General features: G+C 29.0%; 1 protein-coding gene and 1 non-coding gene across 2 annotated transcripts; both read left to right on the forward strand.

Annotated features, from left to right (window-relative positions):
* The first annotated feature begins 284 nt into the window (after positions 1-284).
* Positions 285-19,498, forward strand: LOC135957200 (uncharacterized). Its single transcript, XM_065507897.1, has 6 exons — positions 285-382; positions 5,463-5,727; positions 11,351-11,425; positions 11,492-11,900; positions 16,356-16,492; positions 18,885-19,498. The coding sequence occupies exons 2-6, from the start codon at positions 5,490-5,492 to the stop codon at positions 19,205-19,207; spliced, it is 1,182 nt and encodes a 393-aa protein (XP_065363969.1). The 5' UTR covers positions 285-382; positions 5,463-5,489; the 3' UTR covers positions 19,208-19,498.
* A 35,980-nt stretch (positions 19,499-55,478) lies between these two features.
* TRNAL-CAA (transfer RNA leucine (anticodon CAA)) lies at positions 55,479-55,601 on the forward strand. Its single transcript has 2 exons — positions 55,479-55,516; positions 55,557-55,601. It is a non-coding gene; the product is annotated as a tRNA-Leu (tRNA).
* The last annotated feature ends 16,488 nt before the right edge of the window (positions 55,602-72,089 follow it).

Below are 72,089 nucleotides of genomic sequence, written 5' to 3' on the forward strand. Positions count from 1 at the left end.
CACAAATTTAAATTGTTCAAACAACATAATTAGAAAGAAATTTTCAAATAATAAACATTTTTCTCCTATTTTGGCTTTTTTTGTTATTTTTTTATTTTAAAATTTTCACATGTTGCTCACAATATTAAACTGATTGTTTGAATTAGTGAAAAAACTTCACGGGAATTTCTAAAAAAAACCGCTTAAGAATACTAGTTTTGGTACAATTAATGTCGAAAAAGTACAATTTTTAATTCTGAATGGTACAATTTTTAAATTCCATTTGCCAACCCTGATTCGAATAACAAACTCATGTCGGCTGCACAAAATACAAACAATTTAAAAGAGCTGAAAACAGTATTTGCTGGACAAGCTTGCTAAGCAGTCGTAAATCTTTCGAGAGGTTAGTCCGATATTAATAAAATAACAAAAACAAAACAAAGTGTAGAAAGAAACAAAAAAAAATAAGAAAAACTATCATATTTGATTATTAATTAAATAATGAGCATTATGTACGATAAGAAGTGGATGTGAATAAAAATTATGGAATTTTTTGATTGATTAATTAAGAAGTACTTGAGCATAACAATGAAACATAACTAATGTAAATAATATAAATTATTCAAAGAGATTAAAGTAAAAAGTGTAAATTTATAAACTTACATAATAAACATATTGGATAAGCTGACAAAGCAAACAATTAGATGTTTAGTTATAAGAAAATTTGTGGGTCGAACTTGATACATCGTTTATTGCGATTTCTTAGAATGTTATGTTTGACAAAGTAGGATTTTAAACACCAAGGCTGGCTAACTTATCAAAATTTTAAATATAGTTAAGGCATATTTTTTCATACAAAAAAATTATATTTAAACATTGATTAATTTTAATTATGTTTAAGATTTTGATAAGTTACCCGGCCTAAATCATTATACCCTACACCACCATAGTGGGGAGGGTATAATGCGTTTCTGCAGATGTTTGTAACGCCCAAAAATATTAGTCTAACACCCACCTTAAAGTATACCGATCGACTTAGTATCACGTTCTGAGTCGATTAAACGATGTCCGTCCGTCTGTTCGGTTGGCTGACTGGCTGTCCATGTAAAAATTCATGTCACCAAATTTTGTTACGATCGGTCTATAATTAGTCATAGCTCCCATATAGACCCGCTTCCGAAAATCCCTTTAACGTGCATAAATCGCTTAAAAATGTTAGTATACACACAAAATTCAACATAATTAACTGTAATATAGACATAAATCACACGACCTAATTTCATGGTGATCGGTCCATAATTGGTCATAGCCCCCATATAAGGCCCACTTCCGAAATTCACTCAAAAATATAAATTATTGAAATTTTAAAAGAAAAATGATTTTGCTCTTTTACTTAGTGTAGGGTATTATATGGTCGGGCTTGACCGATTATACTTTCTTACTTGTTTTACTTTGAGTTGAATAAATAAAAAGGAAAAATGTCAATTTTATAACATAATATTTGAAAAACAACTTTAGATATGCAAGTTTCATGTGTCATGTCAAACCAATAATTCTTGCTTCTTCAAGTGTAAGGTAATCGATTAAAAACAGCTTTGAGTTTTATTATTTTATAGTATCTATGTAAAATTCTAGTTTTCTAAGTAGACAGTTTGTTTTCTAGTTTGTTTTTCTGTTTTCTAAGGGGTTTATTTATAAAGTGGACGGTCGGTCAACTATTCTACAATGTTTAGTAGAATAAATAGTTTGTATACCGGTTATATAATTTCCAGTTATAATGGTCGCCTCGATTAGATTGTTTATTGATTTCTTTACTGTAAATCGAGTGCCATTACAAAGTCGTGGTGTCTTAAAGTAATTCTTAGCGGTTTAGCCTACTATTAAGTACAAATACGCAACACAATCATACAAACAAACTCACATTCACTTTTATATACATACATAATATGTATATAGAAGTTTTTCAAATGTTTAAACATTTTAACACTTACTTAATATTGTTGGTAGTCCGCGCACTGCTGTCCTAAATATCAATATTAATAGCTGCTATAGCTTCCTATATATGTATATAATTTTTCATATCTATGGGAAGTATCACGCCCTCTATTGCTAGTTTGCCCATTTTTGGCCTTAATAAGTAATTCATACAAGTTTCAAGACATATTACAATTATACAGATAGATATGAATTTTAGTATATAGTTTGTATGGGAGGTACCACGCCCACTATCGATAGTCCACCCATTCTTGTCCTAAATATAATTATTTATGGTACAAAATGGACATTATCTCATTATTCTATATATTCGATTTTTTAATAAAGGTGCCACGCCCTCTGTGGCTACTACTCCCATCTTTGCCTCAAATATTTATACAAACGATGGAATTGCTCATGTAAAGTTTATAGTTATTGTTTTCCTAAATATTTGATTTTTTAAAGTAACTTTGTGTGGGAGGTACCACGCCCACTTGAAATCGTTATATTTGAATTCAAGTACAATTTCGTAACAATAGGTTAATGGCTGATTTTCGAAGAGTCGAAAATAGAGAAACTGAATTAAGTTAATGAACAAAGTGTATGTATCTGTTTAATTATGACGTTTTATTTCTTATCATTGTGCGAATTTGACCCAAAATCAACTTGCAACTATGGCCACTAGCCAAGCTGATGATATTTTTAATAAAACCTACAGAAAGACTTTGACAAATACGTATCAAAGCAAAATAATCTTGTATCTTATTACAACCAATTTATTTAATTCACAGAATTCGATCAAATAAAACACTTGCAAGCACGTGGATACACTTGAACAGTGATAACTATAAGTTGTAGTTTTCTTTCGAATAGAATTTGTTTGTGAACACAGAGAAAACAGATTCGTAGTAGCAACCGAATTTGTTGCCAATGCTTCTGAGTAAAGAAAGAAATTCATTATGCCATCTATATGACATTGAGGTATCAAAGACTAATAGTATTTTTTCATTCTTCGAATGGTATTTTTTTTTGAAATTTCTGTAATAATGGACAATTAAACACATATGATCCTGACCGAGAATCTAAAAATAGGACTCACAGGTACTTTTTTCCAACTAATAATACATTTTCACTATTTTATAACAATAAATCTAAAAATTAAAAAGTAGGCACGGCACTTATGGTTCTGAATGAGTTAGAATTTATAAAAGGTTTTGAGTGGTACATTTCTTTAGCATTTTATATAATAATTATGATGGACCCAGAATCACTATGCTGAAATACAAAATGTGAGTCTTTATGGGACTTTTTTTTTCTAATAATACCCCAGCATCAATTTTGTGAATTTTGGTAATGGCAACTAGTTACCACATACATTATTTTGTAATGAGTGGTGGTTACCCAACACATTATTTTATTTAGTAGAATAGGTACTTATTTTTATACAGGTTGGTAGGTAATGAGCTTTTGCATTTAGTAGAGCTATTTAGTGTGTTTGACTGGAAAACGGGACGGTAGACGTTCAACACCAGTCAAAGCCATTAATTTTTTTGTTTATATTATACTAATTTATATGTTTATGTTAAAACCATCGTTAACTTACGATAAAATAACACGTACGTGGAGCAGAAAGTTAGCAGCTAGACTATCAAACAGAAGCAAATAATTTGTCGGTTCGATTCCCACAAAGGCAGTATTTTTTCTGTTTTTTTAGCTACATATTCCTGTTGTAAATGTAACTACTTATAACGAATGTAACTACTTATTTTTTGAAATCTCGAACAAAAATAACTAGTTATTCAGTCAAATAATAAGTAGTTTTTAGTTTGCTCCAATATTACTTGCTGGATAACTGCGTAAGTAAAGTTTTTGTTGAACTGAATCCACAATACAATGAATTAAAATTTTGCATTATTTTTATACACTTCACCTTCGTGAGAAGGATATATATAAGTTTGTCATTCCGTTTGTAATTTCTACATTTTTCATTTCCGACCCTATAAAGTATATATATTCTGGATCCTTATAGATAGCGGAGTCGATTAAGCCATGTCCGTCCGTCTGTCTGTCCGTCTGTCTGTTGAAATCAATTTTCTGAAGACCCCTTCGAGAAGTTTGCTATTTAAAATCAGCAAAATCGGTCCATAAATAACGGAGATATGAGCAAAAAACCGGGACAACCTCGATTTTTTACCTATTTTTGATCTATATCTGGATTACTAAGTCATTAATACAATATGGATATCTAATGATAGATATTTCAAAGTCCATTGCAACGATGTACATAAGGCTATAGGAAGTTGGACCTACAATGGGTCAAAATCGGGAAAAATATTTTTTAACCCGAATTTTTTTTTTCATCAAAAAATTTTTTTTGTCATACATTTTTTTTTCCAAAAAAAAAAAAAATTTAAAAAACAATTTCAAAAAAAAAATTTTAAAAACAATTAAAAAAAAATTAAATTTTGTTTACCTAAAAATATTTAAAAAAATTAGTTTTAAAGTATAATTTGGTGAAGGGTATATAAGATTCGGCACAGCCGAATATAGCTCTCTTACTTGTTTTCTTTAAATTAAATAAATAAACAGTCATTTGAATGAAGTTAAATTTTCAGAAAATACTCGTATGATCAATATTTTTCAGTGAGTTTGTGTCATTCTTTATTAACAGGTTGCCTTGCCTAGCCTGCGAATGGTAAGAAATCTTCAGATATTTTTACCAATCTGTTTTTATAGAAATTGGATGAATCATTGCATGAAAAAGTTTGTTTTTAATTTCTAAATTTTGAATTTTACTACTGAAGAATAATTGTCGGTTTTGGTTAAAACCGAACACGAAACTCTAATACTTATAAACATATTTTTGATGTTTATTGGTGAAAACAATTATTTTTAAAAAAAGGATTTTGGTTAAAAGAAAATCGGTATAAAGTAAACACGAAAATTAAAATGATTTTAGTGGGGAAATTTATTTGGAAACACCCTAATATATAATAATTACTTAAAGCTTAAGTAATAATAATGTGTCTTATATACAGTTACTAAGTCATTGATATATTTATAAATAAGTATATTATAAGCTTTGGCTTGTAAATAACACAATCTCTAATAAACCTTAGAGATAAAGAAGTCATCTAATAAATAAATAATTTTAAACTAATTAGTATTTCCTAGTTACCTCCGTAATTGACTGACTTGTGTGTCATTACCTTACATGTGTATGTCAATAATGCTCATGCTCATTTCAAACAAGTCTGTCTCCAAGTATTTATTCAATAAAATATTCATAAATTACTCATGCACAATGAAACGCGTGTTATTTCTCAAAAGGGACAATAGAGACTAGAATCGATATTTTTTGAATTGCTATAAAATGGTGTTTTATTAAAACTTTATTATTATTTCTATTATTTATAATCACTATGGTTTCATTGTTAATTAAACTACTGCATACGTTGAATATTTTTATTCATTTATTTTTCCTTTTTTGTTTATTCTTTATATTTTAGTAAACACTTCTATTTGTTATTGCAAACATGTCACCGACACCATCATCAACACCAACGTCAGCTTATTACACCGTTGACATACGTTCGGATACGGTGAGTTTACCCACTGCTGAAATGCGTCAAGCCATGTTTGAGGCGAAAGTCGGTGACGATGTTTATGGCGAAGACCCTACAATTTTGGAGTTGGAAAAAAAGTCTGCTTTGCTGTTTGCGAAAGAGGCAGCACTTTTTGTGCCGAGTGGAACAATGGCAAATTTATTGGCGAGTAAGTAATAAAGCGATTTTAATTTTATTATTTGTTGTTTAAGGTTAAAAACTTACACAGAGAAAACGGATTCGTAATCACAACCGAATTTGGCGGCAATCGAGTACAACACCTAAGTTAATATGTGAGACACAATTCAGATGCATGAGAAATACATATGGGCAATTCCATGTCATCGTAAGTAACATTTGTACGCCTATAGAGTGGAATAGATTTTGCAAAAATAAGAGTATCTGAAAAATAATGTTGGTCTTTATGTTCCAATCAGAGGTTAAAAATAATAAGTTCTTTCGAAACATTGTTGTCCAAAATATCGAGCGAAATTAGTGATATACAACTAGAGATGCCAAACGGGGAATCCCGTTCCCGAAAATCCCGAAGCCCGGGATTTTTTAATTTTTTTTTTCATAAATAAATAGGGGAAATTGTCATTTTTGTGTGCCTTTTTTATGCATTTTGACATTCTACATGCCCGAATATCGCAAAGTTGTTAAGCTCAACTCCTGCTACAACTTAGTTAATAAAGGAAAGCGGTATTTTTGCTTATCCTAGAGTGGGGCTCTGGAAAATCAATACTTCACATTTTTTTTGTAAGTTATCTAACAAAACTCAATTTAAATCCTCTTCAAACGAAATTGATTTTATCTCAGATGAGGAGCTCGAACAAAATGAAAATATTTCGATTGCTCAAAGGCTAAAAGATATTATTAATAAATGTAAAAAACCCAAATAACAATAACGAACCAAGTTATAATGTAGATTTGCAACTTGCACTTTAATTCTGAAGGAACAAGAGGAAAATACTTGCAGATTTGTTATAAGTATTTGCAAACGGTTTTGCCAATATGAAAGATGTTTTTCGGCAGCAGCATATGTCGGAAACAAAATTCGTTCCAGAATGGCAGACGAAACCATAGATGCAATAGTATGCTTTTTAGTATCTAATAAAAATGAATTGCTAAATAAAAAAATTACTTTCAATTGTAAAGACATAATTATGTAAAAAAAAAATCAGAGTGAAATTCATTTCATGCAACATGCTAATTGGGAGCTTAGTGTTCGCCACAATTTTAGTCTAAAACACACCAATTATATTATTTTATCCTATAAAATGTTGTCATAAGCTCTAAATACTTTCACATAGTAACATTTTAGTGTTATCTCCTACTCAAATCATATTGAAAAAATTTCAAGGGTTTGTCATTCTCGTGGAATTGCACATATTCAACATAACAGCAACATTAATAAGTAGATTTTTGTTTATATATTTCAATTATTTTGAATGTAAATTAAAGTAACTAATAAATGTACCATAAATTCACTGACAAAATTCGATTGGCGCCAAATTCGATGGTGATTACTACTCAGTATTCTCTATGTATTTAAAATATTTACTACTTATATAGGTTTAATATTATAGTATATAAATATGTATATCACGTTTTGTCTACAATTTCCTTTTTTATTCACTTTTATATTTATTTCAAGAGTATCCTTTAAGATTTACATTTTGCACGTTAATATAAAAAGGGAAATCCGTTTCTAGACTTATTGCACTGCACTTCCAAACACCAAACAAACTATCTTTGTAATAAATGCTAAAAATTGTGTGCACATTAAGGTGGCCCTTATTTTGCGATATTCGATGCATCCAAGGTTTCTAAAATTGTTCTCCCTCATTTAAAAAGCAAAGGCTAAACAGTTTAGCAAAATTGGATTACGTTTAGAGGATACACATTTCAATAAAATTACTTTCAAACAAACTTCAAAAATGATATGATGCAAAAATACAATTAAAAATAGTTTTTTTTATTTTATTTATCCATAGATGTTTAGATAAAAATTATAAACAATTTTTGACATCAATAAACCATCACAAAAATCCTAAAATTTCATGCATATGTAGTATTATATCAAATCACAAATTTTACACATTCAAAGTTGGTTTAAACGAATTTCAAACAAGAAAGTATGATCGGTCAAGCCCGACCATATAATACCCTACACTAAGTAAATGAACAAAATCATTTTTCTTTTAAAATTTCAATACTTTATTTTCCTGAATGATTTTCGGAATTATATGGGAGCTATGACTAATTATGGACCGATCATCATAAAATTAGGTCATGTTATTTATGTCTATATAAAAGTTATTCGTGTTGAATTGTTGTGTATACCAATATTTTTAGGATTTTTTCCTTATATGGGAGCTATGACTAATTATTGACCGATCATCATAAAATTAGGTCTTATTGTTTATGTCTACATTAAATTTATTTGTGTTGAATTTTATGTGTATACCAACATTTTTAAGAGATTTATGCTCCTTTAAGTGATTTTCGGAATCGGGCCTTATATGGGAGCTATGACTAATTATGCACCGATCATCATAAAATCTGGTGACATTATTTCCGTATATGTATATAAAACTTATTTGGAGCGAAATTTGTGTAGATACCTATATAAATTAAACATTTATCACGAATAAAGTCCATGGACAGCCAGCCAGTGATTCAAAATCGACGGTATACTTTTGCATTACAAACATTTGCATAAACGTATAATACCCTCCCCACTATATTGGTCTAGGGTATAAAAAGTGCCGCTGAAGCCAACCGATTGCTCACCAAAGCTTAGGGTGAATGTGTTCCATCGGTTTCAATGTGCGAGAGATGGTTAGTGTGGTTCAGAAGAGACCAAGAATTAGAGACATTACCCCATTAAGATTATTGTCAAACTCAAGAGCTTGCAAGATCATTGGAAGCTCTCAATCAGCAAATTCAAAACGTCGACAAACAGCAGGATTTAATCAAAAGCATGGAAATAGGATACCATACGAATTGTAGCTGAGAGACCATGAAAGGCAATTTTGTATGTCCGAAATGTTGCTTGTACACGGAATATAAATATAACTATTACATTTTTCTATTGTTATATATTTCATCTTATGTTTTTATTAGTCCTCATATTAGGGTCTCCCTAATGGTTATCTTATGTAGTTGTTTACAAAACAGGGATTTCTCTTTTCAAAAGAATTTCCTTGGAAATCCAAAATTAAATTATTTTCAGATGATTTATTTGTTAAGCATAAATTATGAGAGTTTTTTTTTTTTGAAATTTCTTATTTTTCTTTCTTTAATAAGTGCTTTCAAAGCAATGGAAATTGTTTTCATTAGATACTTTTTGAAACATTTTTTTAAACCGTATTTAAAATTGTTAAATATATACAATAACAAGTTAGAGTACTAGTTCGGTTGTGCCGAATCTTAAATACCCCCAACTACATATAATGAGAATTACAGTAACTACGTTGATTATACACAGAACAAATTATATTTCAATTCAAACATTTATCCCATATTGAACTGGTTTCAATTATTTCATAATTAAATCAAGTATTCATTTGCTCAAAAATAAAATTTCTTGATATTTGCTATTGAATTTTGAGTTTTGAATTTGATTATTTTGACAATTGAATATACAATTTTCGTTATTGGTTGAATTTCAAATACAAAAATTATTGAATAGATAATTTTCGTAATTGAAAACACATTTTTGTTATTTTTTGTGTTTCAATTACGAAAATTATCTATTCAATAATTTTTGTATTTGAAATTCAACCAATAACGAAAATTGTATATTCAATTGTCAAAATAAACAAACTCAAAATTCAATAGAAAATATCAAGAAATTTTGTTTTTGAGCAAATGAATACTTGATTTAATTATGAAATAATTGAAACCAGTTCAATATGTGACAACTATTTGAATTGAAACGGTTTAAGAAATAGTTTTTTCTGTGTACATGTAAAATTGTTCTTCGATGTTTTTCGGAAATGCTCCTTATAGTATTTCGTCACCTAAAATGCAAAATAACGTAACATCACTTTTCATAAGTTTATAGGAGAAGCAAAACACGATATAAAATGGAAACTACTTGAGATATTGAAACAAAATTTTAAAATTTGAATAACAATGACTCTAGAAATATATTTTATGAAAAAAAAATATTTTTTTCGTTTTTTCTGAAACAAAAAAACGTATCATCAATATAAATTTTTATGAAAAAATAAAAACTTAAATAAAAATATTTTTTTTATTTTAAATAAAAGCAGTTTATATAACTTTTTTTAATTTTATTATGTTTTTTTATTTTAATTACTAACGACTACTTTTTTAAACTAAAAAAGTTTCTTCATTAAATTTTCATTAAGACTGCAAAAAATATTCAATTGCACAAATTTATTAAAAAAAATTAGGATACTACCTAAAATGAGGTAAAAACGATTTATTAATTAATTACTCAAAGCGTATACGTTATTTTGTTCAAGAAAATCATATATTTGATGCTACTTTAGTTTCAATTTTGGTTATAACTTGGTTATTTTTGATAGCAAAAGCTTAAAATTTAATAAAATCAATTTCGAATTTTTTGATGATACGTTGTTTTGCATTTTAGGTGACGATATGGAAACTATGATCAATTATGGACCGATCATCATAAAATTTAGTACATTTGTTTGTATATATTAGGATTGTTTGTGTCAAATTTAACCTGTCCAAATTAAAAAAATGCTTGTGTTCGATTTGTGAGAATGTATTGTTGAATGATAATTTTTATTCACATACATAGGTTTGGGTTATGTTTGATTTACAATTGATTTTAAAACATGTACAATCAATCTTATGGTCATAGAATAAAATATACATCGTTACCGAGAGACAAAGAACCTAAGTATGTTGTCGAAAAACTAAAAATGATCACAGATCGAGCTCCTTTTATTGATTAAACGCTTATTGGCCAAGCTATTAGCGAATCTATTTATTGTGAGTTTTTATATAAAAAATCGATTTTTGGTCAGAAATATGAGTGATTACAGATCGAGCTCCTTTTTTTGATCAAACGCTTATTGGCCAAGTTATTAGCGAATTAATTTACTGTGAGTTTTTATATAAAAAAATCGATTTTTGGCCAGTATTATGAGTGATCACAGATCGAGCTCTTTTTCTTGATTAAATGTTATTAGTTTTTGAGTTTTTATATAAAAATCGATTTTTATTATCGAATTTAGATAAGCTAAATCGGCGTAGCTGTATTCCGATTTTAGATAAATCAAAAAAGTGGGCATGATCAATTTTTCATTCCATAAAAACCTATGTTTGACAATGAAAGAAAAAAAATTTTCTAAATCTAAATTTTCTAATTTATTTTAATATTTTATTTTAATACTAAACTTATTTTTGCTGAATTTTGTATATATAACGCTATTACATAAGCATTTCAAAGATTCATCTTCCGCAGAGAAATATGTGGGCTATGAAAAATCATGGAGCGATTCATACCATTTTCAACAGAGTTTGTCCTTTAACTATAACAATAATGTGAGCTTAATTTTAAACAAAATAATAACAAATTTATTGTCTCTTATTTTGCTTCATAACATAAGCTTTAATTTACAATAAAGTTTAAGTTACCCTCATTAAAACCACATTTGCCAAAAAAAATGTCTGCATCTGCACTTTAATACCTTAAAAGCTCAATACCATATTAAATTGTCTTAACACATTTTTCTCCCCTTAAACGTTGCAACAACATTTACATATTTCTCTGTGTATTTTTGCAGTAATGGTTCATTGTCATCGTCGCGGTACCGAGGCCATCGTTGGCGATCTATCCCATACATTCCTGTACGAGCAGGGTAAGTAAGGAGTGAGTAGCAATTCATTGTCAGCCATTTAATCTTGGAACAACTTTATATTTACAGCTGGTGCAGCACAAATTGCCGGTGTACAATTAGCAACAATTAAAAATAAAACAGACGGTACATTCTGTCTCCGCGAAATGCAACATAAAATGAGACTTTACGATGACTGCCATGAACCCGTTACGACGCTGGTAATTGTCGAAAATACACACAACATGTGCGGTGGCAAAGTGTTACCCCTCGAATGGTTGAATGAACTGGCTGGCATTTGTAAAAATACCGCAAAGACAAATGGCAAAAAGATTGCACTCCACATGGATGGTGCCAGGGTATTTAATGCTGCGGCACATTTAAAAGTGCCTGTGTCACAAATTACAAAGGATTTCGATTCGGTGTGCTTTTGTTTGAGCAAAGGTCTATCGGCACCAGTCGGTTCAGTATTGGTGGGCACGAAAGCGTTTATTAGTGAGTAAGTACTACATACATGCAACATGAAGATACATTCAGTTAAACATCACATATAAACCATATTTCATTGTTAAAAATAATATTGTAAAGAAGACATATACATAAATTAATGGCGCAAAATTAATTGGTTTAACAGAAAATGGTTACTAAATATCGCGTTATTTATTTTAACATTATACTATGCTTGAAATTATAGTTTTGTTATTATATTTATTATTATTTAAGAGCATTTACATTTTTCAAAGCAAATTTATTTGCTATGGTGTCAGCAATTGTTCTTTATTTATAACTATTCAAAAACATCGATTACACAACAAGACAAAAGTAAGTGAATAAATATGCAGCGGTTCTTATGTAGCAATTCTGTTTTGTTGGAGTACGGAAATACTTACACTTAAAGTTCGGTTTCGATGGAAACTGGGACTTTTTGCGACAAAAAACTTTTTTATTTATTTATTAATTTAGATTAATATATAAAATAGTAGCACTGGCTGCTACTATTTTATATACACCACCACCATAGTGGGAAGGGTATAATGCGTTTGTACAAATGTTTGTAACGCCCAAAAATATTAGTCTACCACCCACCTTAAAGTATACTGATCGACTTAGAATCACTTTCTGAGTCGATTAAGCGATGTCCGTCCGTCCGTCTGGTTATCTGGCTGTCCATGTAAACCTTGTGCGCAGAGTACAGGTCGCAATTTTGAAGATATTTCGATCAAATTTGGTGCATATTATTTTTTCTGCACAAGGACCAAGCCTATTGAAACTGGCTGAAATCGTTCCATTATTTCACCTAGCCCCCATACAAATGTCCTCCCGAAATTGGACTTTATCGGTCATAAATGTTTAATTTATATCGATATCTACACAAATTCCGCTCCAAATAAGTTTTATATATACAAAATTCATGTCACCAAATTTTTTTACGATCGGTCCATAATTAGTCATAGCTCCCATATAGACCCGCTTCCGGAAATCACTTTAACGTGCATAAATCCCTTAAAAATGTTGGTATACTCACAAAATTCAACACAGTAAACTTTTATAGAGACATAAATCACACGACCTAATTTCATGGTGATCGGTCGATAATTGGTCATAGCCCCCATATAAGGCCCACTTCCGAAAATCACTCAAAAATATAAATTAATGAAATTTTAAAAGAAAAATGTTTTGCTCTTTTACTTAGTGTAGAGTATTATATAGTCGGGCTTGACCGACCATACTTTCTTACTTGTTATTTCTGAATTTTTTGAAAAGATACCGCTATTTCTATGTTACCCCAGAAAATCGCCTTTTTGACCCTTAAAACAAACAAAAAATTGTCTTGACAATGTTCCGCAACTTTATCCAGGAGTCTTAGGTCTAAATTTTTTCTGAATGTATCAACATTGAAAAATATCTAAATAAGAAGTATTTTCTTAAATTTATAAGAAAAATTTTATTACCACCACCTAGTGCACATTTTTTGCAACAATTGATGAAACAGAAAAATAGATAATTTATTAAATTTTATATATGGGGGATTTCATGTCAAGTGAACCAACTTTTGAAATCAATGTCTTCCGATAGGGTTGAAATTAGCCAAGATTAGTTCTATTAAATAGTAATTCAGACACAATATTTCAACAAGATCGGTCGAAAACTCTCTGAGTTAGAGGGGGTAAATATTTGACATTTCGGACAAGCAGGTGTTTTTTCTCATCCAAGCAACTTATTACAAAATGTGTCTCAAATATTTTAGATAGCTATTTCTTCAATATTTCGAAAAAATTAAATAAAAAAATAAAAAAAATTTAATATTTTTTTTCCGAAATCAAAAACTTTTTTGAATTTTTTTTTCAAAATGTGTCCTTTTTTTCTCAAAGGAAAGCTTAGATATTTTCCTTGAAGACCTATTTGCTCGCTTAGTGGGATGCGAGTTGGATATCTATCAAAATAAATGTTTTGTAACTCAAAACATACAATTTTTACTTTTTAGCAAAATCAAAATCTTTGTTGACATTTTTTTCAAAATGAACCCCTTTTTTAATTTTTTTTGTTCAAAAGAAAGCTTAGGTCCATTCCTTTAAGATAGATTCAGTCGCTTAGTGGGATATACATATGGGGGATTTCACGTCAAGTGAACCAACTTTTAAAATCGATGTCTTCCAATCGGGATGAAATTTACACCAAGGTTAGACCTAAACAAATTTTGAGTTACAAAATTTTGTAACTCAAAACATGCAATTTTTTTTTTTTCAAAATGGAATTTTTTTTCCAAAATGGGCCCTTTTCTTTTGAGCAAAAAAAAAAATTTTCAAAAGTGCCCATTTTGGAAAAAACGTTCGATTTTGAAAATAAAAGTGAAAAATTGCATGTTTTGAGATACAAAACATTTATTTTGAAAGATATCCCACTAAGCGGCCAAATAGGTCTGAAAGGAAAATATCCAAGCTTTCTTTTGAGCAAAAAAATGGATCCTATTTTGAAAAAAATTCAACAAAGTTTTTGATTTTGCAAAAAAAGTCAAAAATTGTATGTTTTGAGTTACAAAACATTTTTTTTGACAGATATCAAACTCGCATCCCACTAAGCGACCAAATAGGTCTTCAAGGAAAATATCTAAGCTTTATTTTAAGAAAAAAAGGGCCCATTTTAAAAAAAATATTAAAAATTTTTTTTAAATATTTTTTTCGAAAGATTGAAGAAATAGCTATCTAAACTATTTGGAACACATTTTGCTAAGAACAATAGGTAATAAGTTACATGGATGAGAAAAATCACATGTTTGGTCAAAATGTCAAATTTTGACCCCCTCTAACTCAGAGAGTTCTGGACCGATCTTGTTGAAAAATTGTGCCTGAATTCCTATTCAATAGGTCTAACCTTTGTCTTCCGATCGGAAGACATCGATTTTAAAAGTTGGTTCCCCCATACGTGAAATCCCCCATATATGTAAGTTAAAAAAGTTTTTGATTTCGGAAAAAAATATTACAATTTTTTTATTTTTTTTTTTTAAAGATTGAAGAAAGAGCTAACAAAACTATTTGGGACATATTTTGTTAAGAACAATAGGTAATAAGTTACACGGATGAGAAAAATCACATGTTTGACCAAAATGTCAAACTTTTACACCGTTTAACTCAGAGAGTTCTTGACCGATCTTGTTGAATTACTATCCAATAGGTCTAACCTTGGTGCAAATTTCATCCTGATCGGATGACATCGATTTTTAAAAGATGACATGAAATCCCCCGTATTAAAAATATTAACAACAAAATATATTGATTTACATATATTTTGTTGTTGCAAGAATTAATGCCCAACTATAATATGCATACACTAGCTTAAGTCAGCTTAAGTAACTGTGCAAATACATATAAAACGTATGTGACATACTATAATGTACTTAAGAGAGTTTAGTCAAGTTTCGTCATCTTTTATTTGCTTAAGCATAGAGCGAAGCCGGTCGCACATTCCGTACGGAATCAGCTGTTTGTTTATTTTATACAAAGAAAATAAAGAAAAAAATTAAATGGAAGAAGAAAATTAATTTATTTTCATAAAATAATAAGAAATACGTATTTTTTAATTACCATAAATGTGCAAATTGGGCTAAATTGTTTTGAATGCACGTTACTACATTATGGCCACCTAAAAGTTTCTTCGGATTTTCTTAAGCATTTGACAGACTTTTCGTTCGGTTTTGACATTAACTTAAGCTAGCTTATGCATATTATAGTTGGGCCTTTAGGTTTTTGACAGCAGACAGTGTCGCTTCTATCTACATATATTTTTTTCATAAGCTACATAAATTTATGAAAAATGAATATAAATACTTGAAAAGTGTAAACAGAAAAAAAACTACTCCTATACAAAAATATAAAATTTTTCTCGGCAGATTCGTGTTACTTTAAATGATGCATCAAAAATATAAATCAATACTTTTCATTAAAAGTATTTTTTTCCTTTTGACAGAGCCTGACCAAATGTTTCTAAATAAATGACTAAGTATGTAAATTAGTAATATCATACTCAAGACTTGCTTATGGAATTTTTAAAACAGGGCAGTTTGCTTTCTTTGGATTAATTAAATTTATTACATACTTGTTACTGTTTCTATATACATACATTATTGTACATATACATATCGCTCATTTGCTGCATCGTCGTCATAACTCAAAAAATATAATTTTTCAGGAGAAGCATTTTTAGTTTTTAAACCGACATGGGTTATGAAATTGAGACAAAATGCTTCTATGGCGATCCTGCGTATAATTTTAGAATCTAGTTCACAAGACTTTGTCAGTTATTGAAACAACTTATTTATTATACAATAGTGCTTTTAACTCGAAAATTTTGGTTTTTTGAATTATAACGTTGTTGCAGCAAATGAGCGATATATATACAATGTTATATTATACATACATAAATACATTTTAAATAAAATATTTTATTTCCATTACAGAGCTCGTCATCTGCGTAAAGTTTTAGGTGGTGGTATGCGACAATGTGGCATTTTAGCTGCTGCCGGCTTAGTGGCACTTGAGACAATAGTACCCCGCTTGACTGGGGATCATGAAAGAACAAAACGTATTGCAGAAGGTAATTTATATATAAGAAAAACAATAACAACAGCTAAAAAGACATGTAAATTCATTGTAATAGAAAATACTTATGCATTCATTCACTCACTCACTCATTTACTTTCTAAATTTAAGAGACATTCAGTATATATAGACAGATGTCTGCAGTAATTGTGCATACATATGTACATACATATATGGGAAGAAACACAATTATTTTCCTAATTTTTTTTCTTACGATTTCAATAGCTATGTAATTGTATGAACAAGAAATAGTGCTTTGGAGAGTAAAATAGTTGGCCTGAATTAGTTAATAAAGGGACTTCCGAACTTTGACAGTTCATAGCGGCCATATTGTTGAATCTAAAAAAAGTCAAATTGCCTGTCATTTATTCAGCTTGTTTTGCCAAATTAACATGGGCGGATACAGTGTTCAACAATACAGCAATATGATAAAAATGGGTGCTTTATTCGGCTAAATTTCCGCGCGCTTCGTCCATTTATTGATGAACAAACAAAACTGTCGAAATTGGTACAATACCAATCCACATGAGATCCAAGAACGTCCAATGCATTTTGGGAAATGACGCAACGTGCTACACATTCTGCACGAGCGATTAAAGGGCATGGTCGTATCATGTGAAGATGATGTGAACTGGTGATTTGACCCCGTTAGACATTCATTGTGGGGTTTTCTTGAGTCACAGGTCTATGAAAATAAGACACAAATCATATCGGCCCTCAAAACTAAAATAACCTATGCCATCGATCAAATTCAGGCAGATTTATGTGCCAGAGTCAAACGAATAAAAAATTACGATGATAATTCGACACATACTTTGTTTTATTTAAATTTAAAGACCCACCCAACTTTTGAAACAGATGTCTTTCGATCGTCCTATTGGATAGTAGTTTAGACATAATTTTTCAAGAAGATCGATCAAGAAGTCTCTGCGTTAGAGGGATCAAAATTTGACATTTAGGCCAAACCTAGTGTAATTTATTACCTATTGTTCTTAGCAAAATGTGCCCCAAATAGTTTAGATTGTAGCTATTTCTTCAATCTTTCGGGAAAAAAAAATTTAAAAATAAATATTTTTTAATTTGCAAAATCAAAAAATTTTTGACTTTTCATCAAAATGAGTCTTTTGTTGTCAAAAGAAATTTTAGGCCTTTGCCTTGAAGAGCATTTTAGGCCAATTTTGAAAAAAATTCAAACATTTAAACTATTTGGAACAAATTTTTCTAAGAACAATAGGTAATAAGTTAAATGGATGAGAATAAAACACCTGTTTGAAATGTCAAAATTTTGACTCCCTCTAAATTAGGGAGTTCTTGACCGATCTTGTAAAAAATTTTGTCTATAATTACTATCCAATAGAACTAGCCTTTGTGCAAATTTCATCTTAATCGGCAGACATCGGGGCCCACATACATTGCTAAAAAAAATTTTGGCTTACAAATTTAGCTCCTTATAACATTTTTCCGGTTATTTAGCATAATAACAGTATTGCTCCTACATATCTGTGGAGCAGTTCATCTAAATCCAATCCAATCCAATAATTTTTTTGTCAACTTTTATGATATAGACCTCGGATTCTGAATTTTGTCGATTTTGTTGTTCGTAAAGACTTCTAAACACCTAAGAAATAACGAACAATAAAGTACGGTTTCATAGATTTTAAAATAATATTGTGTTTGTCCATATACAAACATATTCCATATGTAGACACGTTTTTATCTTACTCAAGTCCTTTATGTCCTTTTGGCAATGCAGTAAATTTGTTTTGTATGAACATACACCACTGATACACATACATACAGTTTAGCACGGCCTAAAGGACCACTTTTGCCATAACACTTACCCTAAACAATCAACATTGCCTCCCTCTCTCTGTCTTTTAAATTTCTTTGTAATAAGCGTCTGTATTTACGAACAAAACTAAAAAAAGAGCCTAAAAAATACCATTTATTAGGGTGGCACATAACTTAGTGGAGTGAGCAAAAATATAGGGTCTAATAAATGATAGATGTCTGGAATATAACTACCTAATATTAAAATATTAATATAGAAATGTCTTTAGTTTTTTGGTAATCCTTCCAAATGTCATTCCACTTAAGATTCCGTTTACAATGCCACCCAATTGCTTGGTGTCTGACTATGGTAAATGATGCCATTTTGCACTTGAGTTGCAATTCGTTATGTTGACTGGAATTGAGCTGTATGTAACAGTAACTGTCTCTGTGTTTATGGGGGCTATCCAATTTTCCTTCTAACAGTTTCCTTTTCACTTCATCTTTTCATTACTGTTCATAAATATGAGTGTTTGTGTGCGTTTGCATGAGTTTAAGTCTATGCGGTATATATTTGTGTGCCTCTATGTTCATTTTAATTTTCCTCTTTTGTCTAGCTTTACATAATCTACACAGTCCCAACTTTACTGTTGACCTGGAAAATGTTCATTCTAATATACTGTTGATTCATATGGTTAATCCAAAAATAGCTGCCAGTGACTTTGCTAAACGCTTGGGTGAAGTAACAACACAAGAACTTCAAGATGGTTTAACGACAACAACAGACGATGGCAACAGGGCTATTGTATTGAAGGTCAGTGCCCGTGACTGGGCATATGCACGTATTGTTTTATATCATCAAATTACGGACAAGGATATCGACTATACGATTAGAAAGTTTGAATATGTTATTAAGGAGTTTGATGGTTTATTGTCGTAGTTGAATTGTGTAATTTACAATACTATTTGTATGCATATCGTATTATTAGCTACAATATGATAATAACTCAACATTTGCAATCTTTCAGATAATGAAATATCTTAATGACTTAAACAAATAAAACTTTATTTCTCTCAACTATATTTACTGAGTTATAACGTTCTTGACGCAAATGAGCCATATGTATTCATATATATTTCTATAATTCTACATGCATTTAAACTGTAAATATGTTAAAATTATTTAGCTCAATAAATAATAAATTTGTTTTTATTGTACAAAATAGTAAAACATTTTATTTTATAACCAAAATTTAATAGACAGAAAATTGCTGTTTTCGGATTTATAATATCCGATTTCAGTGAAATTTATTACAAATATTTTATTTAAGTACGTAAGTATATACATAAGTGTTCAAAGTCTTCATCAAATCATTTACTTCTTGACAAAATTAAAACAAATTGAAAATTTTTAAAAAATGAAGCAAGAACTTCAATCCCCACTTTTTTAGTTTCTTTACTAAATAACAAAAATCCGTATCTATAAAGATTTGCATCTCAATTATGTAATATGTTTTGTTGCTCAATATTTTTTAATTAAATGAAGATATTAAGCAAGTTTAAATCAAATTCAGATAGAGATTTTCTACCCTTTTTTCTAGAAAATCAAAAAAAAATTCTTTCAAAAATTACATTTGAAAATTCAAATATTCTACGAAATTTTTTTCGCATTTTTTAATTAATGTACAATTTTAACAGTTAAAGATATTATAAACAAATTTGGAAATAATGTAAATCCAAATGTCCTTAAATTAATGGCATTATAATTTTTGAAATGTTCTATTTTCAAATACCAAATCTGGGGCGACTAGGTCCACTTAAGTGAGTCAAGTTTTAGTTTACACACTTTTTCATTAGGTTCTCTTTTAGGATCATATACAAATTTTATATAGTCCCGAAGAAAATTTTTTCTACAAATGAAAAAATATAGTGACTTTTTTTTGGTAAAAACGTAAAAAATACAGAAATTTTTACTAGTTCAAAATTTGGAAGCATCTAACTTTTTATAGGTACGAAGTAACTATTAGCAAGTTGTTTTGACTTTCTTCAGAATTTTATAGCAAATATAGCTGATATTTTCCATAACTAAAAACAAAAAAAGATCGAGATAATTTACATACAGTGGTGGTCAAAACATATGCAACCAGCAACAGAATTTTATAAAAGTGGTTTAAACTAGTTTAAGATGTAAACAAAAATATTAATTTGCTTATAATATTTTTTAATTAATGCTTTAAAAATAAGAATATGAAATTTAATTCAGAATTTTTTGCATTGAAAAGAAAAAAAAAATTAAAAAACTACGTATGGGTTGATATTTCATTGGCCAAAACATATGCAACTAATTGCTATTAAAACATTTCTGTCTATAAAACTTAATATTTCGTGGCAAATCCTATATTTTCAATGACGGCCTTACATCGGCAAGGCAGTGAAGCTATCAAATTGGTAATAAAATTTGCAGGAATAGCGTTCCAAGCATCTACCAATCCTTGAAACATAATATCTGAATTAGTGCAATTTTCGGGGTCGATTCTTTGATTAACGATTTCCCAAATGTTCTCAATGTGATTTAGATCTGGTAATTGTGGTGGCCATTCCATTACCGAAACTCTTTTTTGAGCTAACCACGATTTAACAATATGTGAAGAGTGCTTGTGGTCGTTATAGTGCTGAATAACTCATCCAAGTGGCTTATTACTTATCCTCAGAATTTGGAAGCATTACTCTTTCCAAGATGTCTCTATAGATAAATCCATCCATTATATAATTAATTTAGAGCGATGGGCCAACTCCAGCAGCAGAAAAACAACCCCCATACCATTACGTTGCAAGAAAGTATGGTCAAGCCCGACCATACTTTCTTACTTGTTTTTTTATTTATTTATGGAGAAATGTTATATTTTTCAAATATGTTAAAGGTAAATGGTATTATTAGGAAAATTATATATATGGGGGATTTCATGTCAAGTGAACCAACTTTTGAAATCGATGTCTTCCGATCGGGATGAAATTTGCACCAAGGTTAGCTCTATTGGATAGTAACTCAGACACAATTTTTCAACAACATCGGTCGAGAACTCTCTGAGTTATAGGGGGTAAAATTTTGACAATTTGGTCAAACAGGGGTTTTTTCTTATCCATGTAACTTATTACCTATTGTTCTTAGCAAAATGTGTTCCAAATAGTATAGATAGCTATTTCTTCGATCTTTCGAAAAAAAATATTTAAAAAAAAAAATAAAAAATTTTTAATATTTTTTTTCCGAAATCAAAAACTTTTTTGACTTTTTTTTAAAATACGCTATTTTTTTTTTTTTTTTTTTTTTCTTAAAATAAAGTTTAGATATTTTCCTTGAACACCTACTTGGTCGCTTAGTGGGATGCGAGTGGGATATCTATCAAAATAAATATTTTGTAACTCAAAACATAAAATTTTTGACTTTTTTTGCAAAATCAAAAACTTTGTTGACTTTTTTTTTCAAAATGGACCCTTTTTTAATCTTTTTTTTTAGGTCAAACAAAAGCTTAGATATTATCCTTGAAGACCCTTTTGGTCGCTTAGTGGGATGCGAGTGGGATATCTATCAAAATAAATATTTTTTAACTCAAGACTTACAATTTTTGACTTTTTTTTTTGCAAATACGATTTTTTTTCCAAATGGGCCCTTTTTTTAAAATTTTTTTTGTAGTCAAAAGAAAGCTTAGGTCCATTCCTTTAAGATATTTTTAGTCCCTTAGTGGGATGCGAGTAGGATATCTATCAAAATAAATATTTTGTAACGCAAGACATACAATTTTTTAAAAAAAATCGTATTTGCAAAAAAAAAAGTCAAAAATTGTAAGTCTTGAGTTAAAAAATATTTATTTTGATAGATATCCCACTCGCATCCCACTAAGCGACCAAAAGGGTCTTCAAGGATAATATCTAAGCTTTTGTTTGACCTAAAAAAAAAGATTAAAAAAGGGTCCATTTTGAAAAAAAAAGTCAACAAAGTTTTTGATTTTGCAAAAAAAGTCAAAAATTTTATGTTTTGAGTTACAAAATATTTATTTTGATAGATATCCCACTCGCATCCCACTAAGCGACCAAGTAGGTGTTCAAGGAAAATATCTAAACTTTATTTTAAGAAAAAAAAAAAAAAAAAAAAAATAGCGTATTTTAAAAAAAAGTCAAAAAAGTTTTTGATTTCGGAAAAAAAATATTAAAAAATTTTTATTTTTTTTTTTAAATATTTTTTTTCGAAAGATCGAAGAAATGGCTATCTATACTATTTGGAACGCATTTTGCTAAGAACAATAGGTAATAAGTTACATGGATAAGAAAAAACCCCTGTTTGACCAAATTGTCAAAATTTTACCCCCTATAACTCAGAGAGTTCTCGACCGATGTTGTTGAAAAATTGTGTCTGAGTTACTATCCAATAGAGCTAACCTTGGTGCAAATTTCATCCCGATCGGAAGACATCGATTTCAAAAGTTGGTTCACTTGACATGAAATCCCCCATATATAAACCACTAAATTGCGTGAAAATATAAGTAAATTTTTGCTTAACACTCTTGCATGGACTTTACATCAATTTTTTAAAAATAAAATTAAATTTTTCTTAAAACTATAAGTGTACATTTCATCTTTAAACATTTCTCTACAAAACCGTATCATTTGATTTTTTAAATTAAGTGTTTGAAAAATTTACTTTTTGACACCAAAATCCCTCTGTGTGCCCTTTCCGAATTATAGGGTCGCTATTATGTTCCAAAAAGTCTCAATTTGTTGGACAGTGTAATAAACTGTTTTATATTAGGACTTATTAAAGTCCCTGGAAAATCACATCAGCAAATCGTGTAAAAACATTTAAATATCATATAGATAATTAAGATATTAGTTTTTTTTCAAGAAACATGGTTCTAAAATTTGTCTTATTAAAATCTCTAAAATATGGTAAGAAATACTAATTTAAAATATTTAATTTATTTGTATTTGTACACACTTTAAACACACTTCAGTTTTCGAAATGCACATCAAGGCATTTAAATATTTATAAACAATGGCTTATTATGATTTAAGACAATAATTAAATTGTTGTAAGATAATTTTATTATTAAACCGTAAAGTGCTGAGTATAAGACGAATTTAATAAACACTACTTAGATCTTGAAAAAATGTATCTTGGTGTAATACAGTAATATCTTTTTGCTCAGATCACACGTGACTGGTGTCACAATGTTATCTTAGTTTTATTCAGTGTTGTTAGACAATAAAAGAAAAAAATCCACCCGTCACCAGTCCAGTAATGATATCGTCAACCCGTCGTTGATAACACTGTGCTAGTTGAGAAAACTGTCAAGCGGGGCATCCGGTGGGTTAAACTAATTCGTGTATGATGAATTCAGTGGTGCCAACCGCGGAATCTCGGTTTTTCAGTTTATTCCATAAACTAAACCGTTTTTGAGTTACGCGAATATATGTTATGCAACCTCCTCCATTTTCGAAATAACGGTATATCTCGAAAATACGAGCTAACCTAAAAAACGGTTAGCACCACTGAATTCAGCGCACCAGAATTAATTTAAGCCGATGGGTGCCCATCTGTACAGAAGAAAAAGTGTCAATTTTATGCACAGTGTAATATCCGATAATTATGCAGTTGAATTTAAAATTATATTTTTAACTTATTTCACAATTCAATTCATGAAAACGATGGCGGTCGAAATCTGTTAAACCAAAGGACAAACTTATTACAACTACTTTTAGGGGTTTTGTAAAATTATAATAAGACAATCACAAGGATGCTGTTTACTAACATTTTAAGTAATACCCAAGCAAAAACTACAATACCCAGCAAGAACAATTTGAATGTCAACAAAATTTATCGTTGTTTATTCAGTAAAAGTGTTTTAAAATTCCAACTTTGAAATACACAAATGTCCACAAACCACCCAAAACCATCAACACTTAAAACACCATGTATTACAGGCAGACACTGGGTGGCAAAACTAAGAAGCTGTAACAGAGAAAACATAATAATTTAATGATATTAATTACTGCAAGCATTTACAAGATCTAAGTGCAGTGGTTGACATAAACCGAACATGATACCTGGATTATAATAACATGTTTATCTCTCTATTTTTATTTGACCAGTTCATTGTTGCAATATGAGGGGCTTAGAGCACAAGGGGTTCAAGTGCCTTTTTTTCTCAAATTGAGTTAACATATGGAGTTAGTAGGTGAAGTTCAGAGAAGTTCATAGCACAATAGTTGAATGTGGGATTCTCATCCGTTAGCGAGATATGGCGACCAATTCTAGCACTTGTCATTAAAATACCTTTTTCGGTTGGAGCACAAGGGGTACATAAGCACTTAAACCCCTTGTGCTCTAAGCAATTATTAAAATTAATTTTTCGCATGGACTGATTTAGTGAATTGAGATGAGTGATCAGCTAAAATCTAGCAATTAATTCCACCACTTGTTATCAAAACACCTGTTTCAAATACCTTTGTGGATTATTTTCCAAAAAAGAAAAAGTAACATAAAATAATGGAATCGAGTATATTAATAATTGTTGATTTTTTATTATTTATGGTACGTAACATCATTAAAAATAAGTGAATCTGAAAATAATATTGACGAATTTTCTGAATCTGATCATCTTATGCAAAAATGTTCTTATGAATGTGCAAGAAAACTTCACCAAACTAAATCTGAAAGCTCGAAATGTTGACCGAGTCGTGTAGTTACTACCACAACATCCTCCAAAAAACAGCGTCAAAACAATAATATTCCAGAAATTCAAGAACCTACAGGATCTTCTTTGCTATATACCACCAATTTACCATGAATGGTTTAAAGCACTTCCTCACGATGGAATGGAATAAATTCCGAAAAGAATCGAAAGTCAAGGTGATGATGACCCCGATGATGTCATGGAATCTGATTATGACGACTAAAAAATGTAACAATGAACCATAAAAGCTTTTCTTAATAAAATGTTAATAAAAAAATTGAGTCTATGTGGTTTTCTTATTAGGTAATTCAGAACTTTGAAAAAAATTAAAGCACAAGGGGTATAAGTTGACTTTCCTCACTTCAAAGGTAATTTTTGGGTATTTGTATATGGAAAGTATGGTATTTTTTATCGTGTTATATTAAAATATATCTCAGGATCTCCATTAATTAAAAAGCTATATTCCAGATAGCATCTAACATTTTTTATTGTAAATTAACTTTAACCTCATTTTTCTCATTATTAAACATTAGTCACTTGAATCCCTTGTGCTCTAAGCCCCTCATATGTGATCCTTATTTAATATTTTGTATGAATTTCTTTAACATTCATGTTGTTTAAGGTAATTAACCGATTATAACAGAATCGAAAAATTTCGATAAAAAATAAATAAATTTTTGAACCATTTCTCTTCTGAATTCAGTAATATTTGTCATACGAGTCTTGTTTTGGCTACTGCTTACGTTAGACGTGTTATTTTCTTTTCGCCGCTGCTATTAAAACAATAAAAATTACCAAACGTAGTTCTGCTTTTATTGATGAAGACCCTATGTCTTCATCAAAAATTAAAAAAACTGGGTCCAGAATGAATTTCTGGACCCCATTGCAAGTTTTTGATAAAGATGATGATGATGTAACTGAAATGGACAGTGAAAAAATCCAAAAAAGCCAAACTATCAAAATATCGCCAATCAAAGTGTTAACACAAAATACTGAAGATATATTAAAATTATTAAATAATAAAGGTGTAACAAAATTCCTTATTAAAAAGATGTCGATTGGTTTAAAAATCATGTGTGAAACTATAGAAACGTATAATTTAATATCAATAATTTTGCGTGAAAATAATTGTCAATTTTTTACTCACGAAAACAAAAACAATAAACCTTTCAAAGTCATTCTACACGGGCTCGACTGCAAAACTGAAATGCAAGTAAAAAACGAACTGGTTTCTCTTGGTTTAGAGTGTACAGAAGTTAAACTTATTAAGAGAACATTTCAAAATTATATTGATTCAATTTACATCGTTTACTTTAAAAACGGTACAGTAAAAATGATTGATCTAAGAAAAAATGTTAAATCTCTTTTTCGTACCATTATATCTTGGGAATATCAACGTAAAATAAAAAACAAACCGGTGCAATGTAGGAAGTGCCAAATGTTCGGTCACGGGGAAAAGGGGTGTAACGTTAAGGCTAGATGTGCCAATTGTGCAGAAAAACATAGAACAATTGACTGTAAATCTGAAGATAAGATTCAATGTGCAAACTGTGGTAATAATCACAAAGCTACTGATCCCACGTGCCCTAGCCGCTCTGCATATATTCAAATGAGAGAGAAGGTTTCAAGTCGACCAATTCATTCTCAGAGACCAAACAAACAACCAAATATAAACAATGACTTAATTAATTTTCCACATCTCTTTAATAATAATGATTCAACTTTACCTATTCAACATTCTCATAAAATTTGGAGACCAAACCATAGTAACCTTAGTAACAATAACAACAGAGAAACAAATAACTTCAATTTAAACAATAATCATTCTACCATTAATAATTATCAAAGAGATCTATTCTCAGAGCAAGAATTTATTGATCTCACAATGGAATTAATCACTAAACTAAGTGAATGTAAAAATAAACAAGAACAATTTGGTGTTATAACTCAATTAGCTTTTAAGTTTGTTTATAAAAATGTATAAAATATGGCTCTGTTAAATAAAAAAATAGTTTTTTGGAACTGTAGAAGTATCCGTAACAAAATTACTGAATTTATAATTTTTTTAAATACTAATGATATAGATATTTGTCTCTTGAGTGAGACCTGGCTCACTCAATCAAATAATCTATATCATCCAAATTATTCGTGTATAAGAGAAGATCGTGTATGTCAAAACGGTGGTGGTGTTGCCATACTTGTGAAAAAAACAATTACCTTCACAGTAATTCCCAACATTAAAACTCATGTAATTGAAAATGTCGGTATTAGGATACATTGCGGTAATGGTTTAGTTATAAATATTCATAGTGTATATTTTCCTGGAGGACAGAATAATAGTTCTCTTAGGTCAAAATTTAAAAGTGATTTACGTAAACTTTTGAATACTAACAATAAATATCTGATATGTGGTGATTTGAACTCCAGACATAGAAATTGGAACTGCTTACGAGCCAACCAATGGGGCAATATTCTTAACGAATTCACATCTTACTTTCCTATATCAATTTTGTTTCCAAACTCTCCCACTTATATTCCTTCTGCTCCAAATATTAATCCATCTACCCTTGATTTAGTTCTTTCCAATATACCACAATTTATATCCCACCCTCGTACTATCAATGACCTAAGTTCTGATCACCTACCAGTTTCTTTTGATATATCTACAACTATTCCTATTATTGAAAATATGATTTATAATTTCGGACGTGCAAACTGGGTTAAATATAAACGTATTATAAATAATTCTCTGCATAATACACCAATGGATTCTAATTCGAACTCTACCGAGGTTATAGATGCCAATGTTGAGTTTTTCACTAATATTTTATTGGAATCTGTTAGGCAATCGGTTCCCAAATCTCCCCCAAAAACAAATTTTGTTCAGCTTCCTAATTATATTTTACAATTAATTAAACTTAGGAATTCCTTTCGTAGGAATTGGATAAGGTATAGAAATATTTCCGATTATCTGGCAATTAACAGGTACTCTGCTCTCATTCGCAGTGAGATATATATACACAGAAATCGTCAGTGGAATGCTAAATTATCTACAATGGACAAGGGATCTAAGCCTTTCTGGAATGTTGCGAAAATCTTGAAGAGAAAGACAAATAATTGTCATTCTCTTTTGACAAATGATGGAACTTTAACTTGTGAAGAAGACAAAGCAAATGCATTTGCTAAAGCTTTTGAACTCAATCATAGAGTTTCAGAAAATTTGGGTTCAGATGACCATGTAACTACTGTTAATCAAGCTGTTAACTTTTTTGAATCATTGTACATATCTACTCCAATTTCGGAGCACGTTACAGTAACTGATGTCGAAAATATTATAAATAACCTTAGTAAGAGGAAATCATGTGGATTGGATGACATTAACAACCTGATGTTAAAAAACCTGCCGAAAATTGCTCTCACTTATCTTACAAATATTTACAATTCTTGTTTGAGTAATCAGTACTTTCCTAAAACATGGAAAACGGCAAAAATTATACCCATACATAAACCTGGTAAAGCATCCAATAAACCTGAAAACTACAGACCAATCAGTTTGTTAAGTGGTCTAGGAAAAATTTTGGAAAATATTTTAAATTTTAAGATTCTGGAATTTATCAACAATAACCACATTTTACCTGACGAACAATTCGGCTTCAGAAGAGCACACTCGACTATTCATCAAGTCAAGAGAATTTGCAATGATATAAAATCTGGCCTGGTATCAGGCCAATCCACTGCACTTGTACTACTCGATATTGAAAAGGCTTTCGACTCGGTATGGCATAGTGGGTTAGTGTACAAACTCATTCAGTTTAATTTTCCACTGTATCTAATTAAGTTAATTAAGAATTTTCTAAAAGATAGGTACTTTTGTGTTTCTGTAGGAAATTGCTTCTCAGATCTTACCAATATTTCTTCGGGGGTTCCCCAGGGATCCGTTCTCGGTCCAATACTTTACAATATTTTTTGTGCTGACATGCCCTCAATCTTTCCATGCAACTTCGCTGCTTACGCTGATGATCTGGCAGTTTATTTCACTCATGAACTCAGTCAGAATATTCTGACTGAACTTCAATGTTCCTTGGACAGGTTGGAAGATTATTATGCTAAATGGAAAATAAAAATTAATCCTGAAAAGACACAAGCTATCTTTTTCACAAGAAAAAGAAAATCTTGTTATCTACCTAGTTGTAATCTAACTCTTTTGGGCAATAGCATTAATTGGTCAGATAACATTCGATATTTAGGTATCTGTTTAGACACCAAGTTGACATTTAACTCTCATATAAGCCATATTATCAATAAAGTTAACAAATATAGGAATATATTATATCCACTCATAAATAGAAACTCACTCCTCAGTAACTCTAATAAAATTATAATCGTGAAAACCATCTTTCAGGCAATAATCCTCTATGGTTGTCCAATCTGGGGGAACTGTGCTAAGACTCATTTGAAACGTCTGCAGATAGCCCAAAACAAAATTTTAAAAATGGTTCTTAAATTACCATGGCATTTCTCCACTTCAAGATTGCATGTAATCAGTAACACTAAAACTGTATCACAAGCTATTGAAATCCTCACCAACCGTTTTAGATTAAACTGCACTTTTTCTGATAATCCTCTTATAACTACACTTTACTAATTCTTAATATAATAAATATTTTTTTTTTCTCTTTTAATTTTAAATTTAAAAAGTTTATAATTATATTATTATAACTTTTTTGTTATTTTTCATATACTTTGTATATTCGTTGCATGTATTTCTTTGTTAAATTATTATTATTATTATTTTTATTAATACAATTCAAATTAATAACTTCATAACAGCATAATTATTATTACTAAACATTTTTTGTTATTTCCTGCTTATGTTCTATTTCTTTGTCAAAGTATTCACGTTAAGTTCTTACAATTTTTTTTTTTATATAATTATAAATTATTTTCTGTTGAAGGTTTTTGTTAATAGTTTTCCTTCAGATTGTTATTGATTATATAAACGAAGATATCTCCTCTAAATACCATTATAATACTTTAGATATAAGGCTATGCCAAATCTGTGCAATATTGTTATCTAGTATGTAAAAAAAATGTTTTTCTATTAAATAAATAAATAAATAAATTTGTCATACATGTTTTGCGGAATTTCGAAAGTTCTAATTATACCCTACACCACCATAGTGGGGAGGGTATAATGCGTTTGTTCAGATGTTTGTAACGCCCAAAAATATTAGTCTAACCTTAAAGTATACCGATCGACTTAGAATCACTTTCTGAATCGATTACACGATGTCCGTCCGTCCGTCTGGCTGGTCGGCTGGCTGGCTGGCTGTCCATGTAAACCTTGTACGCAGAGTACTGTCGCAATTTTGAATATATTTCTATAAAATTCGGTACATATTATGTTTTCGGCCCTGAAATCGGTCCATTATTTCACCTAGCCCCCATACAAATATCCCTCCGAAATTGGACTTTATCGGTCATAAATGTTTAATTTATATTTGTATCTCCACAAATTCCACTCCAAATAAGTTTTATATACACAAAATTCAATTTGTTACGATCGGTCCATAATTAGTCATAGCTCCCATATAGACCAGCTTCCGAAAATCACTTTAACGTGCATAAATCGCTTACAAATTTTGGTATACACACAAAATTCATCATAGTTAACTTTCATATAGACATAAATTACACGACCTAATTTCATGGTGATCGGTTCATAATTGGTCATAGCTCCCACATAAGGCTCACTTCCGAAAATCACTCACGAATATAAATTATTGAAATTTTAAAAGAAATATGTTTTTGCTTTTTTACTTAGTGTAGGGTATTATATTGACCGACCATACTTTCCTACTTGTTTTGTTATAGACGCGTCCCAAAATACCTCAGGTAAAACTTTTAATAATTTTAGAACTGTTGTGCCCGTGATTTCAGCATATAGATATCTATGATGTAAAAAACAGATAAACAGATAAAAAAAACAGATAAATGTACCTAAAAGGTATCTTGACAATAATTTCAAATCAATACCTACCAGTAAAAATTACCAAAATTTTACTGAATAGGTGCTTCGATAGACCAGTCGATAGTGTGCTGTACTATTAATCTGAGGGTTACGGTTTCGATTCCCGCCAGAGACTATGGGTGTATCTGCAGACAAGCAAAAGGCTACGCAGTTTGTGTTTGTGTTTTTTTTTTTTAAACAGAAAAAACTATATTTTAATTCAAATATTTATCATATATTGAACTGGTTTCAATTATTTCATAATTGAATCAAGTATTCATGAACTCAAAATTAAATTTTCCAATATTTTTTTACTGAATTTTATGTTTTGAATTTTCGTTATTAGTTGAACTTTAATAAAAAACAAGTTATTGAAAATACAGCTTTTGTAATTGAAATCACAATTTAGTTAATTTTTGTGTTTTCAATTACGAAAATTGTATATTCAATTATTAAAATTATCAAATTCGAAATTAAATTAGAAATATTGTTTTTGAGCACATGAATACTTGATTCAATTATAGAATATTTGAAACCAGTTCAATATATGATAAATATTTGATTTGAAACTGTTTAGGAAATAGTTTTTTCTGTGTAACTAAGTACTGATCGATATCTATTTATTAAAATTACGGGCATTATTCATAGATTTTATAAATTTAGATCTCATATTCAGGCTTACAAAGGTTATCTCAAAAAATCCAACTTCCAGATAATTGATATTTATAGATTTATATATTTTTTTATTTACTAATTATTAGGGTATTCAATTAATCGGGTTTCTGGTTTAATCGGTTAACCGAGCAAATAATTAATCTGGGTTTAGATTTATTCGGTTAATAATCGGTTATTTTAAAATTATTCGATTAACCGAATAATTTCTATATCAATTTTAAATTGAAAATACAACCACGAATTTTGTCTACAAAAACATAAAAGACAAACAAAATACAACAATTCAACAAAAAATAATAGCAAATATGGTATTTGAGATCCTTTTTGTATACACATTTGAGTTTTTTTAGGATTTTAGTGAGTTCTTCCGAAATAATCTGTTATAAAAAGAATATAATTTATTTTTTTCCTTTTAAACGATTTTTTTCTTTAGATTTAATAAAACTTGACTTGGAAAAAACTTTTTCGCTGATTGTAGATGTTGGAGAAAATGAAAGCATGATGAAGAATATTCATTATCTTAGTTTTTTTTTCTAGTTTTTTCTAAGCATATTGGTATCCTTTTTGGATTGTTTTAGATATTGAATACTTTTGATAGTTTCGTTAAGTTCTGTACATGTAAATGCAAACAAGGTTTTAAATACATGTAAATTAAATATGTCAGTTGTTATTCTCACTAAACATTTTTCTTGGATGTTCAAAAAAATATATAATTTAAATTTGAAATTTGTAATTGGAAAAATCAATACAAAAAAATATGTTAGTGCAAAAAAAAGGGAATTTCGGTTAATCGGTTAATCGACACAAATTATTTGTTATTTAAAAATCGGCAATTTTAAATTATTCGAACAGTTAACCGTCCAAAATTAATGGGTTAAACGATTAAAGGTTAATCGATTGAATACCCTACTAATTATCCAATTTTTATAAACTTTGTCTTATATTAATGCTTGTAAGTTATTTATTATAATGTATTGCCCAGATAGCGGAATATTGGAATGATTCATGTTCATGAAAATTAGCTAATACTGCTGGAAAACATGACAAATGTTGAAATGGGATTCTAAATATGTCATAATATAAAGTTACTTTTGCAAACTACGTAGAATATTTCCTATTAAAAATTTTACTTGAAAAGTATTTCTTTTGATCTAGTATAATATTGGATGTATGACTTAAAAATGCAAGATTTTTTAATATTTTTAGTTTTTATTTTGAAACATTTGTGCAACATAAACTTATTCAAAGTATTGGCTATTGTTTCCTATCTTTTCAACAACATATGGATTCCGAACTACTCATCTTTTGAGGTCAAGAACGAATCAATCCAATTTCGGATACTCTTTTCCAAAGTGAAGCGTATACCAGAAAGAGCGTGTTCCATCGACCGAAAAAAATAATAGAAAAAAAGTATTCATTCTAAATACTTTTTAACAGGTATTGCAATATTTGACCGAGCATTGTCATGATGGAATATTATGGTTCCATGTCTGGCCGCTTTAAACGAATTATTTGCATTCGGTACAGATTCCCTATGATGTTTTGGTCAGATTTCAGCCTCTCATAATTTTGCTCCCACCAAATGCATAATTCCAAATTTAAATAAGTAATAATTAATGACTTACAAAAATTGTATTGTTTCTGAAATTCGACAAATAACTATAGATAAAGGGAGTCTATCGATCACTGTAGATGAGTGGTCCGATAACTCCTTCTATAAATATATAAATATTTCTGCAAGAAGTTACAATTCTAAGAACAACTCTTTCAAAATGTTTAACTTAGCACTTGAACCAATGAAAATAAAAGGTAGGGAATAAAATATTAGTTATTTGGTAAAAAAAACTGAATGATTTTAGAATTGATTTGGAAACAGAAATTTTAGGGTCTAAAATTGACGGGGCGGCCGTGGTGTGATCATATGCTGGCGAAATATTATCAGAATCGCAATTAATAATCAAAATATTAGCATTGCTTTGGGACTCAATTATGACAATTGCACGTGAAAATAGTCCCAAAAATAAGAATGCATCATTAGTTTTGTCAAGTTGGCTTCCGTAATAATTTAATGGCCTTACGATTTTTTTTTCTCAAGGTGGATTTTTATCACTTTTTCTATATTTTAGCACGGTTATATCTCGTATACCGTACGGAATATCTCTTTTGTGGCTTAAGCAAAGTTGTAGATATTGAATAGGAGAAAAAAAAAGCGAAACACACATACCCGAAAAAAGTGCACCAAGTGCCGCTTTTTTTCTCCTATTCATTTAAATTTTAAATAGATAAAATAGCCAATTTTCGATACACACTGTACTTTAGTCCTGTTTAAAAGTCATAAAATACATTTCATTAAAACCAAATGTCTACGTGTGCATACTAAATGAACACACACACTTACACTAAAACATACACACGAACTCGAGTTTTAAAGACAAATACATACATACAACTTAAAATATATAAAATGACATGACAATATAATGGAATATTTATGAGTAGAATTTTATGCAAAATTCTAATGTCGTGGGGTATAAAACTACAGTGTAAATAAGACCAGATTAGAATGAGATACTTACATACACCTCGTAGCATTGTTATTGTTCTGTTGGTTATAAATAAAATACATTTTGAAAGCTGGCGACATTACTAAAGGAGTTTTCTTTGAAGGCCATGAAAATCCGGCTCATAATTTAAAGGTAGACAGACATTGCCTCTTTAGAATTTAATGTTAAAAATTATAACAATGACTTTATTTCACTCCACCACTTGATGGTTTGTAATTACAGCAGCAGCAACAGAAATATGAAATTATTTTAGAAATTTGTTTGTGTCTGTTTTTCTTTATTTAATTCTTTTACCCAAAACAAAACAATTTTTGTAAATGTTACAAATTTAATAACAAGAAAAGGTCCTCTTTTGTATTTTGTATGACATGAATTATGAAAGACAAAATTTGAGACGAGTAAAATGTATTTAAAATTATTTGGCTTTGTAGAGAATATGTAGCTGTTAAAGGTAAAATTGTCTTGGCAGACAAAATGAAATGAATAAAATATATTTTGGCCATTAGCAGAATATTTAAGTTTCATGAATGTTATGGGCAAATTTTGTGATGAGAGAATATATGTAAAATGTATAATAATTAATTTTTCAAATAAGCTCAACCAACATTTTCATTATGTATTTATGGTTTAATTTTCAAATTTTTCGAATAACTTATAACATACAAACAATTACACTGTGCGATAAACAAAATAAGCAAGTACACCAAATTCCATTTGACAAAGAACTAAATAATTGTTAAGCAAACTTATTTTAAAGTTTTGTATTAAAATCTAAATGGTCATAAAAGTGCTCACAGCTAACGATATTTACGAAAACAATTCTCATCCTTACAAAATATTGGATCACTTGGCTATTAATACAATGCTTTCCAATGACCATAATTCGTCAACATTATTCCAATAAAAAATTTGAATATTTTATTTTAGAAATGCTTTATAACCATAATTTGATTCTATATCAAATCTAAATTTCCCTTCCCTTTGCAATAATTTATTAAATATTTTGACACATTCGATTTTATATATGGGGCATTTCATGTCAAGTGAACCAACTTTTGAAATCGATGTCATCCGTTCGGGATGAAATTTGCACTCTCTGAGTTAGAGGGGGTCAAAATTTGACATTTTGGCGAAGCCAAATAGGTCTTAAAGGAGAAGCAAAAAAATAAAAAAAAGGGCCCATATTTGAAAAATTTTGATTTTGCAAATACATTTCAAAAATTGTATTTCTTGAGTTACAAAATATTTATTTTGATAGATATCCCACTCGCATCCCACTAAGGTACCAAAAATATCTTAAAAGAATGGAAATAAGCAAAAAACAAATTTAAAAAACAGGCCCCATTATGAAAAAAAGTTAGATTTTGCAAAAAAAAAGATTTTGAAAAATTGTATGTCTTGAGTTACAAAATATCACTCCCATAGCACTAAGCGACCAAAAGGGTCTTCAACGAAAGTATCTCAGCCACTGTTGCCAGATAATTTTGGTATAAAATCGTCAAAATTGGACTAAAAAATCGTTAAAATCGGCAAAATATTTTTGAAATAGTCAAAAAATCGGATAAAATAAAATTACCTACTTTTTTTTTAAATTTGTTATTTTTTTTAGAAAAAAACTAACAATCCAATAAAGAGTTCACATATTTAAACAATTAATGCTGTAAAATAGGTTTATATAATAAGAATTATTTAATATTTGCATACAAAAATTAAATATTTGTATACTCTTCACCGTGAGTGGTAAGGGCATATATAAGTTTATAATTCAGTTTGTATTTTTCATATTTCCACAAAAAGCCACGACTTTCCTACATATATCTCGAATACTAAGTCATGTACATAAACAATTCATATATCATATGAAAGGGATTTCAAAGACATTCCAAAGACGTATGCGATATTCCACCAACTATATGTCAATTTCGAAAAAATCAAGTATCAGGCTTTATTAATTTTAAAAAGTCTTTAGTATAGGTTTATAGACATCCTTCAAGTAACTGTTGGTATAAAAATAAAAATTTAACAATTTTTTTTCCAAAATCTAACAAACATTTTTAATTTTGATTCATTAAATTATAAAAATCAAGTAATTTAAGCTCTTTAAATTCGATTACATTTTTATATATCATCTTCTATCTTACAAAAACAATTATGGTTCAGTTTGTATTTATTATATTTGTTAATTAAATGATTATATGAATACCTTGATGTAAATATAGACTTTTCATAAAATCGTTATTTTGAGGACTAAAATCGGCAAATCGCACTTTGCCATTTTTACAATCAAAAATCGCCAAAATGCCGATAAATCGGCAAATCTGGCAACAGTGATCTCAGCTTTTGTTTGAGCTAAAAAATTTACAAAAGGGTCCATTTTGAAAAAAAAGTCAACAAAGTTTTGATTTTGCAAAAAAAGTCAAAAATTTTATGTTTTGACTTACAAAATATTTATTTTGATAGATATGAAATCGCATCCAACTAAGCGACCAAATAGGTCTTCAAGGAAATTATTTTAAGAAATAAGGCTTATTTTGAAAACAGTCAAAAAAGTTTTTTAAATTTTTGATTTGTTTTTTAATATTTTTTTTTTCGAAAGATTGAAGAAAGAGCTATCTAAACTATTTGGGACACATTTTGCTAAGAACAATAGGTAATAAGTTACATGTATAAGAAAAAACGCCTTCTTGGCCAAAATGTCAAATTATGACCCCCTCTAACTCAAAGAGTTCTGGACCGATCTTGTTGAAAAATGGCATAGACAACAACTAGATAGGTAACTGAGAGCCAAAAACCTAAGTCTGTTGTCAGAAACCTAATTCATGAGAATGTATTGCATGTATTTTGTTTTTGTATCACCCGTATGTGTGAAAAGAGAGTAATATTTTACTCTCTTCTTCCGTTCTATGCGTTTATTCTATGAAAAATGGTGTCTAAGTTACTATTCAATAACCTTGGTGCAAATTTCATCCCGATCGGAAGACATCGATTTCAAAAGTTGGTTCACTTAACATAAAATGCCTCATATGTATTTTATTTCCAAAGCAACAATCTAATAAACAATAATATTCTTCCACTTCCATTGATTTTCTTTGTGCAGACAATACAAAGGGAAGTGAACAATGATTGTCATCAATATTTAATGTTTTTCTTCTTTTATAGTATGAGTGTGTAAAAATGTAAAATATTTTATAAATGTTAACGCTTGATTGCTTTACCAGCCAAATTTATTTTCTTTTCATTCTGTTTCCTTTTTTTTTTTTTGCTTGGTCAAACTGAACATTTGAAGCTACAACCGAGGAATGACAATCGGAACATTGTTAATAAATGTACGAGTATAAACCAAATTTATTTTATTGATAGGAAAAACTACGAGTTCTGTAAAGTAAAAATAAAAGAAGAAATGCAATCAGTTGTCGTAGAAAAAAATGACAAAGTGTTGCCTGCATTCAAAATGTGAGGGAGAGAGAGATAAAAAGGAGGAGCAACAAGAAACAAAGAAAACGGAAAATGGATACAAATCAAGATGCCATTAGTAAGAATATGTAGTTACAAATAGTTTTATGTTCTTGGTTGCAAACTAACTAAAGTAGAAAGCGAATACAGTGGGGTGCAGCTGCAACAAGGACAAATATATGAGAAATTAGAGTTAACGTACCAAATCCCAAGGTAAGAAAAGCTATTCAAAACGCCAATGAATATTTTGCAGTAAAGCATGGCCAAAGAGATCTTAAAACATTTATCATGATAATGACTAGAAAGTAAACAGATAATAAATCAATCATTATTCGACTACTTCTAAGTAATGTAAACGGTATTTTGGAGTAATTGAACAGTAACTTCAAGTTATTACATGCTGCGTAAGTATTACGCAACCTTTATGACTGTATATCATAATGTTTCGTTTATCGGATGCTGAAATTGGCCAAGAGTACGAATTTATTCTCAGGCCATAAGGCACATTGTGAAACGCGTATGTTCAAATAATCAATGACACATCTTTGAGGCCATCCACATCCTGAAAAGAACACATACCAAAGAGTTGGGCAGTGGTATAAACGGTTTTGTGCCAACTTATCCTTCACCTTATTATTGTTATATCAATACATTCATCCTATCATACTGTGACCCATAAAATTACAAGAAATTTCATACAGTTTTATGAAAATAAGCGAATTCACTTAACTGTGAATAAATTCGAAAATAATCCATCGATTTTTATATTCGATATCTCATTTTGTTCCTATTTTATGTAGCTTTGCGATAACAATTCTTGCCGTTTTCGATTTTTCATGATTTATTTAAACAAAAAAATTTGATATTTTTACATACAAAAATAATTTTTTGCTTCAATTTGTTATTATAACTCCGAAACTACTGAGCCGATTAAAACGCAATATATATGTGAAAATTTGTACATAGTATGGGACAATGTTTTAAAATTTAATCAATTGAAAGAAGAACATTAACTACTCAATTTTATGTATATCAAAGTTAAATGATCAATAGATAAACCTGAACAATTTCTGCCATTTTCGATTTTTCATGAGTTTTTTAAAACACAAACATTTTCTATTTTCACATAAAAAATATATCCGAAACTACTGAGCCGATTAAAAAGCAATATATGTATAATCAGATTAAAGGTTATGTAAATTTATACTTTTCTAAGTTTATTTTAATAATATCGGAATAGTTCTTTTTGAGTTATTATAAATTATGTGGAAAATCGTCTAAAAAAAATTCACAATTTTCTAAATAGAATTTAAAATTTGGACCATATTTGTACTACTGGAACCACAATACATTAAAATTGTATAGTGGTTTAAAAAGCCTCTAAATTTTTTTTCCATAATCAATGAAAAACTCAATTAAAAATTTAACATACCCGAGGTGTCCATCAAAATAAATTGTGGGCTAATGAGGACCAAAACTTAAACTCTACAACACTTCCTCCTTGCGGATTTCAAATTTCATTCAAATCGGACTAACCATTTAAGTTACAGATTTTTTCTCACGTGTATAAAAACATTTCGCCATGAGTGGCAAGTAGAGTTGTCATATATTCGACATATTCTAAAAACCGGTTTTCGAATATTTCGAAAAAGCGTAATTTTTAAAAACCGGTTTTCGGTTTTTTAAATTTAAAATTTTTTTTTTGGTTTTTTCAATTTTTTTTTGTGAAAAAAAAATTCGGGTTAAACATTTTTTTCCGATTTTGACCCATTGTAGGTCCATCTTACTATGGTCTTATATACGTCGTTGCAAATGTCTTTGAAATATCTATCATTAGATATCCATATTGTCTATTAGTAATGCAGATATAGGTCAAAAATCGAGGTTGTCTTGGTTTTTTCCTCATATCTCAGCCATTTCTGAACCGATTTTGCTGATTTTAAATAGCAAAATTCTCGAAAGCATGTCTGTCAGAATTGAAGATTTATTGAAGATTTGGATCCCGAAGATATCTGTGATCTTCAGAAAATTGATTTCAACAGACAGACAGACAGACATGGCTTAATCGACTCCGCTATCTATAAGGATCCAGAATATATATACTTTATAGGGTCGGAAATGAAAAATGTAGAAATTACAAACGGAATGACAAACTTATATGTATATACCCTTCTCACGAAGGTGAAGGCTATAAAAAGGGGAATAGATAATTATTAAAATTAATCGCATAAAATCTTAAAATAAATTTTAAATAATATTCGATTTTGTCGAATAATTCGAGACAAAAAAAACCGGTTTGTCGAATAACTCGAAACCCGTCCTTTTGTAAAAACCGGTTTAAAAAAACCAGAAAATTGGAAAAAACCGGTTTTTCGAATAATTCGAAAACCGGTTTGACAACTCTAGTTCCGTTTGTAATTTCTACATTCTTCATTTGCGACCCCACAAAGTAAATATATTCTTGATCGTGATAGATAGCGATGTCGATATAGCCATGTCCGTCTGTCCGTCTGTATGTTGAAATCAACTTTCCGTAGCGCCCAAATAACTTACATACATGATTCATATATCAATATATCGGGAATTCTTCTCGGTTGCTATTTAAAATCGACAAAATCAGCCCACAAATGGCTGAGATATAAAGAAAAAACCGGGACAACCTAGATTTTTGCCCTATTTTTGATATATATCTGGATTACTAAGACATTAATATAGACAATATTTGACAATTTGGATATCTAATGATAGATATTTCAAATTCCATTGCAACGATGTATATAAGTAAGTTGGACCTACAATGGGTCAAAATCGGGAAAAATATTTTTTTGAACCCGAATTTTTTGTTCATCAAAAAATTTTTTTTGTCATAAATTAATTTTCCAAAAAAAATTTTTTTAAAAATTAAAAAAAAAAATTTAAAAAATTTTGAAAAATTTTGGGCAGCTATGCGTAAATGAAAAAGAACTACTGTATTTACTTTTGGATTTTTTTCCACATTTAATTTCTATTTTTTTTTTAAAATCTTGTACTTTGACCCGAAACACGCAACTTCAAAAGGAAATGTCCAACCTGGAAACATTATCCGATTCTGGTAAAATTCTCAGCATTTGATTTTTATCACAACAATTTTCGATACCAAGACATTGAAAATTACAAAAGTGCTACCTACATTAGTGCCATTTTAGTCCATATAACTTCTTGGAAGTAAAATTCATCCTTATATCACCAGTAAAACACTGTTATGCCTTTTTATATTCCTCTATATATACAGTAGTTAGTTCAAAACCATAGTACAAAGTAGTTGTTAAAGTGTGTTGGTAATAATATTATCATCATTTCAAGATTTTTGTAATTTTTTTTGTTTTAGCAATATTTCTTTGTCATACGATGTCAATACAGAAAAAAACCAAAGGAAATAGTTAAAAGAAATTCACTTATTTTAACTATGTGTAACCATTGATTGGTTTTATTATATTTAACTGCAAAATAGTAAATGTAAAAAAGTTAAAAATTTGATTTAATACCTGAGCAGTAATAGTAATATCTTATTGTTGTTTCTTTAGTTTCAAAATTTATTGTTTTTATCTAAATTTTATCGGGAGAGAGCATTATTTTTGCTTTACAATTACAATTATTATAGATACTCGTATATTTTAAATGATTACTTTATTAAATTAATGGGATTTCACTTAAAATGATTACGATATTGTATTTATACTCCCCCTAACTTTTCGTTCTTTTTGTAGAACTTTACAAGAAAAAAGAAAACGATTATTTGTTACAATGTTTTAGATATTTAAGAGTTGTTCTTTGGTCATGTATTGTATTTATGGGATACTTGCAACTTCTGTCAGTTAAGCTTTTAATATCTTTATCTATTAATATCGCATCATTCTATCGCTTTTAGTTTGTTTGTTTGTTTGTTTGCTTTTTATTATCCTTTATAGAATGGTATTTTTATTATAGATTGTGCTTACTATGTTTTACAAAACTTAAAGGAATTATTTTCTTAAATACTACCTAGGAACAGAGATATAATTGTATCTTTATCTTTCGTCCAATCTATAAAGAATAAGTGTAGTTATTTTCATTATTTATCTTTGTAAAACTTTGTATTGAACAACAATAAAAATCTGATTTTAATGTTAAAAATAAACAAAATGAAAATGGAAATTCTAGAGTTGTTATATATAAATAATGAAAGTTCAAATATAACGTAGGCGGTCAATTATGTGGGGCCCACTGATACTTTAAGTAAAATATATATATATAGTTGTTCCACACGATAACGGACAAATTCGTATATTTGAAACATTCATGTCTATACACACAGAAAACAGTTTGGTTGGAAATCGGTTACAATTATTAATATTTAATTAAATGAACTAAAAGTTTATTATAACTATGGAAAATGTATTAATTCAACAGATTTTCCATATTTACAGCTAAAAATATATATTTATAATTGTATTACGATTCCAACAATTGTTAAATTGGTTTATGTAATCAATTTGTGTGAGACTAAAATAAATTGAAGTGATTTGGTAACTTCAACCGATGTGTATTCAGGTTTTAATAGTAAATATGGTGGTTACAATCAAATTCTCGGTTGTATTAAAATGTGTTCTCCTAAAAGTATGCTTCTAGTTAAAGTAACCAATACTTATTCAAACTAATTTACAAAATACGATGTTCACAACCGAAAAAATAAGTACATAATCCAATCGAACTATTTGTTGATTTATTTGACAATTAAAAATATTTTATTAAAACAAACAAGAAAATAAAATATCCAAAAAATATTAAAATCAAAAACGTAGCCAAAAATATTGAATAGACTGCGGTTATAAATTTGTATAATGGTAAGTTCATATGAAATTTTATTAGAAACATTAATTTTAAGAGATTTCCTTGCTACTTTTAGATGTACTCTAATTTAATGAGAATAAGAACGAGGTGTAATATTTTGAATCTCCTTGCTTTTCCATTTGATGCCGTATTGAACTGTTACGTATTTGGTGCTGCTGTTATATCTGCTGAAACCGTTTTAAAGGAAATATTAAGAGTTGGAAATAGAAGATTTCAACTGTAATGCAGATGTAACAAAAAAACGGTAAAAATAAATGTTCTACCATTTCTGGACCCACCGCCAATTTTAAAAATAAATTTTTGTATTTTATGTTAATTGTTTTTGGATAATAAAATAAACAAAAATCATTTTGTATTCATTTTTATGGTAAACATAGTATATTCGTTACTTGCAATCGATTTATGGATTGGTATGGTAACCGAATGCATGTAAAAAAATTCGGCTGCCATAACAAATTTATTTTCTCTGTATACCAATAAAGTGTCATTAGGACCTCAAAAATTCGGTAATTCCAACTGATTTATTTGATAGTAGATGTAACCGACTAAATTCGATTGGCGACAAATTCGGTTGCCATAACGAATCTCTTTTCTCTGTGTATTTATAAAGTTTTAAAATCTTTTTTTAAGGCCCTTTAAAATACCCTTGACCAACTTTATTACTTTCAACAACAAACTTTATACATACATATGTATGTACAGTAAAACATGGATAGTGCTAATTTTGTCCACCTCACTTATTATCATCCACTTCTATTAAGTTCAACATTCACATTAATTTTGCTATACTAAATGACAATTAGATTGTTGATAGATTATATTAAGAGTAATTAAATATTTCTTCTTCTTTTCGGTTGCATGTAATCGTAATTCTATTGTACGAACATAGACTTATTGTTGCGAGGCAAACAGAAAATCAATTTCGTGTCGATATTTGAAATCAATTTATTTAATTACATTAAAATCTAGATAAATTTAATTTAACAAATGAGTTGTATATGTATAAGAGTATCCAAAACCGAAAACCGGTCAACCGGTTTTTTCATATTTGTAAACTCCAGCGGTTTCGGTTTTTTGACAAACCGGTTTTTGTAAGACGGTTAACTGGTTTTAATGAAATGTATTTTCTAAAACTCATTCAAACATATTTATGAAAAACTTTGATACCATTTTTAAAAATATTGATTTATTTTATAGCATTTGACAATATTTCTTAAAATATATAAAATAATTGCATAAAAATTGAGCCTTAAGAATTATAAAATGCTAAATTTCCGAAGATTTAGTACACAATTCTTAACACATTAGCGTTCACAAATAAAAATAAATTTAAGTAGACATTCTTCATATTAAATAAAAATTTATTATAAATCGGTTAACCGGTTTTTTAAAAGACACACTTTGTGGTTAAACCGAAAACCGTTTTTTTTAAACGCTAATATGTGGTATGTGTTCCTTTTCATATTATGGAAGGTATTTTGTTTTAAAATATGTCTTATGTTTTGTAGTAATGGATAAGATAAAATAAAAATAATAACTGATTTATATACTTTAAAATAAAAATTTAAAAAAAAAATTAAAAAATGTTGTTTTCAAATTGTTTTTTTTTTAATTTAAAAAAAAAATTTCAAAACTGTTTTTTAAATTTTTTAGGATTTGTTTTCAATTTATTAAAAATAGTTTTTGGTGAAAAAAAAATTCGGGTTAAAAAATATTTGTCTCGATACAATGGCCTTATATACGTCGCACAATGCTGCTAATTTTGAAATAGCGGCCCAAAGTCTTTTTTTATTTTGCCGCCAAATTTTAATTTTAAATACTCATATTAAAGTAAACAGCTGAGATCCTCAGCAGCCAAAAATTCAGGTCTCTATGTAAACATTTTTCCTATAAACAGGGTGATTCAATATGCACTGATAAAAAATATGTATCAGATAAAACTTCGCACAGTGGTATAGAAGAAAAAGGGAAATAAATCTGTAATTTATAAATCCTTAGCTAGAATTGAATAAAATTTGATATGCGCAAAGAAGAAGTGTTGTCGAGTTTAAATTTTGAATGTTGACCGCATGGGCTCACCAGGAGTGCGGTCAGAGGTCCCCATAGTAGGACACCTCGGGTATGTTCAATTTTTGAAACGATCCTATTTCTTGTTCAGTGTTTTCTATCATCTGCTTCGAATGTATTAATACCTTGTGTACTGTGGATGTCATTGGTAACCAAAGATACAAATCTGAAAACATATATCACCATTAAGCCATATAGTGTTTTCATTTCGAAAATTATCTTCCTTTCTTCTGCATTTTTGACATTTTACTTTTAAGTAATTGTACACAAAAAGGCGGACTTTTTCATTCTATAATTTCTTACAACCCTTAGGAATAACAGGAGCACTAATTTTCTTCACAATATATTTAATAATAGCATCATACTTTGTGTCTTTTGGGCGTTAAACATTATTTAAATTATTCACACACTTTCCACAATTAACGGTTAAAAGTTACAATATAATATTGATACTATTCACAAATTTTTAAAAATGTACTGAAACTTTGACTTTGAAGGCGTGCTGTCAAGCAGTATTTTGTATTTTGCAAAAACCAATTGCAAATTTGATTGCATTGGAGTTTTTGTAACAGGTTGACAACAAAAAATAATGAATAATAACAACTTCGAAATTTGAATTTCGCACGGTAAAAGTGATACTTTCAACTATAGTGCAACGTTAAGAAACTATGGAGTTGCCTTGTTTTTTCAAAAAATGCATGGATTTAGCATGTTTTTACATGAACATAACTTATAACTGATAACTCCGAAACTACTGAGCCGATGAAAACGCAATATATATGTGAAAATTTATACTTAGCATGGGAAAAATGTTTTCCACATTCAAGCAATCGAAAGAAGAACATTAACTACTCAATTTTATGTATATCAAACAAAAAAGTTAAATTTTGTGAAATAATTGTGAATAAATTCGAAAAGAATCAAACGATTTTTATCTTCGATATCTCATAAGCTATTATAAGCGGCTTTGCGACAAAGTAATAAACCTCAATTTTTTATGAGTTTTTTAAAACACAAAAATGTGCTATTTTCACGAAAAAAAAAATATTTTTTGCTTCAATTTGTTATTATAACTTCGAAACTACTGTGCCAATTAAAACGAAATATATAACCGGATTAAAAGCTATGTAAATTGGAACATTTGAAAAAATTCAAAATTTTTTTAAAAAATCTATCCATAGAATTTAAAAAATGTACCATTTTTGTACCACTGGTACCACAATACATCAAAATTGTATTGTGGTTTAAAAATCCTCAAAAATATTTTCGATTTTGTTGCCCTGTGTAATTTATATAAGTATAATGATCAGTGTTGCCATTTTAGAAATGAAGAAAAGCGTCCAGTGTATAGTAAAAACCGGTGAAAAGGGTAAAAAAAATACAAAAAAGAGTAAAAAGCGCCAAGAGGAAAAAAGTAAAATTTTAACCACAAAAATTTTAAAAATTATTTTTTCGCTTTGCAAATAACGCACTCAAAAGAAGGACAAAAAGCAAAAAACTTTATATATGAAAAGCATGTTTACATTTTTAATTAAATTATTTATTTTATTTTCTTAGGAGTAAACAAAACTTCGATGGCTGCAATATTTTGGATCACGGTAGTCGATCGTAATTTATATTACCTACTACTATTTTTTACATTGCTGAAGCATATGACAATAAGAAAACAAAACAAAAAAGGAAAACAAAATAAATAAATTTGTGATAAATTGTTAAATTGTGAAAAAATGCAGAACACTTTTAAAAAAAATGGATCCAAATGTTTTTTTGTATTCCTCATCATCGGCCAGTGGCAAATATCAGAATGTTTTTTACTTTGATTAGCACAAAGTATCATGTGCAAAGTTGTGAAAAATGTAAACAAAATACAAAAGAAATTGTGGCCCAAAATTTTTCAATTTTAAAATAAAATTTGTATATTTTTTACACAAATTTTGAGAAAATATCAGAAAAATACGTATATTTTTATTTATTTATTATTTTACATCATTGTTTTGGTTGATTTGTTTAGTTTTACCACAAAACGGCAGTGTTTGTTTCTTTTCGATAAGAGATTACCAATCGAGTACAACTTCGAGTAAATACGTTTCGATAACGACTGCCGTGATCCACGTTAACTACATTTCGATGACAAAGTACACGATTTCGAATGCGGTGATTTGGCCCCAGTGTGAATGAGGAACAATAACAAACAACGACAAAACAAAACAACAGAGTATAGAATGAGAGACAGTATCTGACAATAAGAGTAAATATACAAAGAGGTAATGGTATGTGATTTCAGTTTTTTTTATTAAAAAAAATTTTCGTGTTTATAGGAATTTCTAAATTCTAGGAATAATATATTATTGTTTTACAAAATAAAACAAAACGTAAAAAACTGTACCACTTCCAAAAAAACAGCAAAAAAACACACGTTAGGCCGCACACATTCACACACATTGAAATGCACACATAGAAAAATTCATTCATGAAAACAAAAATAATTCGAATGATTCGAATAATTTTTGCTCATAGCATTGAAAATGTAAAACAAATACGCGGCAGCTCATGGTAGCATACGATCGTATACATAACAAATTACCATTAGTTTTATTTTTGTTGCGCTCAATACTCGTTCACTTTTCAATGTGTATATGTTATAGAGTACAAGCCAAGGCGAATTTATACAAGGTGGAGTCAGTCAAACAGCTTATAATTTTTTTTTTTGCTTTTTGGTTCTAACAACTGTCAAAGCTTATTTTTATATTTAAATATCTACATATTCTAAGCTTATTAACAAAATATTTATTGTTTACATAAATAAGTAAAGCCCTCACTATTCAATTATCTACACTATATTAAGTTTAAATACTTATTTGTTTAATTATTCATTTTGGTTTTTTGACATTTGTTAAGACCAATCGTTGTTTTTGTAGAACTGACGTGGAAATTTTACAGTATTGTCGAGTGAAGTGAAGCAGATCATTCAGTGAAGACGACAAAATGAACGTGCTTGTGCAGCCGTCTAGTATACAAGATTCGGCTCTAACTATGTAGTTTAATTTGAATTTTATTTCAACAAACATTTTTTGTTCAGCAATATGTTTGTTAACAAAATTTAATTTTTATTTTTTTTTGTTTTCAATCTTTAACTTCAAATATACTTTGGTGAAGGGTATATTACATTCGGCACAACGGAATATTTAAGATCTGCTCAACCCTCAATAGAAGTAGTTATTAAAGAAACATAAACTACAAATAGAGTAAGTATGAGCCAAAGAAGATTTGCATGTTTGTAAAACTTAGTAATGTTCTGGTGTGTATGAGTAGGTACTTTAACCAATAGAATTTATGAAAATCCTTGCTAATTACATAAAAATTCTTTTGGATCACAAAGACATCCTATGTTAGAGTGATACATTAGGGTGGGCTATGATATCATAGTGCAGTAAAATCAAATGCAATTTAAACAATTGTTATTAATTCAACAGTTTGTATGAACTCTGTAAGTTTATCAAACAAGTAAATAAAATGATGACTGTTTTTAAAATTCACGGTTATAAGTATGCCACTAATTTTATTATATGAAAGAGAGACAAATATATGGTTGGTATAAACCTCAAGGGATAATGATTTTGCTTCTGACTTGTTTGAGCCGAGCCGTTTGTGCATGCAAATATTGACGATTGTAACAAGTTTTGAATTGTGTCACAAATCGATTCTAAACAATATTTTTTTTCTGTTAAATAGTAATTTTTACTAGTAGAGAACCACCTTAACTTTCAAATATCAAACAACGCAGTGTTTTAATAGAATTATTTGATTGATATGAAAAATAAAATGTAAAGAAATTGAGTATAAAAATGTTGAAATCTTTAAACATAAACTTAATGCCAAATATGAAGAAACCAAGCAAAAAATTTAAATTCAGCTTATTTTAAAGTGTTTTTTGTGCTCTTCCAAAAAGATGCTTCATATATGATGTGGTGTAAATAAGAAAATGAAAGGTATGATTTAAATAGGACAATACAAACACAATCCACTTCCAAATTGGAATTCCCCATACACAAATCTTGTCTTCTATTAGGGATATATTGAGCGCTGCGGAACGTAGAAGTGTTCGAAAAAATGTTTTGCATGCTCCTTTTTTAGCGGTACCTCCATAAATGTGTAAAAATTTTACTTGGAAGCTGTTATTAATACAACTCTTCACGAGACGACTTACTAAAGACCCCAATTCTTTGAAGGACCTAAATGTGGTTTATATATTCGTTCAATTATGACTAATAATGTATCGATTGCGATCAAATTAGACCGTGTATTTATATATTTGGATACCAAAATCTGTATAAGTTTTGTGCTCGTTAAAAACATTTTCTGAAATGGGCCTTGGTCATTATGAAACTTTGTAAATCCTTGAACTCTTTAATTTAATTAATTTTAAATTTTGAAATTTTTGCACTGGATTTTGTGAATATCGGTCCACAGTTGGTCATAGCTGCCATACAAGGTCCACTTCCAAAGAACACTTAAATACTCATTCATCTCTTTTAAAATATCGATATCAGGTTTAAATTCAAAATTCATCATATAAATAAAGAATCGCTGTAGCGAATTTGATAAAGATCGGCCCAAAATTAGTTATAGCTCCCATATAAAGACCATTTCCGAAAAATACATTAACCTATATAGATACATTGTAAACAATTTGTATTTAAATTAGAGATCGAAAATAACTTGTCCATATACCAAAAATCCAAATTGTGATTTATATATTTGTGATATAATTTAAATCACTGAAAATAACAGTTATAAAATGATTTTTATTTAAATGGTTTGGTATGACCTTTATTCGTTTTTGTTGTTTTTTAATGGTTTGGTAAGAGATAAACAATTCATTTGTTCTTATTCTTAATAACTGTTACTTTCTCTTTTATTTACACACAGTAACATATTATTAGTAATTTTTAACCAATTATGGAAATAATATGATAAGTATGAAGTAATGAAGTCTGAGTAACAGAAATGAGAATTTTTTAAATTGTTATTAATCTTTTGATAAATTTGATATATTTAAGCGTGAAACGAAGAGCAGGCAGAGTGGAATTAGTATCGGATCTTTTAGAATGTGTAAGTATGCCTTTTAGAAGGCCTACAAACTGAAGTCGTATCATTTTTTCCCGCTGGTTAAATTTAGCACTATTGCTTGTTTTATGATCCATTTGAGATGACTTAAAAGTCTGTAATTAGAACGATACATTTTACCAAACTAATCTTAAAAAAATCTTCACTATGAGTTTGGAAATTTATGGCTTTTTATTAATTTCAACGTACACACACTTTCAAAACTCTGCTTTCAACTGCACAATCCAGAGAACTTTTACACTGAAATGAAAGTCATGAAAACTTAAAATTGCATAAAACTCTAACAAGCCGTCATCAAGCTGCAACTTCTAACCAGCAAAGAAACTAAAAAAATAAATGAAATAAATACTAAAAACAAGAACAACTCAACAGAATAGAAGATGAAGTTGTAGTATAAAAAATAAAACTTTTATAACTTTCTCTATTTCTATTTTTCAAATTCTTTTTGGCACACTTACTACATACACAAAATGCAATAGAAGAAATATGGAATAAATATATATGTAGGATAGATGATTTGTAGGTGGCTGCCAAATAAGATACGGAAAGTTAAATAAGGTTTGAACTGGATTTGAATATCTGTTTCGAGAAAAACGAGCGAGAACTGCTCAATTTGTTGAATACTACTAGAGTATGACACAGCTGCAACCATAGATTACAATAAAACACACTTATAAAAGTATTTATGTATGTATATTTGTAAGTAGTTTTAAAATCCCAGCAGTTCTGTATGATTGTCCCGAACTAGTGATTTTACCCATCATTTAGGGTGACCACTAGTTAAACCTACATAAATAACAAATAGACTGTCAAATAGCTGACCCGAAGTATTCAACGCATTGGATTCACATCCCGGTTACATAGAGTCAGTTACCTTACTAGCTACCTAATTGGTTACTTGATAAGCTACCTAACTAGTTATTTAAACATGATCTCAAATAGTCAGTTAAAAATACATCTTATATACTGTCCAATAATCAATTGCTTGTAAAAAAAATTACAAAAGATACCCATAACTGATTACTTTTGGTGGATAAAATAACTACTATAAACTAAACGTTTAAAATGACTACATTCTAGGTTACTTAGAGACAACAAAGTGACAATTGCCTTCACGTCAGATTAAATGGGATGTCAGTATACTTATTCAAAAATAAAATAAACTGTATGAGAATTATATCAACAAAATCTATATAAAATCAGTTTGTATGAATTACTCACCAAAAAGTGTAGTACAGGATAAGCATTTAAAGTGACATACTCCAGATTACTTTGACAACTGACTTCGCTTCAGATTACCTGGGATTTATAAAGTAACCAATTGACTTCTCCCTACTACAAAGTTCACAGACCTGTCACCAAATATATAAATTGGAGACAGCCAAGTAACAATTACAGTCACTAAGGGATACACTGACTACTTGTAAAATTGTTGGGATGTTCTAGCAGATATTTGTGCAAGTGAGTGTGTGTGTATCTTTGTATCTGATTAAATATTTTTGGGAATTTAGAAAATACTAACAAAATGATATGCAGATTTTCATTTTCGTTTTATTATACTTTCGGGTTTTTTTAGCCACACTTGCATTAAATATTTGAGGTGTTATTAAAATGCAAACACTCCAAAGATAAAAAAATTAAATAATAAAAATCTAAAAACTTTTGAATTTTTCTTCCAAACATTCTTCTTACACATTTGTGCACATCAAAAACTACAAAATTAAAGCAAAATATATTTTGTAAGTCTGTAAACGTTAAGAGAGCAATTATGCTGTTTTACGGAATTATGCATCAAATATGCAAAAAAAAAAAACTAAAATGTTCATTATTTTTGTTAAGTTTAGAAATTTAGTTTCGAAACACTAAACTTCTTTTTGAGCATAATTTGCAAAGAAAATACATCAAATCAAATCAGGAATTAGGCTAGAAAAATAACAAGGCTGAATGTAAATGCATTTTGACAGATTACAGTTTCAGTATGTTTTACAAAAAAGGGTGCCCATAATAGTAAGGTAATGGAAAATTAAGCAAATAATGCTTGAATAGTAAATATTTAAATACAGTTTGTTCATTATAAAAAAAATATATGTTATGTTAAATTATAGAGATTAACAGGGCAAATAATAATAGTTCATATTATGCATCTAAATAATAATAATATTCGTAAACCACTCAACAGCCAAAAAGGTCTGCTCATATATTTTATATAAATTTGGCACGCTGACCACAAATATGACAATAATTTTAACATCGTACGTGCAGTTTTCCAGACATTTCTGCTTCAGAGCAGCAAAATATATAAAAACAAGAAGTTTTGCACGAGGAACCCTTTTCAAAAATTAAAATTTGTAAATTAAAATTTTATTCGATTTCCGTTTGGCCTTTATGAAAATCTGGCAACTCGTAATATAGTAAAAAAACAATCATCCTAAAGGTAGGCTATGCAAATTTTTAAAACTGTGTGCTGCCATATCAACAAATTCTGTGCCGATATATTTATTACGTTTCATTTTATTTGATAGTGATTTCATTGAAATTTGTGATTATTATTTTTTTATTTTTTTTCATTTAGGAGTTATTTAATTTTTTTGGGGTTTTATTAAGTATTACTATGTAATTAATAAAATAATAGCGTTAAACTTGTTTTAATTAGTGCTTTATTCATTAAATTTCTACCACAAAATGTAAATCACATTTTTTTATTATCATCTCGACTATTGTTATCAAAAATGTGCTCAATTGCCTTTTTACAGCAACTTTAGTAACCAGAGACGTCTTTAAATCGAATAACAGAGTTAAACAACAAAAATAAAGTCTACTAAAAAAAAAAAAACAAAATAAGTAATAGCAAATTAGATAATTCCCAACAAAGATCGTATAATTCACACACTGTTTTAAACTAAGATTATTTATCATAATAAATCATACAAAAAAAAACAAGTAAGAGAGCTATATCTTATACATATACCCTTCACCAAATTAAAATATATTTAGGTAAACAAAATTTAAATATTTTTATAGAAAAGTTTATTTAAATTTTTTCTTTTCGAAAATTTTTTTTAATTTTTTTTTAACAAAGTGTTTTTTACAAATTTTTTTAATTTTCAAAAAAGAAAAATTTTTGGGAAATATAATTTATGACAAAAAAAATTGTTGATGAAAACAAACATTGTAGGTCCAACTTACTATAGCTATGATAACGAAATGTTAACTTTTTGCATTTTACAATATGCAAAAAGTTTAAATACTAAATTTATTGACAGATGGAAACAAATTTAATAAAATAGAATATGATTAAAAGCCTAAAAATATGAAATCGTTTAGAAATTTTTTAAAAATATATGTTGTTCATTATAAAGAATTTTTCAGTTTATCGAAAACATTCATAACATTATAAAATGAAATAAGATCTCTATGTCTTAAATGTTTACTTCTTTATTTAGGGCAAAAATATCTTCATCTGGCTACACTGTGTAAGTATGATCTATAAATTAAAATAATTGCCTAAAAGTATGCCATTATTTCTGCAGATTTAAATATTTTAAAAATGAATTGTCAGTGTTGGCATTTTAGCATAATTTTAATAAAAATCGATAACAAAATCTTCTTATTTACTTATGAAATATTCAAAGAAGTCTAAAATTAGTTACAAATTTGAATATTAACGATTTTAAGGAACAGTGGGAAAGTATTGCGACTGCGATAAATTTCTAACAAATCAATTATTCTTTGCTTTGAATCGGTCAGTTAAATAAAAATCATAGTCTGACAAATACTTCTGACAAAAAAAATAACAAATATTCCTGAAAAAAAATAAAAATCAAAGTCTGACAAATATTTCTTTCAAAAAAAATATTACAATCGGAAAATAATTATTTCTGATGCTGATTTTCATAGACGCATGATTAATATTATTTATTACCTACATCACATTTATATTTATCATACGCTCTATAAACAAAATTTTGCACAATACATACAGCATGTAAAGTGCCAAAAATGGTGATTTTTTTTTAAAAATATTGTTCAGTTATACTGAATTTAAAATTTGTAATTCATTGGAAAATTAGTTTTACTACAAAAAGTAACTTTAATAATTACAGGTTAGATTATACCAAATACGACAAAAACCTTCTTCTAGAATTTAATCAATGCAACATCAATATCTATGGTTAAAATTTACCAAATATTTTTACACCATAATCACTTATAGATATCTATTTGTTGAAATTACGGGCATAATTCAGACAAAATATTTTCGATTTTTTTTACAAATTGATTTTTTGGTATTTTTATAATATTTGGGTTGAAATCTTCTAGAAAAAATCAATTTCCCAAAATTTTTAAAAAAGTACCTTTTGTTCTGCGGCTCCTCATTTAATTTATATACTATTTCGTCAATACAATTATTTTTTTTAATTGAAAAGGCACCAACAACCGATATTGTAAATACAAAAAATAATTTTGTTGATAAAAATTGTTAAAACTTAACAAATATTTTAAAATAACGAGTCTGTTTTATTGAACAATTAATATGTTAACAATCAACTATTACATTTTAACAATGTGTTTGTCATATTAAAAAATTATATTGTTAGTCGTTAATTACATTTTCTACGATGTATTCGTAGATTATTTATAATAACTACATAATTAATTGACCTTTATATACTAAGAAATAAACAATAAAGCTTTCTTTTAATTAGATTATTTTATTAAGGTTTAATCTGAATAAATGCGATGGTCTTCTAATACAAACATTCCACTTCACTGGTTCCACATTCACTAGTCCGTCCGATTTTTATTATAGGAGTTTTTGTACATTTGGTGGCCGGATTACTTGAGATTGAGACTTATGCAACGGAGTCGGAGTTAGTTTTCGCTTTGAGTACCTGAATATATTCCTACATGAATGAAAAGGATTTCTACAGAGCTCTTAATACTTACTATGGTGATTAATCTTGGAAGGACAGAAACTGCACCAGCACGCTACGGATGTTATTCAAGGAATCTCAATCTCTGCCAAAAATGAAGTCGGAGATTGCTTATAAAGGAACGTTTTCGCTCATTTAAATCCTGTAGAATGAATATTTCTTTTAAAGGTTCGATGTCCAATTTTACCAGAACATAATTAATATACATACCTTGTTCATTGGCCCTTAAAAATTCGCCAATATTCTATTATTTTCCGTTATTAATTGATGTACATAAAATTTATTTTTTTATATTTGACACAATTTTTTGTTTTTCTTTTCAATATTCAAATAAATTTTTAACAAATGAATTGTGATAGACAACTATAAGAAATTGTTAATATAACAATTTCAAAATTAATTAATTAAACAAATTGTTACATAGTTGAACTAAAAGTTAACAATTTTTTTTAATCACTTAAGAACTTTTGTAATTTTTTTCTGTGATATATTTTTAAAATGCTACTGTGTTCTCTAACAATTTGAGAAATTTAGAATTCTATAAAAAATTTTGTATTAAAAATTGACAATACAAACGAGTTTGATTGCACTTTTAACTAAGTAAAAAGTTTTTTTCATTAGTTCAGTGCTTTTTGAAATTAAAAAGTTGACAATGCTGTTCATTTCTTTAATAATTTTCTATGCATAGATGAGTGTAGCAGCGTTTAATTAAGAATTTCTATTTTTAGATTCAATAGCAATGGCAAACATTTGAGGTTTTATTTTACACTAACAAAATCCAACTGTCAGGATGGCCGAGCGGTCTAAGGCGCCAGACTCAAGAGTAAATCTTGCTCGCTGTAAAAGTGAGTTGTGTTGAGCGTTCTGGTCCTCTCTGAGGGCGTGGGTTCGAATCCCACTTCTGACAAAATAATTTTTTTTTTTTTTTAATTTTGTTTCACTAAATTAGTAAATATTAATTTAAGTTTGCGTGCTGTTATTTTTCTAAAAGAAAAAAAATTACAAAATTTCATGTAAACAAGTTGTAAAACATTTCTAGTCTGGTTTCTGCTATTTTTCTTTTTATTTTTCTAATAATTGAATTTGGGCTTGACCAGCAGACCGCAATAACAACAACAACAGCTAAAACAATAATAATATTAACCCTTACTACTGGTAGTTTTAATAAAATACGTGCTAAAAACTTTGTAACTAGCTGAATGTAAAACAAAAACTTCCTTTACCATTTCCTTCTAGAAAAAAAAAAATAAAAGAAAATACTGCTGCAAGAAATATGTTGTACTTGTGTGGAATTAAACCAGGTTAGTAGTTTTCTTGTGGTATTTTTTTTGTTTTTTTATTATTATAATGCATTTAATGTATTGTAATGTATTTTATATTTCATACCAAACAATCAATCCATCAATAATAGTATTATGTAAACCCTACCTTAAAGTAGAAGACTCAGAATCGGCTCTATTAAACGATGTCCGCCCGTCCGTCTAGCTGGCTGAAATCTCTCTTCCCGAAATAGGCTTTATAGGTCATAAATGTTTTATTTATATAGATATCTTGTCTTGTCACCCAATTTTATGATGATCGGTCCATAATTAGTCATAGCTCCCGTAAAGCCTCACTTCCCAAAATGACTTTAATGACCATAAATCTCTTAAAAATTTTAGTACACACATAGAATTCAAATCACACGACCTAATTTCATGGCAACCGGTCCATAATTGCTCAGAGCTCCCATATAAGACCCACTTCCACAATATAAATTATTGACATTTTAAAAGAAAAATGTTTTTGCTCATTTACTCAGTGTAGGATATTATATGGTCGGGCTTGACCATATTTATTTTTGTTTAAATTGTATTGTATATGAAAGCAAAACGGAAATTACTTATTTTCATATAAACACGAACATAATTTCTATATATAAGTAAATTGTGGGAGTTAATTAAATTATTTAACATATATTACTACTGATTTGTGTTAAGCATTTTAATATTATGAATTTTAATTTTCTTCTGATTGTATGTTGTACAAATGCGTACATAATCCAGAAATTTATAAACCCTTATTTTTTAATTTTCTACTTCAATTTATTTGGTCTATCGATTGTTATCATTTTGAAATCCAAGAGAAATACCAACAGTTAGTTTCAACCATTCTACAAATATTTTTTATTTTCCTCATACTGTTGTCGATCCATGTTCCTAAATTTTACATGTTGCCAAACAATATTCTGAAAGCTTAACAAATAGTCTAACTCTAATTACACTGTTCAACAAATTGAGACTTTTTGATTGGAACAGAATAGCGACTAGGGTATTCGAATTATTCGATTTTTCTCTTGTTCGAATAAAACGAATAATTCGAATAAGAGATTTTAACTTGTTCGAATAATTCGAATAATTTATTTTTTCTTAAAAAAAGTAAAGATGGCGGTTTTTTAATATTTTATTGTTAAAGAAAAACAAAAAATAATCTTACAGTTAATAATTCAAGTATTGATGATGTTGAAAAACATTCGAAAACAAAGTCCAAGTGATCAGATTAACTACCGAACAATCTACAAAACAATTGACTAGCAAACCCTTTAGTTTCCATTTTGGAGCTATGCTTTAAAAAATTTTAGCTAGTTGGACATGATCCTGAATTCAAATACAATATAATCGTATTAAAAACTTTTTTATGTCGTTCATTAATTCGGGTTTTAAATTGAGTAACTAATTCTTTATTAAATTAATTATTCACTATTTCTAAATTATTTATAACAAATTGTATTATACATCAAGCTCTATCAACGTTGCCGAATCTCTGCTTAATAAAATGGTCTTGGGGAATTTCATAATAAAGGGAATCTGTCCAAAGTTTAATATCATTGTCAGTGAACGTGGCTAATTTGAAGTCAGCCAGTGCATGATTTACGCATTTATAAATACTCAAAAAGTTTATTACCATGTTAGACAAAGATGTTCAAAGATGTCCAAAATCAAGTATAAGACGAACTCCATGCTTTTCTTGCAACAAAACGTTAGTTTGCAATGTGTTTATCATTCGATTTATTAAATATTTTGCAACACTTACATACGCGGTTAATAATATCACTTAAATACATATATTTTAAGATGACCTTTATCTATATCAATATAATCATTATAAATATCATCCTCAATATCACTTTCGACGACCGTTTCAAAATCACATTCTCCATCACATTCAACTCCACTTTAATCTAAGTTAAAATTTTGATTATTAATTGCGATTCTTCTAATATTTCGAAAGCTACATAACAAATATTTTATTCCGTACCTTTTATTTTCATTGGTTTAAGTCCTAAGTTAAAAATTTCGAAAGATTTGTTTTAAGAATTGTAACTTCTTGCAGTAATATTTATATATATATATATATTTATATATTTATAGAAGGAGCTATCGGAACACTCATCTACAGTGATCGAAAGTCCCTTTGTCTTTAGTTATTTGTCGAATTTCAGAAACAATACAATTTTTGTGAGTCTTATTACTTATTTAAATTTTAAATTATGAACAATTTTAAGCAATTTAAAAAATTTAAATATATATGAACATTTATTCGTTTTGTTCGATTATTCTACATAAAATTGTTCGAATTATTCGTTATTCGAAAATGGCCGTTTTTAAATTGTTCGAATAATTATTCGTAAGAAATTATTCGATTAATCGAACGATCATTAGTCGAATGAATACCCTAATAGCGACCCTTTAAATCTGAAAGGGCATGTTGAGTAAATAACTTTTGTAGAATAAACTTATAGTCCAGCTGGTCTGAATTTCTTTTTAGAGTGGGTCAAAGTTTTAATTTTTTGATCGAAGTTACACAGAAAGAAAAAAACACTTCTAAATTTATTTTATTCAAATTTAGCCAGAATTGTACTTAAAAATTTAAGTACGATTCATACTCATTTGTACTTAGAACAAGTATAAACGGGATTGATTAAAAAAATCATGCGGACATTTTCTTAAAACAAGAACGAAATTCTTGAATTAAGTAAGAAAAAAGTGAGTTAAATCAAGTTAATTCTTAAACTTCAAACTAAGAGTAAGATAACTTGAAATATGAAAAAAATGCTTATATTGATCCATAATAGAACAAGTAAGAGTGCTATATTCGGCTGTGCAGAATTTTATATACCCTTCACCAAATTATACTTCAAAATTTTAAATATTTTTAAACAAAATTTAATTTTTTTTCCAGTTGTTTTGTTCATTTTTTGGAAAAAAAAATTTTTTCGATTGTTATTTTAATTTTCTTTTTTTTTAAATTTTTATTTTTTAAATTTTAATTTTTTTAAATTTTAAATTAAAATTTTTTTTTGTTTTTTCAATTTTTTTTTGTGAAAAAAAAATTCGGGTTAAACATTTTTTTTCCGATTTTGACCCATTGTAGGTCCAACTTACAATGGTCTTATATACGTCGTGCAAATGTCTTTGAAATATCTATCATTAGATATCCATATTGTCTATATTAATGTCTTAGTAATCCAGATATGGGTCAAAAATAGGTAAAAAATCGAGGTTGTCTTGGTTTTTTCCTCATATCTCAGACATCGAAAGCATGTCTGACAGAATTATTGAAGATTTGGATCCCGAAGATATCTTCAGAAAATTGATTTCAACAGACAGACAGACGGACATGGCTTAATCGACTCCGCTATCTATAAGGATCCAGAATATATACTATATAGGGTCGGAAATGAAAAATGTAGAAATTACAAACGGAATGACAAACTTATGCATTAAATACATTGAAGACAGCAGGCTTCCGACTTCAATCTGTCAAAAATAGAATACACACGTTTATATGAAGACGATTCTTTTGACGACAGCACAACTTCACGACGACACGACTTCGTTTGCTGCTGCTGCCCAATTGGGCTAATTTCTATTTTTGTCAACTTCAAAACAGAAATAGTGTTGCTAATATAATAAAAAATGTAAATCAAATTAGTACTTAAAAAAAAATATATTTTTTTTACTTAATTAAGAGAAGTTTCTGATAACCATATTGAAATAAATTAATAACAGGTACATAAATTATTACCAGATATATTGTAAGATAACTTGAAATGACAATCAGTTGTATGAAAAATTTTTTTTGTTAAAATTTTGAAGAGTGCCGGGTGGAATATTGTGACACTAGGCCTAAATGTTAAGTGCTGAAAATTTGAGCCAAATCGGTCAACGATTTCTGGACGCGCATCGAGGTCAAAGTTCAGATATATGCAAAATTATACTATTTTTATGGAATAAATAGGTGAAACTCGTTAAATTTCTGCATTGTTTTCTAGAAATGTATAGATTTATTTATATTAATGAATATTATATTAAAATTTTTTTTTTGGAAGTTAACCCTGCATCTCCTTTGGGTCAAAATGACCAAAAAACAGTATTATCGCCAAAATTCGAAAAAAATGCAAATTTTTCAGATATTTTAAAAATTTTGCTACTAAATAAATACTTTTGCAATTGAATGCAAAAGAATTGAAATGTGTACGAAATTATCGTTGTAATGAGATATAAATGACAAAATTTGGTTAAAAAATGTTAAAGTTATTACAAATTCGACAGACCATTAACGTGTTTCAGGCCACTTGAAGAAAAAATTTAGGAAATGTTATATATTTTTGGGCCGATTCTAATGAAACTTGAGCAAAATATACATTGGGGTTTAGCATTTACAACAACAGTGCAAAAATGGATTTAGTCCTTTAAGAGCACTTGGGGTCAAAATGGCTGTGTTTTTCGTGATTTTAAATGTTGAGGGTAATTTGGACCCCAAGTGCTGCTAAGAGTTAATTTCCATTTTTGTGCTGTTATTTTAAATTCTGGACTTTATGCTATACTCTCCTCAAGTTTAATTAAAATCGGCCCAAAAATATATAACATTTCGCTATCTTTTCTTTAGAAATTACAAATATTGAAAAATTTGACCTTTTACCTTCAAGATTTAAGGTTATCGTTTTCCGATTTTAGTAAAACTTTCAGACCATATTTAAAATTAAAAGGACCATAATATTATTAATAGGTTTTACTTAAAATTTATAACATTAAGGAAATTGGGCTCATTCGCCTAAATATGGGCAACAAATTAGTTTTTCTTGAAAATCGCAAAATTTAAATCGCAGGTACGAAAAAACTGTAAGAGGTATTGACATAATTTTTTCATATTTTTATTCCCTTTTTTGATCACAATAAATCCCAATGTGATGATAAAAAAATTCTGAAATTTGTTTAACAAAATTTTTAAAAATTTGAAAATGGAGATTTGAAACAGCCGTTAAAAAAAATATTTTTTTTTGGCCATACCTGCGAATAGGTTAACGGTATTCTACGAAAACAAAAACTCATACACAAGTAAATACGGATATATTTTAAATAAAAATTAGCTTTTATTTTAATTTTTCTCGAAATATGTTAATTTTTTTTCCTAAATTTTTTCTTCACGTGGCCTGAAACACGTTAATGGTCTGGCGAATTTGTAATAACTTTAACATTTTTTAACCAAATTTTGTCATTTATATCTCATTACAACGATAATTACGTACACATTTCAATTCTTTTGCATTCAATTGCAAAAGTATTTATTTAGTAGCAAAATTTTTAAAATATCTGAAAAATTTGGATTTTTTTCGAATTTTGGCGATAATACTGTTTTTGGGTCATTTTGACCCAAAGGAGATGCAGGGTTAACTTCCAAAAAAAATTTTTAATATAATATTCATTAATATAAATAAATCTATACATTTCTAGAAAACTATGCAGAAATTTAACGAGTTTCACCTATTTATTCCATATAAATAGTATAATTTTGCATATATCTGAACTTTGACCTCGATGCGCGTCCAGAAATCGTTGCCCGATTTGGCTCAAATTTTCAGCACTTATCATTTAGGTCTAGTGTCACAATATTCCACCCGGCACTCTTTGAAATCTAAAAAAAAAAAATCGGCTGTCGCTCTAATATATATATATATATTTACTCAAAATAATTGTTTAAATCTTAATTACTTTATAATTTTGTACGGTTATTTTTTATTAAAGTGGCACCACTGAATTATAAATCAGCTGTTTACTTTGAAGCTGTCGTCTTTAAAAGAATTCAGCGGCTGCCGCACGAATGCAACTTCAGCCTGAAGCATTTGTGTTCATGAAGTCGTGAAGCCTGTTGTCTTCAATGTGTTTAATGCATTATAAAAGAATGGTATAAAATTTACTCTCTGAGCTGTTCTCAAAGTAATTTTCTACTCGGGCTGTCGGTTAGTTACATAAATAAACAAGCAATTTGCATCAGTCTGTTTTGTGCCTTCCGTGTTTCGTTTTGTTCTGTATTGTTTTCAGTCTTTTGTGTTTTTTTGTGTTGTGTGAAAAAATATGAGTGAGGCAGAAGTGGTTCCGGATAAAGAAGACACCCTCCTGCTCAGCGTTGCCACAAAGAAAATATTTTTCCTACCAATAAATAAATATAAGCATTTGATTACACAGGGCAAAAAAAACATTTTGTTGCTATTACATGTGGGTTTGTCACAGTGTTGCCAAAACGGCGGTTTTTCAGCTAGATCTGGAGGTATTTTTTCGTCGTTAGCGGGTATTTTTCGGAAAAAACCGCTAAGTGGTTTTTCTAGCTGCAAAATATTTTCAGTTGGTGGTTTTTAGCCCTTTTTATATCTTGTATTTACTAAAGCGAAACTAAAATAATAAATTTTACAAACATTTTTTAAGTGTATGCCGATTTTTCTTTGTGTTGTTTTTATGGTTTATCGATAAATAGTTTTTTGACTTAACAGAAAGACGGTTCCAAATCGAATTTTTTGAAAATTACATTAACCCCCAGTAACACGAAGGCTGATTATGTGTTAACTAATAGTCACACTGACAGTTTTCATACAAAAATAATTTTAACCGACAGTATAACTATTACTTAAAGCATAACCCGGCTTCGTGTTAATGGGGGTAAGCCTAATAGTTCTTTAGGTTATCAGTTTGAAACTGAAATACGAAAATACAAATGCAATGGAAATATGTCTGAAAAGGTATCAAAAATAAGACAACGATGGGTTGTACATTTTTGAATATCGCTGTTGAATCAATTGATTCTAAGGTATTTTTTTTTACTTTTAGCTTCTAAAAACCAAGAAATTTTTCAGTAACATCTACATTATTAGTTGGACAAATCTTTCAAATAACACATCGTTTGGGTTTAAGCTTTTGAAGTATCAGGATTCCTCAGAAAATAATATTTTCAATGAACTAGCTGATTTTACTTTGCAAATTATTTGTATGCCATGGTCAAATGCGAAAGTGGATCGAGTTTTTAGTCAGCTTAATATTGTAAAATCAAACCTTGCAATCTCAGATGGTTAATGGAATTTTAGTATATGTATTTTAATTTAATCAAATTAATTTTTATTAAAAATAGCCTTCGTCGCTGCTACAATTACGAAGTCTCATGTAAGTTTTTAAATTTGGTTGGTACCTCAGAAATATACTGAAAATGATGATTTCTAATGGATTGATCTTAATTAATTTTAGTATATAACTTTTTTGGCACACATTTTAGTTTAATATTTAAATATTTTTATTTTTAAAACAGTTTTGCTTGATAACTCGTTTAATAAAAATTTAGCGGTTTTAATCAGTGGTTTTATTTAAAGATTTAGTGTTTTCTGGCGTTATTTTAAATGCAATCTGGTGGGATATGATCTTAAACAACTGGCAACACTGGTTTGTCATAATGCAATAAGTCTGAACAATTTCTGCCGATTTCGATTTTTCATGATTTTTATAAAACATAAAAATTGGATATTTTTACATAAAAAATATATTTTTTTTCAAAATTCAGTCAATCGAAAGTAGAACCATTACCTACTCAATTTTATATATATCACAAAAAAAGTAAAATTTTGTGAAAATGAGCGAATTCACTTAATTGTGAATAAATTCGAAAATAATTAATCGATTTTTATATATCTCGTTAAGTTGCTATTATATTAGGGTTTGTCATAAATTATGTTTTCGTTCTGCAGCAGCAGAACTATTTGGAAGTGAAAGTATATTAAAAATAAAATTACATAAGTCACTATAACAGAGTTCATTGAATACATCTTTAAGTGTGCTTACATTTTCCCGAACAAATTTATGCGAGCATTAATATCTAAAGATATATCACTTAGCCGAAGCAAATTCCATTATTTATGTGGGAGCAGTGATTTAAGATTGTTTTGAAACATACAATGCAAAAACAGCTTCCATCTTTCTCCTGCAACCAATCAAAAAGTTGAATCCACTCACTAAATTTCCGGTTCGTTTTGCAAATTTATTCACTACAAAAAAGTAAAATTAAAGATATTTTATTCATAGTTCAGAATTCTTGAAACAAGCTCATTTTGCGATTAATTCAATCTCGGACATTCTTAAATCAATCCGATTTTTGGATTATATCAAGTATGAATTTGTGCTTAAATCAAGTTTAGAATTTTTGAAACAAGCTCATTTTAAGATTAATTCAAAGCTCTCAATAGGGAGAGCTAAAATTAACAATTTTGGGCTTGATGAATCCGTACTTGAATCAAGTATTTTGTACTCGGTTTAAGAAAATCCGTACTTACTCTACTATTGACACCGCTCCGGATTGATTTAAGTACGGATTACTCAATTTTTTTTATGAGTGTAGCATTATACTAACTGAAAAAAATGTTGTAGGTTAATATCTGATAGAATTCTTATTGTCAGAGTTATATTATGGAATTTTATGGAGATAATTTTTGTGGAAGATCTTAACGCTCTATATCCTCTCTTTAGGGGAGTTTGCGGAATTTCGTTTTTTCAATTTATTCAATAATTTATTCATTTTTGAGTTACACATATATATGTTGTGCAACCTCATTCATTTTCGAAATAACGGTATATCTCGAAAATAGGAGCTAACCTAAAAAAACGGTTAGTTTAAGCCAATGGGTGCCCCTCTTGACAGAAAAAAGTCAATTTCGTGTACAGTGTAATTATTGTGGGCAAAAATTTTAACTTCTTTATAAATTTTGTATATTAAATTTGCATGTCATGGAAATGCCATTATAATATGTCTTTACATTTTAATCCAATGTTATAATAACTATCAAAATTTACAAGACATTCAATGGAATCAATGCAAATGTATTTATTTCGAATTGTATTAATATTAAAACACATATACAAACATATGTATGTTTATTGTGCATATAACACCCCAAATGCTGAGGTTGTCGGTTTGAAATCTGATTTTGATTCAAAAGCCAAAGTAACCAAATGCACAAGGCAAATACTACGGCTACTGCTTTTTCAAAATCCCCACAAAAACAGATGCATGTATTAGGGTTGCCTCGTTTGTATGTAGCCTAAACAAGTGTTGGATGTTTCAAGTTAAAATCAAAGTTTAATTTACTTATTCTGACTATTCGTTTATACAATTAAATCCCACCACAAGCGTAATTTTTTAAAATTGAAGTTACCAAAATTGTTTGTATGATTGTTTAGCTTATAAAGAGTTAAAGAAAACTGCATTTCCATTTTTAATTTGAACTAAAATCCATTAAGCAAATATTTTTCTAAGCATCGGATTGGATTAGATATATACTAAGAAATGCAGATAATACCAACACTAGTGACATAACGATTGCTACTGGTCTGCACCGTGTATGACTTTAAAAGAAAATAATTTTTGCACCGAATCATTACTTGCGATGTAAAATGGATTCATTACGATAACGCGGAAGCGTTAGAAATCGTACGTGTAGCCCGACGAACCAGCCGAATCGACACCAAAGCCAAATATCCATGGCGCTAAGGTAATTCTTTGTATTTTGTGGGAGCAAAAGGGTCCTATCTATTATGAGCTGCAGAAATCTGACCACACCATGACAAGAAACCTGTACCGAACGCAACTGAGAATGCGGAAAGACATTGAACAGAAATATTCCATCATTACAACGTTCGGCCGCATGTTGCAATACCTGTTAAAAACTATTTATAATGAAGAGGTAGGGAAATTTTGCCTCACCCGCTTTATAGTCCAGATCGTTCCCCGTCCGACTACTATTTGTTTCAAACGATGGAGCACGCTCTTTCTGGGATATGCTACACTTTGGAAGAGTGTATCCGATATTGGCTTGACTTGGCCCCAAAAGTTGAGCAGGCTCGGAATCTATATGTTGCCAGAAAGATGAAAAAAGGCCATAGCTAACAATGGCCAATATTTTGAATAAATTTGTATAGTACAAATGTTTCACAATAGTTTTGGATGGTGTTATTGTTTGGGATGGTGTTATCTGAGGATTTGCTCCGAGTGTGGTCGTGGAAGGGAGTGGTCGGAGAATTTTACAGAAAATGCAAAACAGCATCGACATCGTCATAATTATACGGCAAAACACTACGTGCAGTATTAGGCTGTTTCTCTCGATATCGACGCTATGGTCCCATGCCTAAAGGCCCGGGTTATTGTGAACAGATCGGACGAAACGGAATTAGAATTTTATAAACCCTATTTGGCAAAGAGCCAGCTCTCCAATAGGCTGCCATCCTGATGTCCTTGTAGACAGTGATACATGTGGTCTTAGGCAACTCAATTATTGAAATCAATAATTTGCGGAAACGGTAATTGCTGTTATTTCGTTAGCAGTCCTTTGGGTCATTAATGCACCATAACGGCACTGGCAATAGCCCAGGGGAATATATATTGATGAATCTACATCCTGAATGATGATTTGCCACATGAATACTGGAAAATTGTTAGGTTAGGTTTCATGGGAAGCTACTCGTCAAGCAGCTCACTTGGGTCCATTAAAAACTGATCCATTGTGATACTCAAGAAGTAACCTCCTGGTGGTTATAATACGTCAGTTTTCTGCAATGTGAACCACCCAGATGATGGAGTGAATTCGTCTTAGATTCATCTTTGATAGCTCATCTAAACACGATAGGAATGGGGTTCTGAGGAATCGTTCACTCAAGTTTGTCAGAGACGGGCATTGGAATTAAGCTTTAATTCTTGTTGGGAATTCAGATAACTTTTTTCGAGATCTATCCTAATATACACACAAATATTGTATTCATGGCGAAATTTCGTGGACATGCCAACATATCCATAGGAATACATAGGAAATGGGTTAAGTTTGTTTATTTTATATTTTTTTGCCTTGTTTCATGACAAGATAAAATTTAGCACAAAAAACCATGTGGAAGTGTTTTAATGTACAGTGCTAAATTTTATATACACCCCATTGTCTTTTATACCCTTCACCAGGAATGTTAAGTTTGTCATTATATTTGTAATTTTTAAATTTTTCATTTACGATCCTATAAAGTAAATACTATATTCTGAATCGTTATAGATATTGCAGTCGATATAGTCATGTCCATTTGGCTGTTGAAATCAACTTTCCGAAATCCCCAAATAACTTACAAACATGATTGATATATTACACAGTGGGGCTAAACCAAATTTTTTGGAAATAAATCTGGCATTTCTAAACGCCTGGTTGGATCGGGTATTCGAGTTATTAAAATGGGACCTAAAAATACTCCAGGGGCGGCGCTATGGTGCCTAAAGGTAGGGTATCTTCGACATATGAAATTTTTAAACACGTGCCATTTTTTGTTTCCAATCCGATTTCAAAGATTTATATAAATGCTCGTGCTATTTCCCTCTTATAATTACCGAGTTATAGGCATTTTAAAATTGAAATATTAAAATTTTCCCATACCTTAGTCCACTTTTTTAAAAATATATGGCGTACTTTTGGACTGAATGGACTCGAAATTTTTTCTTAGTTAGACAACTAAATTACTAACAATATACAAACGATTTCAGGGCAATATCAATTATGGATCCCATTTTCCATTTAAAAATTCAAAAAATAGTAGATTTTTGATGTTTTTTCGGCGAAAAGGTGACTTAACTCTTTTTTATTAAAAAAAAATTCTGTAAGTTATCTATACGGAGAAAATTTTGGTATAAAAACATGGCCTATTTTTCGAATATGTCGCCCCTACAGCCTTCGTAATTTGACTTATCAAAATTTCAACTTTGGGTCACATGTTCTAAAATCCCAAAGCCAAGATCAGAAAACGGAAAGCAGATTTGGAAACCTTGATGTGCTCCCTAATTATCCCCAAAGTATTTTCCCAGCTCCGTAGGAAATGTGGATAATATTTAAAAAAATACAATTTTTGGGATTTTCGTTCGCATTTTTAGAAATTACGGGATTCCCTTTGACCTTTTGACAAGTTTTTTTACAATTTGTTATTTAGAATGACAAATTTAAAAAACGTTGAAAATTTCATTGAGTTTTGTTAACCCACTTGTCGCAACCGTTCTTTTAAAAGGGGGCAGGGGACGGGTAACATTTATTTTTTAAATTTTCATTGTTTATCCCTTTCACGACCATAACGAAACTATGAGCTAATATTAATATTCAAACTGTGAAATATTAGAACGTTATGACATGATAGAACACCTAGTGAATCGACCATAAGTATATTTTATTTTTCATTTGCGGTCGACCTCATAAAATACTTTTCGCAGATCCATAAGATCAACGCTATTCTTATTATAATACTTTATGAACATTTCAGGACATGTCATGTTTATTTTTTGAGCAGACTCTGATTGGAAACTCATTGCAAAATTCTATCCTAAAAACGCTTTCATTTCATTGAGTTCAATCTGATCTGGTATTACTTATCACTTATTAACATCTAAAAAAATCTCCATTGGGGTCAACATATCACGACGGTCACAAAAAATTTTTATGCGACCGACTTCATATGCGCTTTCATGGAATAGTAGCTTCCAGACTTGTATCCAAAGGCACATTATTTTAAATTTATTGATGATTATTGTCAATTTCCACCACATCTGCAACGTTTTCAATAGCCTCTTCAATGAATTGTTGATCCTCTTCATTCAAAAGTAGTTCAGCTTCTCATCATCGAAAAAGTAATAGAGTAACACTAAAAATTTCACTTGGCAATTTCAAAGTAATTTTTTAAATTTTAAAATTTCTAATACCTTTTCTACACTTCTATAATCACTAAATAATATGTATCAACTGCTAAAATCAATACAATAAACGAAAACAATAAAGCACTCAGCGCAAGAACATTTTGGAATTTCCAGTCAATGATTTGGCACTTAATTTATTCAATATTTTCAACTTTAACATTTTACATAATATAAATCTACTTTATTTTACATTAAAGCAAAAAAAGTATGTCAATTATTTAAAACATGTTTTAATTACTAATTAAATATATGGGAAAAATGTTTCCCATTGCCGTCAAAGGGTTATTACATGAGAGGAGCCGCAGAACAAAAGGTACTTTTTTGAAAATTTAAAAATTTTGGGAAATTGATTTGTTTTATAATATTTCAATCAAAATATTATAAAAATACCAAAAAATCAATTTGTAAAACAAATTCGAAAAAGTACCTTTTGTTCTACGGCTCCTCATGTTATGAAGCTTCTGAACCTAAAAGTGTCAGTTGATAAAAGAAGTTTTAATAGGATTGCATTTACATTTATTGCGAAATATATTTTTTTTGTTTAGATAAGATAAGTATTGGTCTTACAATAAAATTTCAAGTCAATATCTCAATTAGATTAAAAAAAGCTACTTTAAACTCTGTCCTTCAATATATTGCACTTTTAATTAACATCGCAATGTTAGTTAATATATTTTTTTTTGGTTCTATTTAAAATTTCAAGAAAACTTTTAATTAAATTTTATGAAATTTGCATTAAATCGTCAACTTATCATCAGTCTTTATTGGTAATATTTGAAGCTCTCCTATTTGTGTTGATCGAAATTCTTATAAATTCATGTAAGTATTGGAAAGTTTTACGTTAATTTTTTTTTTAAAATTTCTCTATATAATTTTTCTTTAAAATTCAACAGAAATCCAATATTTTCTATAATTTATAATAGTATGTACTTACAAAATTAAAATTAAACTTCCGACATTACGAAATTGTACTCCTTAAAACCTACCTTTATTGTCAGTTTTGTTTTCACCATTTTCAGCCAATTTACAAACAGGACAAACATGGGTAGCGGGAAAATATTTAGCTTAACTAAGTAGTAGATGAAAAACACCAAAATGTGCCAAATGCACTTATACAGAATTGGGGAATACACACGGTCTGCTATTAGTCATATTGTCATAATGTCCTACTATATTATAATAGTTGTTGTTGTGTTTTAAACAAATAAAAGTATTATTTTATGACAAAACTATAAACATAGTCTTATTAGTTTAGAACTATTTTGTTTGAAACACAACAAAATGACAATATGACCAAATAATAGACCGTGTGAATACCCCAAATATATGTTTTGTTGGAAGTATATTACTATGGGCATTTCGAATCAAGTTTTTTCTATATTTAAAGTGTAGAATGTGGTACTTGAATAAAAATGTTTTCTTTTTTTTTTTGAAAATAGCTACAAACATTGAAAAATTTACCAGATAGCCAGCCAATGTTCGTTAAAAATTTATGCACATTTTGATGAGCGCGTATTGTATTGGATGCGTGTATTTTGGTTTGTTTTTGACATGGATGTTGTACTATGTATGTACTTGTATATGGGCAAAAACAATTTTCTTTTCAGAACTATAAAACCGATATTAATTGTTCATTATGTGTTTATGAATTTGTCAAAACACAAAATAATTTTGTCTCAAGTGGGGTAAATGGAAACAACACTTCCTCCCACACCTCTCCAATAGATTACTTCTGATGGATAAAATAACTACTTTCTAAAGTACTGTACAAATAAATAAACGTTTAAAGTGACTACTCTATAGGCTACTTAGAGACAATAAAATGACAATTGACTTCTTGCTAGTTACATGGGATGTCAGTATACTTAAGCAAAATGAAATTAAACTATATGAGAATTATATGAATACAATTTGTATAAAACCAATACGAATTACTAAAAGTTTAAGGTGATTACACTCTAGATTACTTAAATACACTGAAGTGACAATTATCCCACGCTAGATTACCACTACAAAGAGCACATACGTGTCAAATGACTCAAAATATATCAATTGGAGTCAGCCAAGTGATGAGACATTAGTGACAATTACTTTCTATAGGGCATACATTGACTACTTGCTTAACTGCCGGGAAATTTTTGTTCCTATAAAACTCTACTAATATGCTACGAAAAAGTTGTGCTCTCACAAAATTGAACAAAATTGTATTTGTGCCCATATGTGAATGTGCCTTGTTGCACGAACTTTGTATGAATAGATAGATGTATTGGTTTGGTTTCAATTTGGTTTTCATATTCGTTACACATTTATGCGGGAAAATACATAGTAGCCATTAAAAATACAATTACAAATTGATATGTTGTAAGGAAGGTACATACATACCTTCCTTACAACATATGTATGTATAGTAGGGTACAACAGAAACTTTCTTTCATTCTGGTTCGAATTTCAATCAAATACTTGGAGCAGGGCCGCCCTAATGTTGCAGTAGCTTTTTATTGTAGGAAAATTTAATTTTGATCTCACACTCTTCAAAGTTAATACATTTTTGAAGTGGTGTGCCATTTCATAGATGTAAAAAAAATTTGAAAATTTTATACCCTTCGCTATTTCCAAATTGAAAAAAATCTGAATTATTCCAACTATCTTTAGTGTACAAACAAAATTATTGTGCATTTTATTGGTAATTTGTCAAAACTTTAGAAATTGTCATAGAGTTTATCGTAAGGCTTTCATAAGATGTTTCTAGCTTTCCTAAAAATTAGGACAAGCTTTTCTGATGAGTAATAATAATAGCAATAAAGTGTTTGTACTCAAATCTGGAAAATGTAATGTAGTACTGCACAGTCTGGAATTTCTAAATGTCTGGTCCGATCGGGATAAAATTTGACGCAGGCAAGGAGTATTCGTGTTTAAGTTATTAAAATTAAGCCAACAAAAGATCCAGGGGCGGCGCTATGGGGGCTTCGACATGTAAAATTTTTAAACCTTGCTTCACATTTTTAAAAATATAGGGCGTACTTTTGGACCGAATGGACCCAAATTTTTTTTGTTAGTTAGACAACTAAAACTCCTTCCTTCAAAAATATTTCACTTTTTTATATTTTAATGTGACTAGAGTTGTTGTTGAATAAAATATTAAGAAAATTTATAAAAAAATTTTAATATGAAAATGTGCAATATTTTTGAAGGACGGAGTTTTGAAGTGGCATAGTTTTGAATCTGATTGAAATATTGACTTGAGTTTTTTTTTGGTAAGATCAAAAATTAACTAATCTAATAAAAAAAAAAAAAATGATAGTTCGGAATAAATGTGAATCAAATTGTTCCTAAT

Source organism: Calliphora vicina, chromosome 1 (assembly GCF_958450345.1).
Source record: "Calliphora vicina chromosome 1, idCalVici1.1, whole genome shotgun sequence".
NCBI lineage: Eukaryota > Metazoa > Arthropoda > Insecta > Diptera > Calliphoridae > Calliphora > Calliphora vicina.

Coding starts and splice junctions, on each gene's coding strand:
- LOC135957200 (XM_065507897.1), top strand. CDS start 5,490: ATGTCACCGACACCATCATCAACACCAACGTCAGCTTATTACACCGTT. Junction 11,426..11,491: donor TACATTCCTGTACGAGCAGG/GTAAGTAAGGAG, acceptor TTATATTTACAG/CTGGTGCAGCACAAATTGCC. Junction 16,493..18,884: donor AACAAAACGTATTGCAGAAG/GTAATTTATATA, acceptor TCTTTTGTCTAG/CTTTACATAATCTACACAGT.